Below are 72,089 nucleotides of genomic sequence, written 5' to 3'. Positions count from 1 at the left end.
GAGGATTTACTTAATCAGTTTATGCAAGTGTCTATGGTCTGCCAAAAAAATACTTAAGCCTCCATAAAAACCCTTAAGATGCAAGTTGTCCAATTATAGAATTAGTTAGTTATATCCTGAGTCCTTCATTTAGTGTTAATACCTAAATAAATCCAAAAGAGCATTGTAGTGTAGTTAGGAATAATCTGAATATTATTGTTCAAGTCATGAAAGAGGAAGAAAAATAATGATTGGATAAAGAAGAATTACAGAATGAGAACTCCAAAATCATCCAACAAAGTTTATTCGAAGAGGGTAGACCTTGAAGTAGTCATATACCTATCAATATAGGTAATAGGAAGTTGCAAATTCACCTGTTGACACAGATGCAAGTGTAAACAAAATATTGTTATTGGTGATGAAAAGAATTAGGGACCTCAAGATAGATCCAAGTCCATCAACATTGCAGACGACACGCAAGACTTTCAAGAAGCCAATGGAAAAAATTAAAGATGTACTGATCAATATTGACAAGTTTCCATTTACTGTAGATTTCATGGTGCTAGACATCGAGGCCATCCCAAAAGTACCTCTCATTCTGGGTGACCATTCATGAAGACTGCGAGGATGTTGGTGGACATGGACAAAGGTTAAGTAAAGGTCAAGATCAAAGACTGTGACGTATGTTTTAAGGTAATAGGTATTATGTGACACTGACATTTGTCAAGTTATTGACGTTAAACAAGCTCTTGTGGAAGGCAACCCAATCATATTTTACATTTTTTTCTTAGGTGGTCTTTATTTCTATTTATTTCTTTTAAAATCACAATGATGAAAGCAAAATGCCAATGCAAACTAAAGGCGGGATCACTGAGCGCAAAATTGTCATGCCAATTCTCTCCTAGCGCGCCCAAAAGAAAATCTAAAAGTCAAAACATGGGCTCTCGTTACAAAAATTTGGGAAACAAAATAAAACTTAAAAGCACCCACTCCGACCATTGTTCTCACTCTATCCAACTCTCCTACACATGAAAAACCCTAACACACACTAGACAAGAACATCCAGGGGAAAAGTAACATGTTTTCTCATTTTAATCTGGTTTAAAGATTACTTATATGGCTTCAGGAAGACCAACAATTGGAAGGAAAATACAAAGCTCAGGCATATGATCATCTGCCTTACCCTATGATGAGCACAGGTTCCGGAGCTACATTCATGAAAATTTCTTTGCTGAGTTGGAATTGCGCAACTTAGTATATGAAAAGATGGTTGAGTTGAAAGATCTGGGGGAATACTCTAATTTGGTGCAAAAAATAAACGCATGAGGTTTCGGTGTTATATAATTACCTCTTAAACTTGTCAACCTTGACATTGTTCGAGAATTCTTGTGAATGAAAAATCCACTAAGGAAGCACCTTTGGAAGATGTTTCTTGGGTTCGGGGCCGATGAGTCCTATTTGAAAGATATCGTCCATGCCTACATAAAATATAATCATGTGGCTAACCCAAGGAGGTTGGACCTATTTGCAATTCGGGTAGTTAAATGAAAATAAAAATATGATGAAATAGTTGCTGATATTTGTAAAGCATGAAAAATCTATGAGTTGGGTTGAGATGCGCGTCCGATCTATTTCAAGAGACCTAACATGACCATCCAAGCACATATTTGGATAACCTTCCTTCTTCACAATGTTACTTTGGTCAGCCACACTTCATTTGCAACCTTAATAACTGAAGGAGAATAGCGATCTAAAACGCAGTGGAAATTAAAAAATGTCTCCTTTAGTGATCTTTACGAATGGGCATGATCAGTGATAGAAATCGTTACCTCTTGTGGCGATTGAAACCTTTGATGCAGATCTAAGGACTGATCACGAACGTTGAATGGTGACAACGCCTCTACTCAGTCCACACGAACAGATTCCTTTAGCCTAAGTGCTAGATGATATGTATGAAGGCTTCGAGTGTGTGTGTATGTGTGTGTGTGTGTGTGTGTGAGAGAGAGAGAGAGAGAGAGAGAGATAAACGAAATTTCATCTAATCAAATGCTTCTGCACAAGGGTTCTATTTATAGAACCACTTGTGTGGGCTGGAAGCTAAAAAACCCACTTAAGTGTATGTGGCCCATATCTTATGATATACCAAAATCACTTAAGTGTGTGGTACCTTATCATATTTTGTATCCTACTTAAGTGAACCGTACCTTACGATGTTCTACAATTCACTTAAGTGCACCGTATCTTATAGTGTTCCTTATTTACTCTATCTCTCATAAATCTGTCATTTTGTGTGTGACCCTGTAGGTTTTCGCGACATTGGCAATTATATTAAATCACGTATTTAACATAATAAACAGTGAATGGTATCTAGCAACACATCACTGCTACCCAAGACACGAAAATGTCATGTGATCTGACAAATCCTATTGTGATAATACTTATGTGTATAATTACCCGTTTACCCTTATGTCTATATTGAACACAAGGCATAAACCGTGTCATCCTTGTCCAGTTCAATATTGGGCCCTTAGACATTCATCATGTTACGCAGGATGGGCAAATTCCATCTAGGTCACTCATGTCCCTCAGCATGCTTCATGGATTACCCATCAATTGTCTTTATGGTCATCTAGTTACGGACAACGTTTGATCAACAATAAAGCACTCGACTCTACATCTAGGATCCATAGTGGTTTCAGGTCGAAGGGTGGTATACACCATTATCACCATGAGAATAACTTATGACACTTTGCATAACATTCTATATAGTATTCTCATAGCGGGTCAATCCAGTGTAAATATTACTCCTAATATTCATACCTATGTTTAAGACTTGATAACTCCTTCTCCATGATCCATGAGATGTGATCATCAGTATATATACATAACAATATTAACGTTTTAATTTTATCCCACTTCATAACAAAGCTCGACTACGGATACTTTAAGAATAGTGTCATGTTTAATGGGATCTCATGATTAAGTCACACTTGATACATTAAACGGACTAACTATTCTATAGACTTTATTAAATAAACATAATAAATAAAAAAGTCTTTTATTATTAATAAATAATTCGATACAAGTACCAAAAGTGTTGGCCTCTAGGGCTTACACCAACAATCTCCCACTAGCACTAGAGCCAATCAGGCATACCTCTAATGCCCATAGATCTAGTAAGGCCATCATGCTTCTGTTGCGCAAGAGGCTTTGTCAATGAGTTAACAATATTGTCAAGTGTAGGTACTCTGCATATTTTCACATCTCCTCTATCTATTATCTTTCGAATGAGGTGATAACTCCTAAGTATGTGTTTGGATCGTTTGTGAGATCTAGGCTCCTTAGCTTGTGCGATAGCATCATTGTTATCACAATAGAGATCAATGGGATCCACAATGCTAGAAACTATGCTAAGTTCACTAATGAACTTTTTGATCCAAACAGCTTCCTTTGCTGCACTTAAGGCATCAATATACTCGGCCTTGGTTGTAGAATCAACAACTCTATCTTGCTTTGAAGTTTTCCAGCTCACAATGCCGCCGTTTAAGAAGAACAGATAACCAGATTCTGATCTAAAGTCATCCTTATTTGTCTGGAAGCTAGCATCGGTGTATCCAATTACAACAAGCTCTTCCTGACCTCCATATATCAAGAATGAGTCCTTAGTCCTTCTCAAATACTTAAGGATATTCTTGACAGCTACCCAATGAGCATCATCGGGATCAGATTGGTACCTACTCGTTACACTTAAAGCGTACGAGACATCTGGTCGAGTACATAACATGGCATATATGATAGATCCTATTGCAGATGCATATGGAATCTTATTCATGTGATCCCTTTATTCCTTAGTTGAAGGGGAATGTGTTTTTGATAGACACATGCCATGTTGCATACGTATGAATCCTTTCTTGGAATCATGCATATTAAAGTGTCTCAACACTTTGTCTATGTATGTACTCTGACTTAGGCCAAGCAGTTTTTGTGATCTATCTCTATAGATCCTAATTCCTAATATATAGGATGCTTCACCTAGGTCCTTCATAGAAAAGCATTTCCCCAACCAAGAGTTTACTTGTTGCAGGGTAGGGACATCGTTTCCAATGAGTAATATGCCATCTACATATAATACCAGGAAGACGATCATGCTCCCACTAACCTTCTTGTAGACACAAGGCTCGTCTTCATTCTTGATGAATCCATATTTTTTACCGTTTCATCAAAACGAAGATTCCAACTTCTGGAAGCTTGCTTCAATCATAGATTTATCTTTGTAACTTACATATCTTTTGGGCTTCTTCTGGTATGTCAAATCCTTCGGGTTGTGTCATGTACACATCCTCAAGAAGATTCCCATTAAGGAAAGCAGTTTTGACATCCATCTGCCATATTTCATAATCATGATATGCAGCGATAGCAAGTAAAATTGGAACAGATTTAAGCATTGCAACTGGTGAAAAGGTTTCATCATAGTCAACCCCATGAATTTGTTTATATCCTTTTGCAACCAGTCTTGCCTTATAGGTATGTACCTTACCATCCATGCCAGTCTTCTTTTTGAAGACCCACTTGCATCCTATAGGGTTAACTCCTACAGGAGGCTCTACCAAGGTCCAAACCTGGTTTGTGTACATGGAATCCATTTCAGATTTCATGGCTTCTAGCCACCTCTCAGACTCGGGACCAATTATGGCCTCTTGGTAGGTCACAGGCTCATCTTGATCCATGAGTAATACATCACCTTGATCAGTTATGAGATATCCATATCTCTCAGGTAGGTGACGTATCTTGCTTGACCTACGTTGGTCTTGTTCTACTTGAGCAGGTTGCTCTTCCACAACTACTTGTGTTTCCTGCTCTAATTCCTCTATAGGTGTATCATTGCTTTGTGATTCTTGAATTTCTTTAAGCTCTACTTTCCTCCCACTGATTCCTTTGGAAATAAAATCCTTTTCTAGAAAAACTCCAGTTCGAGCGACAAACACTTTGCCCTCAGAAGGATTATAGAAGTAATACCCTCTTGTTTCTTTAGGATATCCCACAAATATGCATTTGTCAGATTTGGGCTCAAGCTTAGGTAAAAATTTTCATTTCACATAAACTTCGTAACCCCAAATCTTCATGTAAGACATATGTGATTTCTTACCACTCCATATCTCATATGGTGTCTTCTTAACCTTTTTGGATGGAACACGGTTAAGTGTGTAAGTTACTGTCAATAATGCATGTCCCCAAAAGGAGTTTGGAAGATCGGCGTGACTCATCATGGATCGGACCATGTGTAACAAGGTTCGGTTTCTTCTCTCAGATACACCATTTCATTGGGGTTTTCCAGGAGGAGTAAGTTGGAATAGAATCCCACACTCTTTCAGATGGTCATCAAACTCTAGGCTTAAATAATCACCACCTTGATCTGATCGAAGAGTTTTAATATTCTTACCTAGTTGGTTTTGTACTTCATTCTTGAATTCCTTAAACTTTTCAAAGGGCTCTGATTTGTGTTTCATTAAATACACATAACCATATCTACTGAAATCATCAGTAAATATGATGAAGTACTGAAAACCTCCTCTGGTTGTTATGTTCAATGGTCCACATACATCAGTATCTATGAGGTCCAAAAGATCATTAGCTCTTTCACCTTTTCCTGTGAATGGAGACTTTATCATCTTTCCAATTAAACAAGATATGCATGTCTCATATGATTCATAATCAAAAGAGTCCAAGAGTCCATCTTTATGGAGTTTGGAAATGTGTTTCTCATTTATGTGGCCTAACCGACAATACCAAAGGTAAGTTGGATTTAACTCATTAGGTTTCATCCTTTTAGTATTAATGTTATAAATAGGCATTTCAAGATCAAGGACATATAGTCCATTGTTCATTTGTGCAGTAGCATAGAATATATCATTCAAATAAATGGAGCAACAATTGTTCTTTATTATAAATGAAAAACCAAACTTATCCAAACAAGAAACGAAAATAATATTCCTGCTAACTGCAGGTACATAATAACAGTTCTCTAACTGAATTATTAAACCACTAGGTAAAGTCAATACATAAGTTTCTACGGCTAAAGCAACAACCTTTGATCCATTGCCAACTAGTAGGTCAACTTCACCTTTTGCCAAATCTCCACTCCTTTTTAGCCCCTGCACATTGGTACAAATGTGAGAATCGCATCCAGTATCTAATACCCATGATGCAGAAATAGATAAATTAATTTCAATAACAAAAATACCCGAAGTTGAAGTCTCTACTCCATTCTTCTTATCTTCTAGGTACTTTGGGCAGTTTCTCTTCCAGTGTCCGGTCTTACCATAATGGAAGCAGGTGCCTTCCTTTTCTATGCCTCCATTAGGCTTCAAAGCAGGAGCAGTGGGTTTGGGTTTGGCAACTTCCTTGCCTTTCCCTTTACCATCCAGCTTGGTGGGTCTTTTGTTCTGTCTCTTTCCATTTTCGATCATCAGAATGGACTTCCCTTTTGACTCCAGATTCTGCTCAGCGGTTCTTAACATGCCTAGCAGTTCAGGAAGAGTTTTGTCCATATCATTCATGTTGAAATTAAGGATAAATTGACTGAAGCTATCTGGCAATGATTGCAAGATCAAATCAGTCGCAAGTTCCTTTCCGAGGGGAAAACCCAACCTCTCGAGGTTCTTCACATACCCATTCATCTTGAGCACATGGGGACCTACAGGGGCTACCTCATCTAACTTGCCTTGAAAAAAGGCTTTTGAAGCTTCAAACCTTTCATGCGTTTCCAGCTCTTTATAGAGCATCTTCAGGTGTTCGATCATATCGAACACTGCCATGTTCTCATGTTGCTTTTGCAACTCTGAGTTCATGGTAGCTAGCATGAGGCAAGCAGTTTCATTGGCATCATTGACATCCTTCTTATAACCATCTCTTTCTGCCTTAGGTGCAAAACTAGGAGGTTCCTCTTCAGGAACAGGTTTCTCCAAGACATACAACTTTCTATCATGCTTGAGGATAATTCTCAGATTTCGGTGTCAATCCAGAAAATTTATCCCAGACAATTTTTCCTTATCAAAGATTGATCACAAAATGTTGTTAGAGGTGTTTGTTGTCATGGTAATCTACATGGAAAATATGAAAATATAAGTATCACTAAAATAACATATTTTATTAGGCCTTTAATTAAATATGTTCCCACTATTTTACTCAAAACAAATGACCATCATCATTTGATTCGGAAAATCCCGTTGGAAGATTTTCTAGTGGGTCGAGATCCACATTTCACTTTGTTTTAAGTCTGCGTAGGCGGATTACACAAAACTAGGTTGTTTATGTAGAAACTCCGTCCAATTGTATCTAATACAACTCTCGTATATTTTAGTTGGGTGAATAACTCCTTATTCCAATTCATCACATGGATCATTTCCAACTCTTGCTTCTAAACATATATGATCTTATTATAATTTGTTTAGTTAAGATTGACTCATTGCTTTAGCAATTGGATATTACAATTATCCTATCGCACCTTACTAATATAGAACATGCACTTTGCGTAGGCGAAACCTACATTACTCGATACTAGTCTTGATGAGTGGTAAAATTTGGAAAGCATAAACTTAATATTTAATTTGAGGGAATTTACAATTATTCTGATCTCACCAATGAGAGAACCTAAGCTAACCTAATAACGATCTAAGCTTCTCCAAGCAAGATCTTCAAGGTTGTCCTTCTTTGATATTGTATTCTTTTCTTTCTTCATAACATTACATTACATAAAAGATACTCGTTTTACATACGAGGGAGTGAGATGAGAAAAGAAGTTACATTAAGAGATTAAAAGAGAGGCACGACACGCATGTTATATTTTAAAATCCCAAAAACAAAATAAAGGAAAACTAAGGTCAATACCGATCACCACAAAGCAACAATATTAAACACATTATTATTATTAATTTAAATTCTGTTAATTAAATAAACCAAATTAAATTTCGGTGACTGGTCACACTACGCAAAATTTTAATGAACAATTCATTTGAAATCGACGTCGGTTTTCGTATCAATACGTGATACTTTAAAGCACAACTCTTGCTCAGTCACAACCCTAATCGTATATGTCTTTATCAGCATAACCCTTGTACCGCCATGAACCCTAATGCAACAATTTTATACCGTCAAACACACATCGATTGTTAATTCAGTATGATTGATCAACACGTCATTGTTCCACCATACTAATGTCGGATTCCGAAGAAAATGACCATTGATCGCTCAAAGGAAAACAATCATTAAGTGTTTGAATGAACAAAACAGAAACAATATATCATATATACCATATTTTTGCACCAGAATTACTTATATCATATATATAAATTGATCGATCTCATTTGTGTAACATATGGACGATCGATGTATCGCTGCTTCACCACACTACCGTCGGACTCCAAAGCATAGTCAACATCAATCATCCAAATCGTACACACATGATGCCAAATTTAATTGTCTGTTTATTATTTAATTCATTCTTGCTTTTAATCATATTAATACAGAAAATAAACAACTATTAGATGCATGGTTTCTTAAGTGGCTCTGATACCACTGAAGGAGAATAACAATTCAAAATGCAACGGAAATTAAAAAATTTCTCCTTTAGTGATCCTTATGAATGGGCATGATCAATGATAAAAATCTTTACCTCTTGAGGCGATTGAAACCTTTGATGCAGATCTAAGGAGTGATCACGAACGTTGAATGGTGACAACGCCTCTACTCAATCCACACGAACGGATTCATCCAGTCTCAGTGCTAGCTGCTACGAATGAAGTATTTGAGTGAGTGAGAGAGAGAGAGAGAGAGAGAGAAATGAAATTTCATCTAATCAAATGCTTCTGCACAAGGGTTCTATTTATAGAACCACTTGTGTGGGTTGCAAGCTAAAAAGCACACTTAAGTGCATGTGGCCCATATCGTATGATATACCAAAATCAGTTAAGTGTGTGGTACCTTACCATATTTTGTATTCTACTTAAGTGCAATATACCTTACGATGTTCTACAATTCACTTAAGTGCACCGTACCTTACGGTGTTCCTTATTTACTTTATCTCTCATCAATCCGTCCTTTTGTGTGTGACCCTGTAGGTTTTCGTGACATTGGCAATTATATTAAATCAAGTATTTAACATAATAAATAGTGAGCGGTATCTAGCAACACATCACTGCTACCCAAGACACGAAAATGTCATGTGATCTGACAAATCCTTTTGTGATAATACTTATGTGTACAATTACCCGTTTGCCCTTATGTCTATATTGAACACAAGGCATAGACCGTGTCATCCTTGTCCAATTCAATATTGGGCCCTTAGACATTCATCCTGTTACTCAGGATGGGAAAATTCCATATAGGTCACTCATGTCCCTCAGCAGGCTTCGTGGAGTACCCATCAACTGTCTTTATGGTCATCCAGTTACGGAGGGTGGTATACACCACTATCACCATGAGAATAACTTATGACACTTTGCATAACATTCTATATAGTATTCTCATAATGGGTCAATCCAGTGTAAATATTACTCCTAATATTCATACATATATTTAAGACTTGATAACTCCTTATCCATGACCCATGAGATGTGATCATCAGTCTATATACATAATAGTCTTAATGATTTAATGTTATCCCACTTCACAATAAAGCTCGACTACGGATACTTTAAGAATAATGTCCTTATGTTTAATGGGATCTCATGATTAAGTCACACTTAATACATTAAACGGACTAGCTATTCTAAGGACTTTATTAAACGAACATAATAAAGAAAAAAGCTTTTTATTATTAATAAATTATTCGATACAAGTACCAAAAGTATTGGCCTCTAGGACTTACACCAACAATAACCACATAACTTATATGGTATATTGTGAATGAAAATCATGTTGACATAGCAAGGTGATCTCTAAAAAAATATGGGAGATTGTATATTCATCTAAGAGGCCTACCCTTGGCTTTCTCAAATTGATCATGGAATTGTGAAGACACTTCAATGTAGACATCCCTAACAACCATCATGTCCGACAGATGTCAAAGCTTGATAATATCTTTGTCGCACGGTATTGTAAAGGTTATAGAGAGAGGGTGTCTCCACCAACACCAGAACCCCCTATATCACCAGATGAGCACCAACATGGAGAAATAGACTTTGATAGCATGTATCCTTCTATGAGAGCATGTTTTTCATATGGTTGGGATGCCATTGAGGCATACCACAGATGTATGTTATCTGTTAATGAATCATTAAATAGGTTGCAATTGAGGATGGAAGAACCACAAGCTCCATATGAGCTAGTATCTACTCAAGAATTTTGAGAGATTTTTTTTAAATCAATGTCACAGGAGTCATAAGGATGGTTTTTTTTCTTTTGCTTCATCACTTCAGCAATGAGTTCATTCTCACTAGTTTGAGAGAGAGTGAAATCACTTTTTTCTTCTACATTTGATGAATTTTCTGGTTTTGTTTCAACAATACTTTTTGATACTTTTCTCTATGTTTCTTCTGTGAATTATTATTTTTTTATAGTGGATGGAATGGAATACCTTTTTATGCCTTTGGCCTAACACAACTCCTATAGAAAAATCATTATCATCATATATGAATTCAAATGGTTTGGACGAGTCTGGTGCCATGATAATGGGATAAAAAATTAGGGCATTTTCGAGAGCCATGAAAGCCTTCAGACATTCCTTACTACATTGGTATGTCACTTCATGTTGCAGTAGTTGACATAAAGGTTTTGTGATTATTGAGAAATCTTTAATGAGCCTTCTATAAAATCCAACATGGCCAAGAAAACTTCTAATTCCCTTTACATTTGTTGGGGGTGGAAGCTTTTCAATGACTTCAATCTTGGTTTGATCAACTTCTAGCCTCTTTTTTAAAAATACGATGTCTAATAAAAATCCTTTCCTTTAACATGAACTGGCACTTCCCCCAATTGAGGACCAAATTTCGTTTTTCACATCTTTTAAGCACTAATTCCAAATTATTCAAATATCTTTGAAAAGACTCCCCAAAAATAGAAAATCATCCATGAAGACTCATATTTAAGACTTTATGAGATCTAGAAGAGTGCCACAATTTAGCAGGATCATTACATAGTCCTAATTGCATCCTTCTAAAGTAAATTTTCCATAAGGACAATGGAAAGTGATCTTCTCTTGATCATCACGTGCAATGAAAATCGAGTTATAACATGAGTAACTATCAAAGAAACAATAATATTCTTTCTCAGTCAACATATCCAACATTTGATCAATGAAGGATATGAGAAGTGATATTTCCTTATGACCTTGTTTAATTTCTTATAACCCATACAAATTCTCCATCCAATAACAAATCTCGTAGGTATAAGCTTGTTCTTGTCATTCTCGACAACATCCATGTCATCCTTCTTCATAACACACTAAATTGAGCTCACATAGACTCTTACATAGATGTGGTAAATTATCCCAGCATCCAACCATTTGATGACCTCATTCTTCACCACTTACTTTGTAATTGGGTTTAGTCTTCTCTAGCTTTCTATGTCATTCTTTTCATTCTCCTCCGATAGAATTCTATGGGTTTAGTCTTCTCTAGCTTTCTATGTCATTCTTTTCATTCTCCTCCGATAGAATTCTATGCATACAAAGAGTGGGATTGATTCCCTTAATATGATTCATTTTCCAAGCAATTTCCTTCGTATACTTTCCTAAAAGTGGCATAAGTGTGATCTTATCTTCAAGTGTAGGGTCATATGAAATGACAAATGATAACTTATGACATGCCTCTAGGTATGCATATTGCAAACGAGGGGCGGTTGCTTTAGTTCTAAGACATGAGGTTTTACCACATATGGTACATTATCCTTTATTATCTCAACACATATTTTCAATGTTTCAAAATATATAGGCAACACATATTGGGTAGCCTTGGTGGTAGTTCACACATGATACCTTATTTCTTCATTTCTTCGTCCTCCAACACTCAAAATTCTTTCATTAACTCGTCATTGTCCTGGATGAATTTTGGTGGACTAAGGAGTCCCAACTAGAAATCAAAGAACAATCACCAAGATCTTCTTTAAAGTACTTCATGACATTAGGAACATTAAACACCTCATGTTGATCATTGACTCTCATAGTTAATTCTCCCTTTTCCACATCAATAAAAGTTCTTCCCATAGAAAGGAAAGGTTTTCCTAATAGAATTGGAGTGTCTTCATCAAAATTAAAATTCATAATGATAAAATAAACAGGGAGTAAAAACTTATCAACTTTTACCAATAAATCCTCAATCTTCCCTTGAGGATAACTTATGCTTCAGTCAACTAGTTTAAGTGTTATAGTAGTAGGCCTTGCAACTCCAACTCCAAGATTGTTAAGTATGGACAAGGGCATGATATTAATGTTTCCTCCTAAGTCACACAAGTATCTTCCACAAAATGTATCTCCAATGTTACAAGGTATGGTGAAAATTCCTAATTCCTTGAGTTTTGGTGGAAGCTTTCCTTGCACTAGCTGAGTACATTTTTGATTCAATGTTACAGCAGAAAATTCTCTCACACGCTTACTTTTGATTAGAACATCCTTCACTAAATTGAATAGTTTTCCGTTTGTTAAATGACGTCAATAAAACTTATGTTGATGTGCAACTACTTTGGGATCTCCATAAACTCTCCAAATTGTTGTTGCTCTTATTTAGCTTTTATGATCCTTTGAGAGATGGTGGTGGTGGCCTTCCTTGCATAAACTTTCTTGTTGAACTAGTTTATGGCATGTCAATTAGCACTTCTAGAGTTACAGGTGATGTGACATGTGGTTTCCCTTTCTTCAATTTTGGATGTGATCTTTCCATAGTTTCTATTTTTGTGGTGGATGGTTGTGACTCGTCTTCTGGAATGACCCCTTCTAATGCTTCAGAAAAATTCTTGCTTACAGCTTGGTGATCTTGGCCTTTCATACTTGACCCTTCATACTCCTTACTAATTCTCAATGAAATACTTTTTAGGTATTTTGATTCTTTGTTCTTGAATTTGAGGCATGAGTGTTAGTGGTGGTGGGTGGAACTCTATTGGTTCTTGAGCTAAGTGCAATAGCAATTTGATCCATTTTAGTCTCTAAATTGTTTATACTACCCCTTGAGCTTGTATTTTATTTTTTTCTTCATTGGAAAAGGTTTTTGTCTCTTGCATAAATGATTTTTAGAATAGATTGCAATTGATTGTTATCATTAGTAGCCACATTTACATTAGGTGCGGGAAAACTTGGAGGAACTTGAGGAACTTTAGGTTTTAATGGATTTTGAGTTTTAGACCGTGATAATTTTGGATGGTTCCTCCATTTGGGATTTTATGTATTGATATGTGGGTTGTTGTATTTCTTGTTGTTTCCCATATATTTAACATACATGGGATTTAAAGAACAATCCTCAAAAAATATTTACCTCCACAGTAAACAAAAAGTTACTTCAGTTGCATCTGTCATGACATTGATTGGCTCTGCAACTGGCACTCAGGTGATGTTATGAGTACCTTCATCATGTTGTAAATTTGTGTCATGTGACAAAAAAGTGACGTAGTTTCACTAACTTCATGCACTCTAGTTGGTTTCTTGTTGATATTGGCAGATGAAACTCTAGTTTTTTACCATTGATATATCTTAATCGTAATACTTCCAATAAACTCATATCCCTCAGTGTATGAGTTGCATAATAAGGCTTCACCAGATGATGCACCAACTTATTTATTGAAAATGGTACGAGACCATTGTAAAAAGTTTCCAATTGTATGCAAATTGGAATTCCATGATGTAGACATTGTCTCAACACCTCCTTAAATCTTTTCTCAAGCATCAAAGAGTGATTAGTCCTCTCCTTGTCTGAATGAGGTGATTTTATTCATTAATTTTGAATTTTTCACAAGAGGAAAGTAATTGGCTAGAAATTTCTCAGTCAAGCCATTCCATGTGACTAGAGAATTTGTTTCTAACGAATTTAGCCAACTCTTGGCATTATCCCTTAGAGAATATTGGAACAATATAAGCCTAAAATAATAATTAATTATCCAAGGAATTTTATATTTACTTGTTACTTCAAGGAATTGTTTTAAGTGCAGATGGGCATCATCTGTCACAACACCTGAGTACTTCCCGATAACCTTGAACTTATATTATGAAACACCGATCTTTGGCCTTAGTATTCATGTCGTTTGGGTAAAAGACATCATAGTCTCTGATATTTCTAGCTCAGTCATTGGCAATGCCAAAGATATCATGTTGTGTCATGTCTTCATCTTCCTTTTGTTTATATGATCAAGAATGGGGGTTCCAAGCAAGTGGTGAGCAACTTGAAATCTCCTTAAGAATCTGAAAGTTCTTTCTAGATCAGGGTCTTCTCTGTATACTAGAGAGATCAACATGCACATGCAATATTCTTACACACTTGTTGTGTCACCAAAAGACAGAAAAAGATTAAATGCTTAAATGTAAATTTTACAAACTCGATGAATATTCAAATGTAAATGACATAATCCCTAACAATGTCGCTAAAAACTTGATGGTTACTTCGTATGTGCAAGTATACATAGTAAAAGTAGTACCAAGTGATAAGAAAAATTATCTATACAACGAGGATTGTATTAAGAATAATGATTTTCATACAAGAGTTTAGAAAGTAAACATAAGCAATGGTAATTAAATAATAGTGTGTGTCACATGATCAAAAATAATAAAATCACATGAATAAGAATATGGGTTTAACATTGTGGATTGACATGTTGGACAATGATCCATTTAATTACTACATCTAATGTGTGAATATGACGTAAGGTGTTGTGACATATGAGGCTAGAGCTCAACATTATGGTGCATGTCTATAAAGTAAAATTATACATTGACTCACTATAGAACTTATGTATAAACCTCAAAATATCATTAATAAATTTCATATAAAACTTCTTATGTTTAACCCAATGGCCCCATCTCTTTATGCCTAAAGGGACTAAGTGAGTATTGTATCTCTACTCTATTTTTAACCATATTAGTTCATGAAATCCATTTATTAGATGATACCTCGACCTAATGAAGTGTTATCTACTCGTAATGTGATCAAGCAAGAGGATAAATATATGGCATACTATCACATGAACAAAATATATCAAAACAACTTGTTTATAACATTCAATAGATTATTTTGTCCTTTAAACTTTATATCATCCAACAAAAGGAGTTTAGCTCATATTGAGCAAAGTAAATACAATAGAGAAAGAATGTAAACTGCACATTCATAAGCAAGAAGATAGAAATGATAAACATAAGAATGACACTCAACAACTTATAGATTGTCAACAACAAGTAACCTCAGTGACACGCCTCCCAACGTTGTATTACTTCATAACTGACAAGGACAAAAGATGGGCTTTGATTCTAGCTCTTCTTTTTTCCATGTTACATATTTTTCTTTTTATGTTATGAACCTCCTCTTTATTGAAATTTTGTATCCATTTATAAAAGGTTTCTCCAATTGCACAATGTCTCTCTGTCTTTAGGTCTCGTGCCTAGCAATTATCCATTAACTTCAACTCATGAAGGCATACTTCCTCTTTACTAGTGTGTGTTAAGAGGATAAGCAAGGAGAAAAGAATAAATTATGTTATTGTATTTCTCAAGAATGCATAGTACAAAGGATTCATATATATATATATATAAGGAATTGATAAGGCTAGGCACTCACAAATTCTATGTCAGTTGTACAACACTAACAAATTCTATGCCAGTTGTACTTAGTGATAACACACAATATAAGCCCTATAACAAACTCTATACAAAAGCATCTCTAATAGTCCCCCTTAGAACTTGATGGGGCTTCCAGCAACTATCTTTTATTGACAACTCTAAGCTTGTTCCTCAAAGGAAGAAACTTCACAGCAGTAAGAGGTTTTGTCAGTGCATCTGCCCACTGATCCTGGGCAGACACATGAGCAACAATTAAGCTTTTATTTAGGACCTTTTCTCTCACAAAAAATATGTCTAATTCCATGTGCTTAGTTATGTTGTGAAGCACATGGTTGTGAGCCAAAGTGACAGTGCTGAGATTGTCACAGAGAATTCTAGGAACCTGAAATTTACACTTAAGCTCTTGAAGGAGAGATTGAATCCACAATAATTCTGCAGCCAGTTGAGCCATGCTTCTATACTCTGCCTCAACACTTGACCTTGCTACCAACTGCTACTTCTTAGACCACCAGGAAATTAGGTTAGGACCTAAGAAAACACAAGCATCGGATGTGGATCTTCTATCATCTGGGTCTGCTGCCCAGTCAGCATCACAAAAACCCAGCAGAGATAGAGGCTGATGTTTAGGAGCAGGCTGAAGTAACAAGCCATGAGTGAGTGTACCACTGAGATACCTGAGTATTCTCTTAACTGCTTTCTAATGCTCCTCCAAAGGATTTGACAAGAATTGGCACACTTTGTTGACAGAATAGGATAACTCAGGCCTAGTTAAAGTATCATACTGCAAGGCACCAACAATAGATTTGTACTGTGTAGGATTAGAGACAGTAGCCGACCCAAACTTAGATAATTTGCTACTAGACACCATAGGTGTGGGCATACCATTAGCAGTAACCATGTTAACCTTTGCAAGTAAATCACTGATATACTTGGTTTATGAGAGTATAAGAGATCCATTTGGCATATGAGTTACCTCAATTCCAAGGAAGTAGTCTAGTTGACCTAGATCCTTGAGAGAAAACTGATTGTTGAGGCTCTTGACTAGGCTGGCAATAAAGGATGGAGAGTTTCCAGTGATGATTATATCATCAACATAAACCAAAATCATAATGGTTAAACTGTCAGTATGGAAGAAGAACAAACTGGGATCACATTTACTTGCCTTGAAACCATGATGCACCAGAGAACCTTTAAGTCTATCAAACCAGGCCATGGGGGTCTGTTTTAGCCCATACAATGCTTTATTCAACCTGCAAACCAAAGACCTATCAACATCTTCAAACCCAGAGGGTTGAATCATGTATACTTCTTCTTCAAGCACACCATTGAGGAATGCATTGTTAACATCAATCTGCTTAATTGACCATTGATTAGTAACAGCAAGTGTGAGGACTGTTCTAACTGTTACAGGTTTAACAACCGGAGAGAAAGTCTCAGTAAAATCGTTGCCAGCCTATTGATGGAATCCTTTGGCAACCAGTCTTGCCTTGTATTTATTAATAGATCCATCAGGGTTCTCCTTAACCCTAAAGACCCATTTGCAGCCAATGGGCCTTTTTGAATCAGATGGAGACACCAATGTCCAGGTCTGATTCTTCAAAAGAGCATGATACTCATCCTGCATAGCTTGAAGTCAGTGTGGGATAGTCAAGGCTTGTTTAATAGATGTAGGCTCCATATGAGTGAGAAGAAGAGTAGGATTAAGCCTAGGTTTAACAATACCACTCTTAGCTCTAGTTTGCATAGAGTGAACATTTTGAGGATGGAGAATAGGAGAGATGGAAGCAGGGCTAGCAAAAAAGATAGCATTAGGGGAGGGTGAACTAGGCTGGGATGAGGCTACAAGAGTGGAAACATTAGAATTAGCAGCAGTAGTGGCTGGAGTATTTACAGAAGCATTCATAGACTGTCCATTAGAGGAAGAGTTTGCAGAATTAAGGGGTGAGGAAGGACTGGTTGAAGGAGGAGAAGTAGGATTGTCATGATTTAAGGGAGGGATATGATGGACAGTAGGGGAGGGAAACCAGGACATGGCTGAGGGAGCACTAGAGGGAGTGCTAGGGGAGGAACTATAAGGAATATGGGAGGTGGAAAACAGGGTAGGATATGGAAATTTTGACTCATGAAACATCACATCTTTAGAGACATAGATGTGACCATCTGCAGCCAAACACTTATAGCCTTTATGCACAGTTGAATAACCTAAAAATACACACTCCTGAGATCTAAAGTCTAGCTTGTGAGAGTTGTATGGACGAAGAAAAGGGAAACAAGCACACCCAAACACACGGAGGCTAGAGTAATCTGGTGACTGATGCATCAATTTGAAATAGGGAGACTTGTTTTGGAGAGAAGGACTAGGCAGCTTATTGATAAGATAAGCTGCAGTGACAAATGCATGATCCCAATACTTGAGAGGCATATTGGAATGAGCAAGCAATGCTAGACCTGTTTCAACTATATGACGATGTTTTCTTTCAACTATACCATTTTGATGGTGAGTGTAGGGACAAGTAAACCTGTGAATGATGCCCAATTTAGTGAGGTGCTTAGTGAGGGGTTTGAATTCACCACCACCATCACTTTGAACAATTTTGATCTTGCAATTAAACTGGAGTTCTACCATAAATTTGAAGTGAAGGAATTGGGTGAGAGTATCAGATTTCAGCCTAAGAGGAAACACCCATACAAATCTAGAGTGTGCATCAACACATGTGAGAAAGTAGGAGTAACTACCTGAGGAAAGATGGGTGCAGGACCCCATAGATCACACACAACAAGTTCAAATGGGTTATGATAAACTGTAGTGGACAGAGATGAAGGGAGTCTGTGTGATTTGCCAAGACAGCAGGCAGAACATAAATCAAGGGAAGGTTGTGAGGGATAGGAATATTGCAGGCCTTAAGAATTTCTATAAGAACATAATGATGAGGGTGCCCAAGTCTTGTATGCCATAGAGCATACTTGCTAGTGGCAATAGGAGAATGGCAGGTCATTGAATGATCTATGTTAGAAGGATTAGAGTGAGAGACATTAACAATAGGATTCAATGTACTGAGAGAATTAGGAATACTTTTATTTATATAAGAGGCAGAATTACAAGAGGGAAACCAGTTGCAAATGGCAGCTGTATTACAAGAGAAATTAGAGTTTAAGCTAAGTTTATTACAAGAGTTAGGGCTAGAGCTAAAAGACTTGAACTGAGACTTGGACTGAGATGGAGTAGAGGAGGAAGGTGAGGAAGGATTGACAAATCTGTAGAGTCCATCAGCTCCAACAGTGCCACTAAGAAGAACTTCAGAAGAATCCTGCAATTTTACAAGACAAAATTGAGGATGAAACTCAAAGAAAATGTGATTGTCTTGTGCAAATTTACTGACACTCATAAGATTTTTGGTGATATGTGGCACAAGCAAGAGATTGTTTAGTATTATGGATGAATTGGAATAATTAGACAAAGGAAAATTCATAGAGCCTACATAATTGATAGACAAACCTTGACCATTTCCCATAAACACCTGTTCTGCACCAAACAAGGAGGAAGCATCAGACACATTTGAAGCATCAGGAGTAACATGATGAGACGCACCTGAATCAGGGTACCACCACTGATTGTTAAAGCTAGGGTCAGATCCTGCTAGAAAAGCTTGTGGTTGCTGCTGCCTGGGTGGTGTTGGCCGTGGAGTGGGAGGATATCCAAAGGATGGATGAAATGAGGGACGTGGAGCCAGTGTGTAAGGATTGAAGGGAGCTCGTGGAGCTGAGTAAGCAGGTGCTCCAGAGTAAGTGTAACGGTGATAGCACACGGAGGCATCGTGTCCAGGTTTATGGAAAATCTGACAAGGAACCTTTCCAAAACGACCACCACCGCGACCATAACGACCACCACCGCGACCATGTTTACCTCCACGAGAACCAGTGCCATGAGTGTCGGTATCAGTAGTTACATGGCCGGTACCAATGGGAAATTCAGAGGTGGAATTATAACCAGAATGTTCAGTCGAGTGCGACACTGAAGATGGTGGAGCTTGAGCCATATTAACAGATATCGATTCAGTGATCACAACCTTGCGATTCTTCTTAAGTCGCGATTCATGCGCAAGGAGACTGGACTCAAGTTCATCAAGAGAACACAAGTCATCTTTACTGTTGATCGCAGCAACAATAGGATCGTAGTCCTCAGGAAGAGCATCAAGAACTACCTCAATAATATTACGGAGAGGAACTGGATCTCCGATGGACACCAACGCTTCGCTGATGTCACGAACATGAACAACGAAGTTAGTGATGGAGCGCGAACCTTTTCTCAGATTGCGAAGATCAGATCGCAGTTGTCGCGCTTTGGTGGTAAGCAGAGTATTGAAGTAGCGGTGAATCTCCGACCAAACTTGCCATAAGTAGGTGCAGTCGACGAGTTTGGGAAGAAGAGATTCGGAAATAGTGGAGAGCAACCAGGTGCAAATAAGCGCATCCTACTGTTCCCAATCAAGATAGTCAGGATTAGGACCGCCGGTGACTGGATCGGCACCGGGAAGAAGACGCGGTGGAACGCACGGTACCGTAACGAACCGTTGAAGACGATGACAACGAATCACGCCTTCGATCTACTGTTTCCACTGTTTAAAGTTTTTCTCATCTAATTTGACGGAGATGAGATGTGAAAGTTTCACATGAGATGAAGGGAAAGCACCGTTAGTGCTGAACAGTGACGCCATGGAAGCGTTGAGATCGAGAAAAAAAAAAGCTCAAGATACCATGTTAAGAGGATAAGCAAGGAGAAAAGAAGAAATTTTGTTATTGTATTTCTCAAGAATGCATAGTACAGAGGATCCATATATATAAGGAATTGATAAGGCTAGGCACTAACAAATTCTATGCCAGCTGTACAGCACTAACAAATTCTATGCCAAATGTACTTAGTGATAACACACAATATAAGCCCTATAACAAACTCTATACAAAAGCATCTCTAATAGTGTGCATTCCAATACAAAGCACATGAGAGACAATGTGGCCTTATAGTGGCTCTATGGCAAGTATGAGACGATTTTGTGGGAGTTTATGGCACATTTTGTATACTTTTGTTATCTTATGATCATCCTTATCTCTTAAGGATACACCTCAACACTAACTCGTCCTTCTAGAATTTCCCCAAATCAGTGTTAACTCATAAGTCACAACCATATACAACTTCTAGTTCAAACCATGTTAGGATTTTGTCTCGTGTAACTGTCAAGACAGTGTTATCATACTTGTTACTCCTAAACACTAAAAACAAAGTAAAAACTAAAAGATGGTGCACTTGTTAATAAACATGACAAATTACTTTAAAATACTATAAAATAATCCTAAGCACCTGAAATATAAGTGATGTATCCAAGTATTTTGACACTAAATAACTCAAGGGAGTTACCAACCAGGCTTACGATAGCACTCTATACAAGAAAATGGTGAGATGATTAAAGCATGTTTGCAATTCTATACCTGATATTTGTCACAATGTAGGTGTTGTGAGCAAATTTATGCAAAAACTTAAACCGTCACATATGAAAGCAATCAAGAGGAACCAAAGATATCTTAAAGGCACAATAAATTATGGTATCTTATTTTCAAAACCTGATGGCTAAGAGACAAGTTTATTGGTTTTTATTTTTACTTAGATTGGTGTGGAGACAAAGTGGAAGTGTAATGGAATATGTGATTAGTAAAAATAATAGAATTGAATAAACTAATCTGAAGTACAATATGAAGAAAAAAATTAATCATACTTTCTCTACTATATGTGTTAATATAGATCTAACATATACTAAATAGTCTCTGGCACATTATTGCATCGTAGACAAATGATCTACAATATGGTGCAAAGCAACACTTTGGATGCTAAGTTTGTAGTGGACTTGTGGTTGTTTTGAAAATGTAAAAGGAACGGCTATATTTTGGAGGCAGTATCATTAGGATGTGGATTCTCCAATCCAAAGTACTGTTATAGAATAGCCTTCCATTTTTTTTTATTTGACAAAAAGTTTCACACGTGGAGAATAAAAAGAGTGACATTAAGAACTGTCACTACAGGGTTTATTTCATATCAATTAGATTAACTATATGTGGAATATTCATATTGTCTGGTGAAAACTTAGTGACTAGGATTGCAATTCCTTTTTCTTTTTTTTGTTTGATAGTATAAATTATGATTCCTTCCTTATCATCAATGAAACTACGAATTCGAGTTCGACCCATGTAAGCCATGGCCAGAAGAATCTTGTCAACAGTTGGTTTTATTTTTATAATTATACTTATAAAAAAAATTGTTTTCTATAAAGCAAAATATATACTATAAAAAAAAACAATAAGGTGAATAAGGACATGGATTATTGAGGCATGCTGCATACAATAAGATACAATACAAAGTAAACAAAGCAAGTAAAAAGCATGAACATGGGAAGTAATAAGGCTCTTGAGAATAAAACCAAAACCAAAAACAAAACCAATATCAATTGCCTGAACAACTCATAAACATCGATATTGGTAGGTTAGACACCTTAGGTAAGTTTCGAATCAGGAAACTAGTTGTTTGTGTGTGTTTCACAGTTATAATCACTTCTACGTATTAAAAAATCAAAATCAATTAGACAAGAGGGAAAGTCAAAAGTAGTAAGTAATAAGGCAAGCAACAAACCATGAGCAGGAAAAACACAAGGCATTATATGCAACGAGGCTTTGCATAAGACAAAGTTAATTGACCATTGTCTTTTATGATTTCTTTTCCTATAATATAAGATCACGAATAGAGCAAACCCCAAGAGTATTATGTAATACAGAGATTTACTATATTACATTACATTGAGTTAGAGGATAGATAAAATTACAGAGTTGAATTGCAGAAGAGAAAATAAAGGGGTCTCTCAAAAGTCTAGAAACTTGGTGTGTCACTTCACTGGTAAGCTTTACTATATTACATTGCATATCGAATATTTGATTGTGATGATAATTCATAATTTCCATATATTGAATATTTGATTGTGACGATAATTGATAGTAAATTATCATGTTGCCAACATTATAAGACTTAGTGTGCATGTATATGTGACGGATGATCAAATCAATAGGCTATTCGTACCATATAAGAATTAAAATTTAATCTAACCCGTTCCTATAAAATTGGGTTGTAAAATGAAAAGTAGGTTTTGTATGTTTTATAACCAAATACTACTCATATATGGGTATGTGGTAAAGTACTAATTAAGTGATTCAATGAGTTGTTTATCAGTATTTTTGAAGCCGTTAGATGAGATATTTATGAAGAATAAAAGATGGAAAACAGAGCACAAACATGGAGTCGGTTGTTAAGGTCTAATGTTAATGTTTGTGTCGCTAGATCCGTTTCTGCCACTTGCATATAAAGTTTTGATTCCACTGTATCACTTTTTTGAAACCTACGTTACTCCCTTCAACTTTCCATTCCACCCACCATCGCTCCGCCGCATACCTTTTATCGTCGCAAAAACTATTCCTTTCTTTTCACAACTGTCATAAAAAATTCTTATCACTTGTATTTTGCAATAAAAATTCACAATGATTAAAATAATCAAACTAAACTCTCTGATCCTTATTAAAAAATATAAAAAATATTAAACTTATTAAATAATTGATATATTTAAATTTTATAAGTCAAATACAATATATATATATATATATATATATATATATATATATATATATATATATATATATATATATATATATATATATATATATATATTGATTATTTAGTAAATTTAAAAATAATTTTTTTTAGAATAGAGATTGAAGAAAGCGAGAAAAACTATGCTAGTTTTTGCACATGAAGTGTTAATTAATTTGAACTTATAACTTGAAGTGACGTCTAGAAAAACAGATATAAAAGTTATTGATGTTATTTAATAATAAAAAAAGCTTAAATATACTTTTCTTTTTCAGTTTCACTTTTATTCTTATAACTTCCACCTCATTTTGGTGACATGTTTTACCAAGTCACATATGCAGAAATGACATGGCAGCCATGAAAACTTAAATAACTAATGAATAAATAAAGTATTATTGGTAAAGATATTCAGTATGAAAAGATAAGTTATCTCACATCAGAAAAAAAAAATGGGTGATTAAATAATTCAATTCAAATGTTACAGTCATTCATTTAGTATACTAGTCGGTAAGAAGAAAAAGAAAGTAATATTTTAGATATATGAATCATCGAATGTCATTTGAATTATTGCTATAAAGCAATTGAAACAAAGTTAAAAAAAGAACTTAGAAATGGATGTAGAATCAATTCTACATAATTATTTTACCCTCGGTACTTCCTAAGTTAATACAAAGACACCATCAACTACTGTATTGTATAAGCCTAATACAAAAGAGCTTGTGTTGTTGTTAAACCATAGGTGAGGTGGGGTTGAAGGGTGGATTCTATTGGGCATTTGCAGTCTACCACATAACAACTACCCCTCATATAGCCTTACTTCCCCATGGATATGTTCCTCTCAATAATGCATAGGAATCACTTAAAGATGGACAAAAGAGACTAGATAGAACAAATGGTATAAACATGCACTATTTACCCAACTTTCCCACCATTTCTAATAACAACAACACAAACAGTAGTCACAAATTTTTATCCACATCTTTCAAGCGATTTCTAATTGTAGAATCTGAAGTTAAAGCCATTGGAAGATTACCGGAGAAAGAAAAGAGACATTGATGTCCCCCCCACAATAGATCTTTCCTCCACTATATAAAACCTCACAACACAACCATTAAATTCACCATCTTAGTTTACAAGCCATTCTTAAGCTACTATAGCAGTATCATACTGTTAGTGTGTGACTCTTCTCTTATTCGTAATCTTTCTTGAAAGGTAAGCTTTGTGTTTCTATGTTTGTCATTCACATCTTAAATATTTTCTTCTGCATGGATGTTATATGTAACTTTCTTTGTAAATGCGAGTATCTCATGGTTCATTCATCTTTGAAACTAGGATACTGATGAAACCTAATTTTCTTAAGACTTATCACTTCCTATGTATCTATATCGGACAGGAAAATGAGCTGGTCTGGAGGAGATTGGATGTGTGGTGCTTGCGAGCACATAAATTTCAAGAAGAGGGAAGCATGCCAAAGTTGTGGGTACCCCAAGTATGGAGGCCCTGACCCATCAACCTATAGATATAACAGGACTGAAACGTTGGCAGGGGACTGGTTTTGCACCGCTATGAACTGCGGAGCTCACAACTATGCAAGCAGATCCAACTGCTATAGATGTGGTTCATTTAAAGATGATTATTCTTCTGGATATGGGGGTAACATGGCCGGTTCTGGAGGATATGGATCTGATTGCAGTTCTCCACCAGGATGGAAAAGTGGAGACTGGATTTGCCCAAGGTTAGTTCATATTATTTTCATATAGTTTTCAGGGCTGAAATAACATCTATTCTTAAAAAGCACTTTTCTGAATTGAAAAAAAAAGGAGTTGTAACTGTTGAATGAAAAAACAATAACTGAAATTTGAACTTCAGGGTTTGTTATGCATGTGCATTATGCATGTGCATGTACTTTATCAGTATTCACTATCTCTACGCTTCAAAATTGTTTTTTCCGCAACAGCAGTTGTTCAATAAAGACTTTGCATTCAGTTACAACTTGAAAGACCACCAATCATATATTACCTAGATGTCCATTATCATAAAAGGTGAACAGTGTAATTCAGTAAACAAGTAATTGATATACTCACAAAAGCAGCATTTTCATGCATTGAAGGTGCAATCTCCTTTTACTTCCTCCCAGAGAAGGAAAGAGTTATAATCGGCCCTTGTACAGTACTAACATATAGTGATGATTAGAACAAAGGGTGCAGTATTTTTGCAGAACAAAGCAACAAAATGGTTTAAATTGAAAATAAAGACCATATTGATAATTACAATACAGATGATGGTAGTTTTTTTCCAAAACAAAATAAATAATAATAATAAAGACAGTGGTCAGTGTAAACAAGTTGAGTTGATTATATTACACACTATAAGAAATATGATACAAGAATCTGTATCCAAATCATTCCTAATTTAAGTATCTTTGTTTTATTTACTTTTTTATAATGTAACAGAATTGGCTGTGGAATGCATAATTATGCTAGCAGGACAGAATGCTACAAATGCAAAATGCCAAGGGATTATGGTAAGAAAAGTTTAGTGTTCTAACATTTCATCATTTTTTTTAAATATTGTCCAGGTGTTCTTTAGAAAATGATGTCTATCCTCGGTTCCGTCGTATTTATTACTACTGTTTGTTTCAGGTGGTGCTGACTGAAAGTAAAAGAATTTCAAAAGACTTGCAGTATCACTTACAAGTTAAATCCCTCAACATCTTCCTCTTCCAAACGACATCCTATTTAGCTTTCCACATGTCAAGCTCTAGATAAATCATGGATGAATGCCCTCTGTTAGAATCATAGCAATGTTTTGTCATTAGGAAGGTTATCCAGCAGTTATTGTATCTTGCGAAATGTACTAACAAGGTTATGAAATCCACATATATTTTCCATATTCATTTCTGAGATAATTAAGCTTTTGAATTGCGTTAATGATTACCAAACTTTCCCTTGTTAGCTTCTTGCAATTCAAATGTAAATGCACATGAATACTTGCCTTTTTGTTAGCCACACACGCGCAAACACAAATGCACACGCACAAAGGTGGTGGGAAGAGAGCGATCATGTGCTGGTGGGGAATATCTATTTTAGGCAGAGAATTCCGTCCAGAGCCAAGTCCCAGGCCACCATGACCAATAGATTCAACAGCACTACTGAATTACTAGGGAAATCAAAATAATTTTGCAATCAGAGAATCAGAGGAACTAAGTAGGCAATTTATCTCAAAAAGCAAACTAATTATGAAGCATATATATTAGAACCTTATGCCCTATATAACAGCGGAGATGCTCCATGTACATTGAAAATAAACTCAATATAATTGTTTTCACTAATTAACTTGTCGTGGTGCATCGGTGTTGTCTTAATGCTAAATTCCAAATCACGCAAGATAGCTTCATTGACTTAACACCGACTTTGTAATGTCGTTAAGTCAAAAAGCATATATATGTTCCTGAAGGTGCCCTATTAGTATCAGGCTATTCTTACTTAGCTTTCAAATTATTCTGGACATTGTTTAAGCTACCTTTTTATTTATATGCTTTGAGAGTGTTAAGTGAAAACCCACTTTTAGTGAAATAGTTCCCTCCGCATATTGAAGGGATCCAAAGAGGTGGACCGGACCAGCTATCACATGCATAGTTTCTCCTTTCAGGTTATCCTCTTCTAGGAACAAGACGAACTGGATGAAGGAAATAAATGAAACCATTTACCTTATCTCAAGATTAATAAACATCACATTAGGTCGTTCTCTATCATGTTCAGAAGGTAGGATCATTAGGAAGGTTATCCAGCAGTTATTGTATGCTTGCATTATAATTTTCATGTGTACGTGTGTGTGTGTGTATATATATGTATGAAATTACCATTTTTTCCTTCGGTAGGAGCTTACATGTCGTGCTAACGATTCGAGTTTTACGATCTTTCACAAGCCAACCGATCCTACTTAAGATCTCGTGTTTGACTACATAGGATAGGATCCTCTCACCAAGGTTTTAGAACACGTTAGTGCATAAACGTTCGCGACAAAACGGTATCAAAAGGTGCAGATATGTTATTCACCGTTATTATGATGGAAAAAAGTTGTGGTTAATTCATACTACTACGACCGTAATGAATATCGCAACACCTGTATCGCTCAAAATCGCAAAAGCATTTACGCGGCCGTGACCGATATTTAAAACCTTGCCTCTCAATTTCTGAAAAGAAATTAAGGTCAATGTTTTGAGAGTATAAAAGTTAAATCTATAGAATATATAACATTTCTAGATGTACATGCCTTTATAAGCTCAAAATAGCTGATTAGGTTATGCAAAATGGTGAATTGAAAAATAAGAAATAGAGACATTCTAAAATTTGCAAATTTATGTAACTGACTAATTTTCATAGTTAAATATATAAAATGTAAATGGTGAAAGAGATTGTGGATAAATTATAGGTGGTTTTACCTTGCAAGAGAGTGATTCAACAAGAGGAATATCCATGATCCATTGGTCACACAGTAGTGATTCCGACTGTAATAATATATCAATGTTCTAATTCTTGCGCCCGATACAGGTGAGGAATGGGGAAGGAAAACCTGTGAAGAGTTTGGTTACCGTTTCTGGCTGCTCATGACCGAGGCCGGTTGAGTTTACCGGGAAGATGAGTTGAGTGCGATTCCGACGATTTCTGGCGAAAGTAACAGCGCTGAGTTGACGGGCCTCTTGAAAATGAAGTGGATTGTGCATGTGACTTTAGTCATATCTCTGGTTTTTTATTAGGGAATTGGTTATTGCCCATTAACCGTCTGTTTGGTTCGGATTGATGGAGGTGACGGAGGGGAAGAGAAGGAGGAAATATTTTTAATTAATTATATTCGATATAAGATTTAAGAGGAGAGAGGGGAACCAGTCAAAACTGCATACCCAATTCTAAATGATTCGGCTTGGACCGATTTCAGGTTTTTTTAAATTGTATAAAAAAAAATCACGTGTAATATGAGTTACTAACTGAGTCAGCACCTGTGCAGATTATCCAGCCGAACTTTAAAAAAAAAATATTTTTTATATAAAAATCTCATAATATTTATTATAAATATAATAAAAATTATATTATTTTAAATATTAATATTTTAAATATTATATTAATTTTTTATAAATATCATAATATATATTTTTAAATATATATTATATATTTAAATTATATATATTTAAAATAAAAGAAATTAATAAAATACGAGAAAATTATGAATTAATATAATTTTTTAAAATTTATATTTATATCATTATAAAAGACTACTACTGCTCATATGGACTAACCCTGATAGACAATATATTACGATTTGACGGATCGACTCATAAACTAGTCTATTTTAACGGTTTTAAAAAAAGTCTTCAAAATACATTATAATTAATTTTATTTTAAAATTTTAAAATTATTCATCTTCTTTCATATTATTAATTTTTTGATGTGATTTTTCTTTATTCCTTCCATCACTTATAATACTTATTTTTTATTTTTTTTACTTATCATAGGTTATAATCTTTTTGTACTTATCATAAATTATAACCATTACCTTTTTATAATTTTTTATTATTTTTATTTTTATGTTTTTATTATTTATTCTATTAGTTTCTTTTGTATTAAATTTAAAACCATCCATTTTATATTTTTTCTATTTAAAAGTTGCTATCAATGCATAGTTTAATTTGTATCAAAAGAATTATAATTTGAATCAAGTATATTTAATTTTTTTTAACATAAGTTATGTTAAGAATTATAAGTGTGAGTAGTATGGGAAGTTCCATATTTGTTAAAAATATGGAGACTTGAGCATTTATAAATGAAAGAATCTACACATCTGTGACCTTAAGATTTTGGATGAGTATGTAGTGTATCTCTCATAAAAGTGTGTTGCTCTTAAAGAAAAAGTCCAAAAGTGTAAAAATGATCGCTCGTGTTGACCCCCTGAATAGCCTCAATAGTGATATCATCATCCTTTGGATTGAGTGATGGGACTGAATCACTTGTATCGAAAATATTCTCACATGATCGTGGATAAAGTGTCTCGTTGAAGAGTGTGAACAACGGTACAAGTGTATGTGATAAAAAAAGAGTTTCCGTTTGAGGGAGAGTATTGTGGATAGACTCACATGAGGGGCGTTAAGAATTACAAGTGCTAGTAGTGTGAGGAAGTCTCACATTGGTTAGAAATATGAAAACTTGAACATTTATAAGTGGGATAACCCACACACGTATCACCTTAAGATTTTAGATGAGTATGTTGTGTATCTCTCACAAATGTGTGTTGCTCTTAAAAAAACTATGAATATAAAAATGATTTCTCATGTTGACCCCTGAATAGTCCCAACAAGTTATAGCTTTTCTAGTCACACAACTTTATAAATTTTGTGTTTAAGTATTTATTCATATCTTATTATCAAAAAAATATTTATGAATTTTTCACTTTTTAATATCATATGATTTATATAAGAGTATAAAGATAAAAATGTAAATAATTAATAAAGTACTTCACCTCCTCTACTGAATCAAACATGTTTTTAGTTATAATCTCTTTATTTTTCTCTCCTCTTTTTTGAACCACAGATATATATAATTAAAAAAAAAGTCCCAAAATGTCCATCAAATACGAAAATGCATTCCAGACACACAAAAATCTCAGAACAAATCTAAAACTTTATTTTTGAAAATTATTGTATTTGAGAAACCAAAAATATGCAGACACATGTAGAAAATGTAACATAAATGAACATTAACATTGTTATGATATACATAGAAAAATGTGTTATTACATAAATTTAACATTATATTTCATCATCAAGTGATGGTTGAAGATGTTTCAACATCTTTAGAATATCTTTGATCGATCTAATAACCTTCATATCTATCTCGATTAGATCTTTTGTTTCGTAATGAAGAAATGTATTTCACATAACAGTTAAATCTACATCTGTCTTCAGCTCAAAATTGTCAAATTGTATCATCCTTTCGTTGTGAATCGAGTGTGAACAATCATAGAATTTCACAACTCTTCGGTTGTCTAGGTAGTTGTTCGCAGGTGTTTTTAGTTAACAATCACGAGTTTAAAAGTCTGTGAGATTAATTCTAAAATTCTTAGGAGCAATTTTGTGCAAACAAGTTTAAAAAAAATATGTATCTGAAATGACTATGAATGTTTGTGTACAGACAAAATAAAAATAAACTTTAACATATGAATTTTTAATGTATTTTATATGAATTTTGTAGTGATGTAAATTATTAATGAGTAAATATTATATTTGTTAGAAATACAAATGAATTCTAAATTCTAACTCTTTCTTTCACATATTTATATCTATTATCTATTAAATAATTAGTTTTATTTTAAAATTATAATATAACATATTTTAACGTTTAATTATTTTTTCATTAAATATTTTGACATTTCGTTATTTTGAAACAACTCCTTTTAAAGAATACTCCGTCGAATCATAGTAAAACGAATTATATTTTAAAATAGAAAACTTCAAAGTTGTTGCCACAATCACATATATAATTTCCTGATAACATATATTACTCTGAATAAATAAATTACACTCAATTAACGACATATAAAGGAATGACTACATGAAATAAAACTGTAACACACACCTGTTTTAGTTTTCAAAATTCAGTTAAGAACATACATTTTGTATTATAAACAAACTTCTCTATATGGGTATATTATGAACCTCCTGACCATTTAGACAACGACCATGATGATTGCATTGACTTCTCAATCTACTCTGATTTAGATAACCTATAAATTATAACAATATATTAAATGTAAGAAAAAACATTAGATATACATTGTATTTGTGTCGAGAACTTTCATACTCAATCAAAAACATATATATTTTAGGGATATCTTTATTAATCAGCAACTTTGAACCACTACAACCATTAAAAACTACACAAATTATTAAATTTTAGATTAACTTAACCAAATAAATGTATATCAAACTGTTTAAACAAACTTCTACTATAAATATGGTAACCTTAACAATTTTTATCAAGAATAATGATAATAACTCTAGAATTTGTGACATCATTGTGATGTGTTAGATACTTCATACACAACGCCAATTATATATGCAATATAAGAAGAACTATATAAATAGAAAAACATTATTTATAATATATTTTAAAGGATTATATTAGTATTTGACCTTCGAGTCTTTATACTCTAGAATTTCCTTGAAGAATCTCAGTAAAATCTTTGAATAAGTATTATTTCTGAGAGATGTTGTCAATATCAGTTAATGTGACGGTTGTACCACTCAAGAAAATAATTTTTGATTGGATGATATGTTAGCTTTCACTCATTGTTGAATATTATTCTATTATTAATTATGCATGTCAGGTGTGTGATCGTGGCGAACCTTTAATCCTATCACACTAAAAATATATATATATATTTACAAAATATAATAAGTAATACAAATTAAATATAAAAATTCAATATATATGTTTTGAAACATAACATTATAATATATTTTGAAAACTTAATATTACGGAAACACTTGCTGCGTTAGAATCCATTATAACCATTTCTAAAAGTTAAATGTCATTGTTGTTTACAACACTCCAAACATTAATAATCCGAACAACATCATGTCACATTTCCTTTAAGTCAATAATATCTTTGACAAAGTCATACTTTCGAACCATTTCAATGCAATAACAAATATTTACACAATAAACTTATTAATTTCATTACTTAAAATACTATAAGCATATACTTCTAATAATCTGTACCATTATCTACTCATTAAAAAATTATCAGGATTTAGCTAAACTAAAATAAATTTAAGAAGCAGAAGTATTTCAGATTTGTAGTAACATAAACACATCAAAATATAGAAATATTTAAGAAACCGTAAAGGTGGATGCAAATAAAAAAAATATGGATTCGAATAAGAGTAAATAGAAGAGATTAACTGCGATGTCCAGAGAGATGGATGACCAAAAGAAAATTTGAAATTTGATAGGAAAAATTTATAAGGTTTTTAACTTAAAATTAGGAATGTAATAAGATCTAGTGCGGATTAAAACGTAATATTAGTGGTAATCAAAATTATTATTATTATAGTAGATTTTTCTGAGATTAAAATATCTTTATTTTTCTTAAAGATTAAATTGGGTCTCTCATATTTTTTGGAGTGCCACTATGAACCTTGACTCATTTCTTTATATTACCTTTTGTTGTTGTCTTTTCTTTTTATAAGAATGATAATTGTTATTCTTAGTACTATTATCATTTTCATTTTATATATATACAATATTTTTTCTTCATTTTTCTATGATTAAAAGAATAATGAAATCAACTTTTTTCTTCATTTTTTCTTTGTGATAGGATAACTATCTTAGATTTTTTATATAATAGGTATTACTATAAAGTATCTGAAAACTTAATATTTAAAGTGTTAATGATGTTTGCAATCTCACTAATTATTAATATTTATAATTAAGTGTCTTGCGGATAATATTGTTGCAATATTTAATAATTATGAATCATAAATAATCACACTTGATACAACAATTTAAATACTTCTTCTTTTGTATGACATTTCTTTTCAGCATTTGACGATCTTAATTTGATGATTAATATAAGTTTTTGTCCTTTTACATTGTTTTCTCTTTTATTTGATTTTTATAATTTCAAATAAAAGGTTCTTGATGAGTCTCATTACTATGTCTAATTTTAGCATCAAAGTGACTTGAAGAATGAATATACGGAAAGTGTCTTGAATATCAACTCGATAAATGTGGATATCACATCATTAACTTCAGTGATCAACCCGTGTGTTTATACAAAAAATACTTAACCTCATATTTATTTGTATTTAAAATTTATGATGGCACATGGATAATGTAGGTTTTTTTACCGAGATAACCCATTTTTTCGAAAAAATTCCCAAAATACTCCTGTTTTCAGCAAAATTCCCAATCTACCCCACTTTTAGGAGGAGGCGCCAATTGGATTGGCGACCCCTCTTAAAAATTGCAAGGAGGCGTCAATCCAATTGGTGACTCCCTTAAAAAAGCCTCAAATGAAAAAACCTCTAACATGAAAGTTGTAGACCTTTTCAAGACAATGAATTTGGATATAAATTTTGCATCATTTGGATTTTTTATGAGAAAGTTATGGGCAGTTGAAGTTGGACTTCTGATTTTTTGAACTGTTATCTGACCTATAATGTTTTGTATTATTGCATGTGTTTGTGTTAGAGTTATGAAATTTGGTCCAACATAACATTTTAAGTAGACATCTTAAATTTTCCAATGCACTTGGTCCCACCTCAAAATAATTAAAAATGAGTGAGTTAGGTCCTTGCGAACTTGACCCAAAATTAGGGTTTCTGTCAAAACATGTGTATGTCAATTTTGCCAAAAGGGACCAACTTCAAGCCCTTCTGTTTGAATGATAAAAGTCTAAAATGGCAAAACCTTCAACATAAAAGTTGTAGATCTTTTCAAGATAATGAATTTGGACTAAAGTTTTGCATCATTTGCAATTTTTTTGAGAAAGGTATGGGCACCTGAACTTGGACTCTTTGACATTTTAACTGTTATCTGACCTATAATGTTTTGTATTATTGCATGTGTTTGTGTTAGAGTTATGAATTTTTGTCCAACATAACAACTGAAGTAGACATCTTAAATTTTCCAATGCACTTGGTCCCACCTCAAAATAATTAAAAATGAGTGAGTTAGGTCCTTGCGAACTTGACCCAAAATTAGGGTTTCTGTCAAAACATGTGTATCTGAATTTTGCCAAAATGGAGTTTAGACAAAGAAACCTAATGTTTGGAGTTTACACAAAGATAAATTTGATATAATACGAATTGATATTAATAAAATTTGGATTTTACACAAAGAATCCTAATGGTGATGACCGGGATCACCTAACCGACCTCCGGTCCCACATCCCCTAGCTACCCTAACCCTTGGCCCTAACCCACGTTGACGATTCTGCATCGGTGTTTGTTCATCTGATGGTCCAGGAGCGTCATTACCTCCTACAGGAGAAGATCCGTTGAGGTATTCAGCCAGCTCAACATAGTCTTCAGTATTCAATGATGGTGTACCAGCGTAGCTGAGCTCATGCACCACACAGTTGCGTTGTAACTAACGTTGAACAAGATCATCGTAAACTGAGCACAACTTTGATATGTCAAGACATTCTGCCATTGGTAAATAAAGACCCATCAGTGAAGGTGAGTATAATTATATCCCATATTCGAACAACATATAATTATACTCCATCTTACAAGAAAGCATGGATTGCGAGGACAAAGGCTGTTGAACAGGTTTTCGGCAACTGGGAGGATTCATTCAAGGAATTACCACAGTTTTTATGGGCACTAAAAGCTTATGTCCCAGGAATTGTGGCAATTCTGGAGACAGTGCCAGCAATGATGCCAGACGGAACCTGTGCTACAGGTAATAGAATATTTCACCGTCTCTTTTGGGCATTTGACCCGTGCATCAAAGGTTTCGCTTTCTGCAAGCCTCTCCTGCAAATTGATGGCACTTGGTTATACGGAAAATACAAGGGTACTTTGCTCATGGCAGTTGCACAAGACGGTAACAACAATGTATTTCCCATTGCCTTTGCTCTTGTTGAAGGTGAAACGGATGGTGGATGGGGTTTCTTTCTTCGACATCTCAGAACGCATGTCGCTCCACAAGCCAATCTATGTTTGATTTCTGATAGACATGCTGCCATCGAAAGTGCCTACAACAACCATGACAACGGATGGCATGATCCTCCTTCTACACATGTCTACTGTATCAGACACATTGCACAAAACTTCATGCGTGCTATAAAAGATAAGAATCTTCGCAAGAAGGTGGTGAATGCTGGGTATGCTTTAACTCAACCGTCATTTCAATATTATCGTGATGAAATTCGACTGTCTAATGAAGACGCTGGGAGATGGATAAATAACATCCCAGTAGAGCAGTGGACAAGAGCATTTGACGGTGGTTGTCGATGGGGCCACATGACAACAAACATTGTGGAATACATGAACGGGGTTTTCAAAGGAATTCGAAATCTGCCGATAACCGCCTTGGTAAGATCAACCTATTATAGGTTGGCTTCTATGTTCGCAACCAGAGGTGAAAGATGGAGTGCAGTGTTAATGTCTGGACAAGTATTCAGTGAGTGTTGCATGAAGGTCATGAAAGAGGAGAGCATCAAAGCTACGACACACGCTGTAACAGTGTTTGACCGTCATAGATAAAATTTCAGCGTCCAGGAAACAATGGGCAACAACGAGGGGAAACCAAATTTAGCCTACGCGGTTAAACTACACAGAAGTTGGTGCGATTGTGGAAAATTTCAGGCCTTCCGCATACCTTGCTCCCATGTCATTGCAGCATGCGCTTATACTCGTCAAGACGCTTACACCCATTTATCTGATGTGTACAAGGCCAACACCATCATGAATGTATATAGTCAAAGCTTTTCAGTACTACCAATGGAGGATTACTGGCCTCCATATGAAGGAGATATTGTTTGGCACAATGAAGAGATGCGTAGAAAGAAGAAAGGAAGGCCAAACAGCACACGTATCAAAACAGAGATGGATTCCACAGATAAAATGATAAGATTATGTAGTATCTGTCGTCAACCAGGACATAACAAAAACAACTGTCCCAATCAAGGAGCATCATTTAGGTCTTAAGCTTTTTGTAACATGGTATCTAGATCTTAAGCTATTTGTAACATTGTATTTCTGTAACAATCAATCATTATATATCATTAAGTTCTTGTTACAACGAGTTTCATAACCAATATCAATACAAAACATTTGAAAACATAAATAATTCTAACTGATTACAACAATCAAATTAATGTCGTCTCGACCGAACATCATTTCCCTAGCATCCTTATCAGTCTTCATTCGCACCCAACCAAAGATACTGTCAAGTCTCTCAATACTTATGATTTTTTCCCCTTCTGGTATTTTCCCGTCTAACCATCGAACCAGCTCCCTCTTCAGTTGATCTAACGTGGTGATGTTCCAAAACAGCATCAGCAATTGAGGTTTGTCTCTCGCATAAATCACCTTACCGTATCGGCGACGAACACCAAACATGATAGCCAAATGATTATATGAGTTGTGGAACAATAGGTCACACAACGCATCTATTTATAAGACAAAAAGGCATTTTATGAGGGAGTCGCCAATTGAGTTGCCGCCTCCTCTTAAAACCTACACATAGGCGCCAATTAGATTGGCTAGGGCACCTGCCCTAGCCAATCCAATTGGCGCCTCCATTCAAGTTTTAACAACAGTCGCCATATGAACAACTTTCATGTTCATCAAAAATCCATTTGAAACTTGGAAGCTCATCATTCATTTCAAAACATTATAGGTCATTTTGACAGAAACCCTAATTTTGGGTCAAGTTCGCAGGGACCTAACTCACTCATTTTTAATTATTTTGAGGTGGGACCAAGTGCATTGAAAAATTTGAGATCTCTAATTCAAATGTTATGTTGGACAAAATTTCATAACTCTAAAAGAAACACATGAAATAATGCAAGACATTATAGGTCAGATTATAGTTGAAAAATTCAAAAGTCCAACTTCAACTGCCCATAACTTTCTCATAAAATATCCAAATGATGCAAAATTTATATCCAAATTCATCGTCTTGAAACGATCTACAACTTTCATGTTGGAGGTTTTGCCATTTGAGGCTTTTTCAAGGGAGTCGCCAATTGAATTGGCGACCCCTCTTAAAAATTACACATAGGCGCCAATTGGATTGGCTAGGGCAGGTGCCCTAGCCAATCCAATTGGCGCCTCCTTGCAATTTTTAAGAGGGGTCGCCAATCCAATTGGCGCCTCCTCCTAAAAGTGGGATAGATTAGGAATTTTGCTGAAAACTGGGGTATTTTGGGAATTTTTTCGAAAAAGTGGATTATCTCGGTAAAAAAACCGATAATGTAGGCTTGAGGTGATGTTTAGAGAGGAAACTCTTAAATATTTAATTGTTTTGAATATATATATATATATATATATATATATATATATATATATATATATATATATATATATATATATGATAACATTTTATTTTAGATGTTATTTCCCGTCTTAGATAAGTGACATAAAGTGTTGACTATTTTATTATCCATATATTATCAACAAAGATATTATTTTCATGAAACCTCCTCTTTAAAAATCAATTCAAATCTTTTTAACTATGATTTAATAAACTTATAATTTCTTAACTATAATTATTTATCAACCTCCTTCATAAAATAACTTATTATTCAAGTAATTATGAAACCATTTAATTTTCTACCAACGAAACAATTATGTTAGTAATGTGAGAGCTCAAACTATGCTAGACAATTGCCTAAAGCTTAACCCATTTGAGAAGTGATCATCACTCATAATCATATTATAAATTTCTCTTACGTTTATTTTAACCACACCCCCTAGTAGTTTAATTAGTGACAGTGATTAACTAGTGATTAGTCCAACAGGATTGTGACAGCAACTAGGTTTTTTTTGTTAACCCAACAAAAAACCTTAAACTGCGTACTATATATATGTTTTTCACTCTTTTCAAACAAACGGCACTCCAAACAGACTCAAAAAAATCCAAAGCTTGAACATCGCATTTTGTTTTCTCCCAAAATTCTCGTATAGGTTATCCAAGATTCTTGTTTTTCATTCCTCCGATATTCTTGTCTTCATTTTTCAACTGATAGTACAGTTTTCTTTCTCTTTTCATTTTACTGTTTTGCATTCATCATTTCATTATTTTGATCAATATTGTAACCATTTGCATGTCACTATTTCACTATTGATACTCACCTCCAAATTTTATCTGTATGTTGATTTCATTGATCAACGTTAATAAAATCAAAAGGACTCAAAATTTCACTCAACTTGTTTGTTTTTTTGGTTTTATTAGCAGCCATGAATCATCCAGAAAACATTCCAACATTCAAGATGTCACCACCGCAATTCTCATCATCAAGCAGCACCGATATCATTGATGTGACGCCGCCTCAATTCCCGATCAGCAACAATCCACGTTCAGCATCCGATGATGGTTCCCATTCCTTCCGAAGGTCAAGAGTTCCGGACAACAAGCAATCCAATGCACCAAACAACATTTTCTTCAAGACCCGTATTTGTACCAAGTTCGGGCTTGGTACCTGCAGAAACGGTGAGAATTGCACCTATGCTCATGGGGCTGATGAGATAAGGCAGCCCCCACCGAACTGGCAGGAGCTTGTGGGTCCTCGTACCGAAGAACGTGACGAAAAAATCATTCAGAAGATGAAGCTGTGCAAGAAGTATTGCAATGGGGAGATATGTCCATATGGTGATAACTGTAACTTTCTTCACGAGAATCCTGCCAAGTTTAGGGACGACTCATGGAAAACAAGAGAGTCGTCAGCAATCAGCATTGAGACTTGTAATAATTTGGAAGGAAGTAGGGCTGGAAGTAAGCAGGAAAGGGGCACTTATTGGAAGACTAAGATCTGTATCAGGTGGAAAAATACCGGGAGCTGTCCCTTTGGTGATGGCTGTCACTTTGCTCATGGAGATGCAGGTAAATAGGACTGGTTTTGTTTTTCTATCATATGATTCTACTGTTTTGTTTTGTTCAAAATCTGTTTCTTATTTTTTTGATAATGAGTAGAAAGTCATTTTTTGTAATATGATGTACAAATTACAGTGTTTGAATGTGTGTTGCTTTCCTTGTTGTGTATGATGTTTACATGTTTAGTTTGCTAGCTGATTTCACCTGTGCTTCTAGGGAAAACTGGTTCTATATGATCATTTGGTATTTTGATTGTACAACAGACGCTGCTTCAGTTTAAAAGTAATGGACACTTATCTGTATGATTAATGATTACTTTTTTTGCCGTGTCGTCATATTTCTGTCATTGCGGCGCGCCATGGCGCGGGGGATTCTGTACATGCCGCCATAGGGCGCGAAACCATGTTTATACAGCTAATGTTTATATGACTAATTTTTGGCTGTTCGCGCAATCCGCTATTGACAAAGTTCACATATCAGTGTTGTTATATGGCGTGGCCATGGATGAATGGTGTGGCCAGTATTTTCAATAGTGGATTGATAAAGTTTTGCTATGCAATGGTGCTATTGTGCTATTATAGTGGCTATTTGACAATATTTTATAATAAATAGCGCATTGCATAGCAGAACAATAGCGGTTTGTCCAACTTCCGTTACATGGCTATCTAGCAATAAACGGTTTGACAACCGCCATAGACAGTTTCTAAAGGGATGTCCGCCACGACATAGCCATAGGCTGCAATGGTGTGCTTGTATGGTGGATTTTTGGAGTTTGTAAATATGTTTTTATATTTCGCCATCCAACATGGACAACACTATTAATCCTTGTAACTTTAAGGTGTTTATATGTTCCTACTAGTCTTGCTTTCTTAGATTTGTTTTATGATTCAAATTTTGATATGTTAACAAGTGATATAGTAAATTAGGAGAGACGTCTCCTTGTATATTTGGGTTATATGTTTTACTTATTTGGAGGCAGTATATTGCTCATTTGCAAGTTTTAAATTGCATCTATGTTGCAATCCTAAATATTGCCATTAAATATGGTTAATGTAGCTGCAATTGCAATGACAGAGACATCAAAAACCTCAATGTCCTAGCCACAATCGTGATCGTTGTGAAGGATACGTGTTTACAGAATAATAGGGAGAATATCTCTTATTGAATTGAACAAAAGAAATGGCTCTTAAATAGCCTTACAGAAACTGAATCAGAGAAAAAATAGCCCACTCTAACAAACACTAAAAATGTGGGATAGTGGCAAGAGAATAGGTAAAAGCAACAACTCACTAACAGCACTAACATTGCTTATTCTAACTGACAGTAAATTAACGTTAAATAAAAAACAATTTTAACAATCGTTGATGTTTTTTCTATATCTTGTTCCTTTTGGTGTCATAACTTGCATATGCATAATGTGAACAAAAATTAGAAGATGATTAGAACAATTGAAAATGTTTGGTTTCCATGTATCTTCTTCTACCTGATGAAGTGTTGGTTGTTCTGCTATTCAGAGTTACAAGTTCCTGGTGGAGGCATTGAAGCTGAAGCTGCAGTTGCCATAGCAAATTCAACAAAAGCTGTCATTCCAACCTTACCAACTATAGGTTCTTCAGCCAATAATGCACCTACATTACCGTTACCAGCAAGTGTATCTGCGATGACGGAAGAGGAGAAGAAGGCAAAGAAGGAATTACTTTGGAAAAAATTAAACAAGATCAACCGTATTTATGGCGATTGGATTGATGATTTATCTCCCGACTTGCCAAGTACGGCGGAGCCCTGAGTTGATTTATGTGCTCTTGGAAACAACCCACCTTTTATTGCTTCATTTTACTGGCAATTAGTACACTTTTATGGTCACAAGACGCGTGCATTTGTCAGTTTGAGGGGTTTCGGTGAATTCAGCAACTTTTTGTGGGAGTCTAGATTGGGTGAACATGGGTCAAATTTCTGAACCAATATTCATATTTTAAACAGGTTATATCACATACATATACTATTTATTTACATTCATATATGAAAGTGTAATTAGCATATATGTGTTGGTTTATAGATATCATATCTTACATTGGTATGTAAATTTTCCCCCTATATTATAAAAACAGGCAATGCAACCATGTGACACAATGTGGTTAAGTGAATAAGTATGTTTTATTAATGACAACTCTACCACCAATTCGGAGAGCAACTGTGTTCTAATATAGTGAAAGGAGTTTGGTTAATGTTAGCTAAACAAATTATGCCTTTATGTCACTAGTAGTAGGTATTCTAAGATATGAAACTTTGGTATCCTAAGGTTGCAGATTCTTATTTGGTGAAAGCAGAGTATATTATAATTACTCACTTAGTGGATACAGAGTGATATGCATGTGGCTGGTTATTGGAGACTTATGTGAAATTTGAAGGTTTCATTACATGTTAAAATGTTTCTCTTGTATTTCTTCTTTGTGGATACTTTACATATTTTTCTCACTTGTCTCCTATTTAGTGAATCTTTTGGTGGTCTCAGCCCTATTTTTGTGTGGGGTGTTTCAAAACTCAGTTTTTTTGGGGAAATCTATTTAAAAAATTATTTAGAACACCATCTTTTTCCTAAAAATTAAAAATGATTAAAATCATTTGTTTTAATAGATCATATAAATTTGATTGTCGCAATATTTCTTATTCAGAATAAAAGATTGATTGATTTTTCTAGACTTTTAATTTAAGGATCTTTTGTCTTGAAATTTATTTAATTGAAGTACTACAACAAAAAATAAAAAACGCATTTTATCTTGATTGAAAAAAAAAAGATGTTATCTCGGTTTTAAAGACGAGATAAAAATTCACATTTTATCTCACAGTTTTATAAAATTCGACAGACATGTCTAAAAAGGTTATGGGTTCGATTCTCAGGATTTTTTTTTTGGAATTTTAAAATGGCGAAAGAACATGTCCTTTCAGTTTTGACATTTCATCGACGAGTATATCATATTTTCACCTCGATCATCTCATAAATCTGATGGATAAAATAATTTTGAGTTTATTATATCTGATTTGGATTTCTTATTTTACTAAAACCTATAATGAACATATAACTTCTCAAAAATGGTTAGTAAATAATTATATGGAAGAAACTTGAAAGAAAACTAAAAGTATTACAGAGATTTTAATGATAAAATAATATGAGATAAATGATGAGTTGTAGAAGGCTAGACAATCATTAATAAGTGTAACATAAGTTTCAGATACAATATAATTTTCCATATAATTATTTCCAAAATTAATTTAATAGGTTATATGTTCAAAGAACAGTTAATGAAACAAACAATCGACATTAGATATAATAAACTCAACTAAAGGGAACAAGATGCGAGCTGCACAAAAAATAAAAAAAACATAATATAAATATCAATATTAATCTCAAACTCAAACGCAATAACAACAACTAAAATACAACATATAGATTTAGTAAACTCAACTAAAAAAGCAACAACTTACATTAAATAACAACACAGAAAAACAATCAACAATATCAACAACAACAACATCAAGAACAACAACGCAAATAAAGAACCTCTAGGATTTAGGGTCTCAACAAAAAGAACAACAACATCGACAAAAATGATATCAATAACAACAACAAAAACAACAAGAAAATCTATAGGATTTTGGATCTCAACACAACAACAACAATATGACAACAATATGAGTAATGAATTTTGACGTAGCAGATCTCTGAAGAATAAGTAAAAGAAAATTATTTGGATCTCTGAAGAAGGAATGATAGCACTAAACACATAACATCTTCGTATTGAAGATGATATGTATTTATGATTTTTATTGTTTAGGGCTCTTTTGTTAAAGGTGTTTCGTTAGGGTTCTGTGTGTGTTGTTTAGACAAATGAAACTGAATGCTACAAGATAAAACTATATATATCAGAGCAACATATTCACCTCGGTTGAAAAAAAGTTGAGGTGAAAAGTGATGTATTTTTAGATTAAAAATAAAATATTCAAGAAGGCGTCACTTTTAATGAGATATAAACATAAATTGAAGTTGTTGGGATTTGAAGCATGTACACTGAATAAGTTTACCTCTCGGTTTTCAAAAGAACCAATGAAATGCAATGTATATTTTTTATAAAAAGAAAAACAGGATGCGTCTAAGCATTATACCTCGGTTTTTCGATACGTGAGGTGAAATTCTTGTCATAAAATATATTATTTGTAGTAGTGAAGGGTCAATAGTGTCAAAAACTTTTTACTACAAAGTATGTCACTCAAAGAGAATGGGTGTTGGATTCAAACCAAAAGTGAATCTTTTGTTTGGCGGCTTTTAGCGGGAGTTACAAATATACCCTAGAAATTGATTTTTTTGGCAGTCGTAGAGATTTTGGTTGGTGTTTTAGAAATTGTCGGAGTCCATTTTATTTTTTAAGAATCGATTGTTTTCATCAACAGTTTTTTGAACAACAAAGTAGAATTCCATGAAGAGAATATGGAGGATATTTAAGCCATGTAAAAGTGTTTATTGTGAAATTTAGTAAACAAAAGTTAGTCTCTTATTAAAGGTTACTTGCACAATCAATCAGATTAATCTTAGGACATATTGCTAAATACTTTCTGATTTTTTGTGTAAAAAAATAAAGGATTTCAACATAGTCAAAATCTTTGAGTAAAGTAGTGTAAAAAAGTAGATTATTTGGAAATGTAAAGAATTTCAACAATGCTAAAAAGGGTAAAAAGTTTGTAACATGATAATATAAAGTGATAAGAAATTAACAAAATGATGAAAGTAAGACTGCAAAGGAAATAAATTGAAGTAAAACATTTTGCATTTAATTTAAATGGGGTTTGAAATCATTTCTCACTAAGCCAGGTACTTTGAGTTTGAGAGTTTTGTAGTAAATTCAACACAACACCCTAAATCCTAACACTAGAACTCTTATTTATACTAAATGTAAATAATCGTTTGTAACGTTCTCCTCTTCAGCACTTGACACCCGATTCTTGCATGCTTTTTGCCTCTGAAGTGTCTTTTACGTGTCTCTTTGGATAAGACTGAAAAATAGTGACTTGTTTTGAAAACATTTCTTCGCGCTAACCATTGTTGGTTGACATGTTTTGATGATTGATAACCATTGTTGGTTGACATGTCTTCGCGCTAAATTTATTTTACACTGTCAACCAATGACGACCATGCATCCCGCCAAGTCAGACTGAAAAATTTAAAATACTAGTATGACATGACGAAATTATATATTCTTATTGGATGACAGTGTAAAACTATTTTACACTGTCAGTGCATCACACACACACATATCTATCTATCTATCTATCTATCTATCTATCTATCTATCTATCTATCTATCTATCTATCTATCTATCTATATATATATATATATATATATATATATCAACCATTACATTACATTTCAGTTAAGCTATCTCACACACTCAATTAAGATATATATTTATGTTTTTACTAAAAAATGGAAATTTTATGTAGGTTACCTCTATTTATTTATTTTTGAATTTGATGCTACATATTTTGTCTGGGAATCATAAACGAGAAGGTGAAGGACGTAGATGTAGATGGTGTATTATGGCTTGTGACGCAGTGGGGTAGGAGAAATTGAAAGGTTAGCACTCCAACACTCAAATCAGTATATGAAGAAGAAGAGTGAAATGAGAATTGTATTTAAAACGTGTTACTTGATTTTGGCGTCTTTTCTATATATAGTAGAGAGAGAATAACTAACTTCGTATTAGTTATGAGTGAATTGTAGAGAGTCATTGGATGTTTTACAATTGAGATAATTGGTGATCATTGTAATGATAATCTTTGCATATTAGGAAGATTCTGGAAGGAATAATACCTTTTATTTTATTGTTGGTCGGGATCGGAATGGTCAAAAACTTAATGTCTTGAAATCCAATTTTTTAAAACATTATACAAAAAACTCCATCTTTTGATTTTAGGTTGATTTTTTGGTCAAACAATTGACCAAAGTCAAGCTACTCCTAATCCTACTTTTTTTCTCATCCTGAAGATATTTGATTTTGTGCATGAACCATGATGCCATGCTAATCTTGAAGATGCTATTTTCAAGGTAAATCTTGTTCACTCCACCATATGCACTTCAACACACATTCACCAATTAGAATTCTCAACACACATTCACATACTCAATTATGCTTCATACCTAGTATAACAATGACATCCACACAAGCATACACATATATACATACAATGCGCATATTCAACAATGTAAACACATTACACAACTGTTCAAAACTAATATAACATATAACATCACCATTTATCAAAATTTATGATTTTACATACTAACAGTTAAAGCCTCTGATTGTTACCATTTATTACTATTTCTTTTTCCAATTCATTAAATTGATCTCTCATCTATAATAGATGAATGACAATATTATAAAATCATGCATAATTTATTTTTCCCACATAATAATAATTATATTTTTTAATTTGCATAAGAGGTTCAAAAGATCTTATAATTTAGAACGGAGGGAGAATTATTCTACAAGTCTGATGATAGAAATATGTTTAACTACTCTCAACCGTTCATGTTTAAATGTCATTTTTTTACTTTTTATCTATACTAAAAAATATAATCATTATTGTTACTTTTCAAATAGAATTTTTCTTCTAACCTATAATATCATTAGTCATTTATTACATTCATTTTACTTTTTTTTTATATAATAATTAACTATTGGTAATTTTGACAAAAATGCCGTTAATACTACATTGAATTTTACAAATAACAATTACTCTCTCTGTTCATTTTTAAGTGTTATTTTTTTAACTTTTAACGCATATCAATAAAATTAATTATTATGATTATTTTTCAAATAATAATTCTTCTTTTATTTATAATATCCTTTATTATTTATTACATTCATTTTATTTTTTTTCTCTATATAATAGTCATCTAAGGGTATAATTTAAAAGAACAAATTCTTTTTAAGAAAAATGACATTTAAAAAATAACATTTAAAAAATAAGAGTATAATTTAAGTTGTGAATGATAAATTTTCTTGTCTGACTCCATTTATTTTGCCCCGCAACCCCTAGTAGTTTAATTAGTGACAGTGACCAGTGATTAGTCCAACAGGATAGTGACAGCAACTAGGTTTTTTTTGTTAACCCAACAAAAAACCTTAAACTGCGTACTATATATATGTTTTTCACTCTTTTCTAACAAACGGCACTCCAAACTCACTCAAAATATCAAAGCTTGAACATCGCATTTTGTTTTCTCCCCAAAATTCTCGTCTTCATTTTCATTCCTCCCATATTCTTGTCTTCATTTTTCAACTGACAGTACAGTTTTCTTTCTCTTTTCATTTTACTGTTTTGCATTCATTATTTGATCATCATTGTAACAATTTGCATGTCACTATTTCACTATTGATACTCACCTCCAAATTTTATCTGTATGTTGATTTCATTGATCAACCATAATAAAATCAAAAAGACTCAAAATTTCACTCAACTTGTTTGTTTTTTTTGGATTTATCAGCAGCCATGAATCATCCAGAAAACATTCCAACGTTCAAGATGTCACCACCTCAATTCTCATCATCAAGCAGCACCGATATCATTGACGTGACGCCTCAATTCCCGATCAGCAACAATCCACGTTCAGCATCCGATGATGGTTCCCATTCCTTCCGAAGGTCAAGAGTTCCGGACAACAAGCAATCCAATGCACCAAACAGACGAACCGGCAACATTTTCTTCAAGACCCGCATTTGTACCAAGTTTGGCTTTGGTAGTTGCAGAAATGGTGAGAACTGTACTTTTGCTCATGGGGCTGACGAGATAAGGCAGCCCCCACCAAACTGGCAGGAGCTTGTCGGTCCTCGTACCGAAGAACGGCTGCAGTTGGGCACGAATTGGAATGATGATGTGAAAATCATTCACAAGATGAAGCTGTGCAAGAAGTATTGCAATGGGGAGATATGTCCATATGGTGATAACTGTAACTTTCTTCACGAGAATCCTGCCAAGTTTAGGGACGACTCATGGAAAACAAGAGAGTCGTCAGCAATCAGCATTGAGACTTGTAATAATTTGGAAGGCAGTAGGGCTGGAAGTAAGCCGGAAAGGGGCACTTATTGGAAGACTAAGATCTGTCTCAGGTGGAAAAATACCGGGAGCTGTCCCTTTGGCGATGGCTGTCACTTTGCTCATGGTGATGCAGGTAAATAGGACTGCTTTTTCGTTTCTAATATGATTGTGTGTTGGTTTCCTTGTTGTGTAAGATGTTTTCATGTTTAGTTTGCTAGCTGGTATTTTGATTATACAACAGATGCGCTTCAGTTTAAAAGTAATGGACACTTATCTGTATCATTAGTGATTACTTCTTTTGTCGTGTCGTCACATTTCCATCATTGCGGCGCCTTGGCGCTTTTGTGCCTGCCGCCATAGGGCGCGAAACCATGTTTATACGGCTAATGTTTATATAATTGATCGCCGCAATCCGCTATTGATAGCACTGCTTTAACTAAGGTTCACATTATCAGTGTTGTTAAATGGCGTGGCCAGTATTTTCTATAGCAGATTGCTACAATTTTGTGATGCAATGGTGCTATAGTGCCCATTATAGTGGGTATTTTGACAACATCATGTAATAATAGTGTATCGCATAGCAGAAAAATATCTGTATCACATAGCAATAAAGGATGTGGCATATTTTTTGGCAACCGCTATAGGCAGTTTGTAAAGGAATGTCCGCCAGAGCGTTGCCATAAGCTGCAATGGCGTGTTCTTATGGTGAATTCTTGGAGTTCTGTTATATTTTTGCCATCCAACATGGACAACATTGTTACTCCTTGTGTACCTTTATGGCGCTGTACTCATACAAGATGATCGTCACGTACTCGTCGTTACACAAGTAGTTAACATAATAATTACTTTTCAAATAATTTTTTGGATACTCCACTTTGGTAAACGCGGCTACTTGTGGTATGTAACCATAATTCAATAAATAAAAACACATTTGTCATTTTGTATAGTAAAAGAATTTAAGTTAGTTTTTCTCCTTCCTTTTTTCAGATGTTGATTTTTTCCTTATTTAATTTTAAGTAGATATTTTATTCTTATCCTACTAGTCTCACTTTCTTAGATTTGTTTTATTTTATGATTCAATTTTGATATGTTAACAATCTGGTGTAGTAAATTAGGAATGGCTTCTCCTTGTAAATTTTTGTTATATGTTATTCTTATTTGATGATTTTATCTTTTCTACCATCTATTCATGATTATTTAAAATTTATATTAATATATATTTTTAATTTTATACTAATACACCAATACTTTATTTTCTAATTTTTATTTTATTTCAATCAAAACCTCATATCACGTGCTCATGTTTGTTAGAGTATCTGCATCCATGCAACATATATGCCTATAAGTTTAATGTCTGACTCATTAATAATTTGGAGGTAGTACATTGCCCATTTGCAAGTTTTAAAACGCAGCAATGTTGCAATCCTATATATTGCAGATAAATATGGTTAATGTAGCTGCAGTAATTGCGCTGGCGGCGACATCAAAAACCTTAACGTCTTAGCCACAATCGTGGCCGTTGATGTTTTTTCTATATATTGTTCTTTTTTGTGTCAGAACTTGTACGTGCATTCTGTGAACAAAATTTAAAAGATGATTATAACAATTGAAACTGTTTTGTTTTTGTGTATCTTCTTTCGACTTACGAAGTATTGGTTGTTTTGCTTTTCAGAGTTACAAGTTCCTGGTGGAGGCATTGAAGCGGAAGCTGCAGTTTCCTTGGCAAATTCAGCAAAAGCTGTCATTCCAACTTTACCAACTACAGGTTCTTCGGCCAATAATGCACCTACATTACCAGCAAGTGTATCTGCGATGACGGATACACCTACATTACCAGCAAGTGTATCTGCGATGACGGAAGAGGAGAAGAAGGCAAAGAAGGAATTACTTTGGAAGAAATTAAACAAGATCAACCGTATTTATGGCGATTGGATTGATGATTTACCTCTCGATCGTCCTGAATTGCCAAGGGAGCCCTGAGTTGAATTTCTCCGCTGACAAACAATTTTGGAACATGGTCATTGGCGATGGTGATCAATTTATATAATTACCTTTTATTGATTCTTTTTACCGGTAATTAGTACATTTTTATGATCACAGACGCATGCATTTGTCAGTTTGAGTGGTATTTCGATGAATTCAACAACTTTTTGTGGGAGTCTAGGTTGGTGAATATAGGTCAAATTTCTGAAAATTGTCCGAACCGAAGTTTATATTTTAAATAAGTTATATCGTATATGTACACTATATATTTACATAGATATATGGAAATGTGATTAACATATATGTGCTGTTTATATCAACTCTGGCTTGAATATGGTGATTGGAGTTCAGTCAATGTTAGGTAAACAACAAATTATGCCGGTAAGTCATTAATAACAGGTATCCTACAAGATATGAAACTTTGGTATCCTAAGGTTATGGATTCTTATTTGATGAAAGCAAAGTATAGTGCAGTCTTTAATCACTTAGTTGACACAAGTGATCTGCATGTGGATACTTATTGAAACCTTTTCGCAATGTCTTTATTTTTTTAGAATTAGAAGTGATTTTTTCCCATCAGTTTTTTTTTTTTTGAAAAATTAAAGTAAAGTTCCATATAATAGAGAGCAAAGGGTACTCAAGAGTCAAGATAACATGAATGCTTAGTATATCTATAAAGTATTTTTATACTAAAAGTTAAAATTAAGTAAAACTGTTTTTATATTGATAAAAGTTATTATAGAGTTTATTGAAATAAGTTATTTCCAGAATCTATTCTTAACTATAGAGCTATAGGGTTGATTTTTTGTCATAAGATTCTACTGTTAGCTGGTCATACTAAATGGAACCCGATTTCACATTTACTTCTAGAAGAACTGGTTCTAGATGATCATTTGGTATTTTGATTATACAACTGATGCTGCTTCAGTTTAAAAGTAACAGACACTTATCTGTATCATTAGTGATTACTTCTTTTTTCGGGTCGTCAAATTCCGTCATTGCGGCGCCATGGCGCGAAAGATTCTGTGCCTGCTGCCATAGGGCGCGAAACCATGTTTATACGGCTAATGTTTATATAACTGATCACCGCTATCTGCTATTGATAGCACTGCTTTAACTAAGGTTCACATTATCAGTGTTGTTAAATGGCGTGGCCAGTATTTTCAATAGCAGATTGCTACAATTTTGTGATGCAATGGTGCTATAGTGCCCATTATAGTGGGTATTTGACAACATCATGTAGTAAATAGTGTTTCACATAGCAGAAAAATAGCTGTACGCGGCTATCTAGCAATAATGGGTATGGCATATTTTTTGGCAACCGCTATAGGCAGTTTGTAAAGGAATGTCCGCCAGAGCGTTGCCATAAGCTGCAATGGTGTGTTTCTATGGTGAATTTTTGGAGTTCTGTTATATTTTCTGCCCCCAACATGGACAACATTGTTACTCCTTGTGTACCTTTATGGCGCCGTACTCGTACTCGTGGTTACACAAGTAGTTACATAATAATTACTTTTCAAATAATTTTTTGGATACTCCACTTTGGTAAACTCGGCTACTTGTGGTATGTAACCGTGGTTCAATAAATAAAAACACATTTGTCATTTCGTATAGTAAAAAAATTTAAGTTAGTTTTTCTCATTCCTTTTTACAGATGTTGATTTTTTCCTAATTTACTTGGAGGTAGTACATTGCTCATTTGGAAGTTTTAAAACGCAGCAATGTTGCAATCCTAAATATTGCAGATAAATATGGTTAATGTAGCTGCAGTAATTGCGCTGGCGGTGACATCAAAAACCTTAATGTCTTAGCCACAATCGTGGGCGTTGATGTTTTTTCTATATCTTGTTCTTTTTTGTGTCAGAACTTGTATGTGCATTCTGTGAACAAAATTTAACTTGTACTATCGTTGTTGTCTTTTTTATGTAACTCTCGCTTTGGAATCTATTTATAAAAAAATGGTTCTAATAAGTCTGGTAATCCTCCCAGATTCTGTTACCAAACAAAGCACCTCTGACGGTGTTACCATTTCAACAAGCTAGGATCCACTTTTGAGCTTTTCATGGTTGGAAAGATTTTGTAGGTGACATTGTAAATATGTTTTTTATTCAGTGCTTGTTAGCCGTAGCAAATTCATTTCTTCAACCAATTTTAACTTGTCATATTGAGATTTTCATTCAAAGTTGCATGCTTTTTAAACAAAACTTTTCACCTTAAAACTCACTTCTGCCTTGGATGGATATAATTTTTATGCAAAGTGTTAGGTTGTAGCTCTACTGATGGTGCACATCCAATCAATGATGCTTTAAGTGTATGTTGTTTACAAGCAGTTTGATTTACTGATGATATCTGCACTTTCAATTCCGATAAACGAATACAAAATCATCTTTATTGAGTTGTCTCCTTCCCACAAAATCTGTTACTTTTTATTTAGTGAAGCCATTGTCTTTGTGCTGATTGTTGTCATCTGAACAATATATGTTTTGGGGCAAGATGAAACTAATCCGTGCCTGTTATTTTCATGTCAATATATTGTAAGATACTGGATCATATAAAGGTGTTAGTTTAGCTTCGGGTGAGGATTTAAATAGTTGTCTGCTTATCCTAGACATGTCCTTCACGATTCTATCAGCGCCGTCTTTGTTCCAAAGACTTTCAAGTGATAGGCTTTAGATGTTTATTCATTGTAGAGGATAGAAAAGGTAGAGGTCTGACTAAAGTTCCACATTGTTTATGCCTAAAAGAAATTAAGCAGCTCAAATATAAATGAAAGGACCTCTAGTTATGTCAGTTACGGAGCCGTGTGATGATGACATAGCGAACTATTCTTTCGCCTTTTACTAAAGAATACCGTGTCAGCGTCATAATTAGCGGCATATGCTAGTTTTTGGAAGAGTCCTCTTCATTGAGGGTCTGCAACATTAGTTCAAGTTTATGTTAGGATGTTTTGTTTTTTTGGTATTTCTTACTGTTATTTAGTACTTTTAGGTTTAATTCTGTTTTATTCTATAAAATTATAAGCTTTGTAGTATTATTAAAAAGCATTAACCTCTGCAAATGGTGTTATATTTAGTCACATATTGAATCACTGTGATGAACCCATTTGTAAAAGAGATGACTGATGTTGCATTAAATTTCAAATCCATAGCTCCTCCTCTACCTAGTAATAGGCCAACGAGAATGAACCAAATGGATCTGGTCAATGTACTCTTAAGAACTAACGTATTTAAAAGTATTTAGCTCTCGTTCAGATTTGTTCAAATGTACCCCATTAAAAATTCTTTCCGTATAAGACATCACCTATGGATGATGATGAAAATGGGATGATTATGGAGAACTACAAAAATTGCAAGAGAAATTCCTTATAACATGTTGTTTCAAGGATTCTGCTATCTCAAACAAGTAGAGTCCAGAGTCTATTTTACCAAAACCAATAGTCTCGTATGACACATCTTGCATTAAAGATAAGAGGCAAAATAGAGTCAATGAGATGCACTTCATTAGAAAATTCTGCCATGGCCTTATTACCATTGGGTAATTTAACCAGTACTGAATTTATCTTATTATATGTAGAAAACGTGTCTAAAGTAGAGCATATGTGGTAAGTAGCACCATTATATGAAATTCATAAATCTAATTTTCCGATTGCAGAACAGTATGAACCAGATTTGATATCTTGTGTGGAGGTCACTGTACAAGCCTGATTACACAGTGCGAGGAAACATCTGCTACTCCTTCCAATGTGTTTGGACTTGAGCATTGCTATTAACCCTCAGTATTCCTCTACAGTAAGATTTTCAATTTGTTTCTACTTCAACACAATTACTTCTTGTAGAATTACTTCCAAGTTTTCCATATCATGAACACATCTTAGAATTTTGCCTCTCATCTTTAATGCATGTTTTTATTTCATTAACTATAAGTGAAATATGATGTTTGGCAGTAGCTCAGTTTGATATGCTTGAACAATTTGGTGGGGGTTTGATAACGTTAAATTGACCACCTTGCTGTGCAATGAAGATTACTATAGTTTTTCATTGGTGTTTTTGAATGAAATATGTTAAGCCTAACTGTTTACTTACGGTGCATGCATATCTCTTCTACAGGGTTGTTTTGTGTGCTATAGCCATGGTAGTTTTTGATCATCAAAATGGTGAGGTTTGTAAAGACTTACTTAAAACAAAAGATGTAACAGATAATTTGCTCATATATAGCTCCTCTATTCAAAGGTGAGTTATTATTCATGTGTTGTTTTTGCATTGAAATTAAATTATGCTAAATTGGGATACTTTATTACTAGTATTTAAAGATAGGGGACCAAGTGAGTGGGTATCAGACTCAAGTCCCACATCATTTATTTCATAAACGAAACTATACTGCTTATATATAAAATGAAAGGAACTCTACTAATATTAGATACGGAGCCGTGTGATGATGACATAGCGAACTATTCTTTCGCCTTTTACTAAAGAATACCGTGTCAGTGTCATAATTAGCGGCATACGCTAGTTTTTGGAAGGGTCCTCTTCATTGAGGGCTCTGCAACTTTAGTTCAAGTTTGAGCCTGAGGCTAACTCATTGAAAACTCTTCAAATTTAGGTAAGGTTTGGTCTGTGTTTGGTTGTTGTTGTGTTTTGATATGCCTCTAATTTGATATAGATTAGGGATGAACTAGTTGTGTACTGATATACAAATATGTGGTTGAGTGGTTTGTCTTTAGAAGCCATAAATTAATGCCTTCAACTCCCATAAGTTGTTCATATGATTCATGTGTCGACGCCTGATTCACACTGTGGGAGGCCACCTTTCAATGTGTTAGACTTGAGCATTGGTATTAATCCTTAACATTCCTCTACAATTAGATTTATAATTTGTTTCTGAGTTATCCACTTCAACACAATTACTTCCAGTACTAATAGGTTATTCTTACAAACCACAATATTATGTATGACTGAAGTTTAAATTTAATAGGGGAGTGTACATCACAAGGAGTTCAATAAAGTATCAAATTGCTGTAGTATCCTCTCAAATTTAAGACAGGTTTAGATGTCTACATTTTGTTGAGCAAGGAGATATGCTCCTATTTTGTAGTCTTTTCCCTCCTCTAAATACTGTATTGAATGACAATTTGCAACATAACCAAACTCACACCATCTAATACCCCATATAAGAAGATCGACCTTTATTGATCCTTTAATTTGTTCAATTTGCCTTTTTGTATTGGTATTATGTTGCAACATGACATCACAATAGTAAAATTGTGATGTCACAAAAGCAGTACCAAAGTTCTCATCCAGCCACAATGACAATCTTCAACTCCCACAAACCTCAACAAAGTCGATATGAAAGTTAAGATTTGGTCTCAGTCCTGGAAACAAAAATATTGATATGAAAGGTTTGATCTTTGGAATATGAAAGGTAAGATTTGACCTCTGTTAAATAACTGTTCTAAAAAACATGATAGAGCATGAAACGTAAGATCATGGAACAAAAGATTGCATACATTCACTTAAGAGATTCCATAACTGCAATATGGTTATACATAGTTCATCTATTTGGATCGAAATGCGAGTTGGTGTATCCAAGTGAATATAGACTGTAAATACAACTCTGACACTAAGTATGGGGAACAAATAGGTCTTAGTTTAGCTTTATATGATTGTTATCTTTCACAAAAAGAATGCCCACATTTCTTTTTAGAGAGAATTATTGATATGTTATCTTAGTCCCACATCAGAATTGTATTAGTGAATAGTATGAAGCATCAATTATAAAAGAGAAATGTGTGATGTTTTGCAACATACTTACCTGGATGGGGTCAATGGATGACCAAGAAGGTCCATGGCCTAGGCAAGTGACCTCCATTGCACTTAGGAGGGGTGCTAGCCTAAGGTCTACCCAAGTGGTGGAGCCTACATCATAATTTGTTGCTGTGGGGGCTTGCGTTCGCGCAGCCCCTCCTAATTAAGTTCCAATTACAATTTGTTTTGAAAGGTGAAAACATGACTTCCTTAGGTAAAAACACATCCTTGTGTTTTGTATCTGCATAACTTCAGACAGATTTAAAAGGCAACGGTAATCTTGATATTCTATGCTGAAAAGTCTAAGTTATATACTTTGCCTTCATCAAACTTGTTATGTCTTGTAATTCTTGGATATTCTATGATGAAAATTCTAAGTTATATACTTTGCTTTCACCAAACTTGTTATATCTTGTAATTCTTGGATATTCTATGATGAAAATTCTAAGTTATATACTTTGCTTTCACCAAACTTGTTATATCTTGTAGGATACCTTTATTAATGACTTACCAGAATAATTTGTTGTTTACCTAACATTGACTGAACTCTAATCACCATATTCAGTCAGAGTTGATATGATATAATGTAAACAACACATATATGCTAATCACATTTTCATATATCTATGTAAATAAATAAATATATATATATATATATATATATATATATATATATATATATATATATATATATATATATATATATATATATATATATATATATATATATATATATATATATATATATATATATATATATTTACATAGATATATGAAAATGTGATTAGCATATATGTGCTGTTTACATTATATCATATCAACTCTGGCTGAATATTTACACTATATATAGTGTACATATATGATATAGCTTATTTAAAATATGGACTTTGGTTCAGAAATTCTGGGCCTTGTGAAGGAATGAGAAGGATCCAACGATGAACATGGTTCGAAGTGTTGATTGTTCATTAGGAATTGAGGCCTCACTCCATTGATATCGCTGTTGGATGATGAGGCGACTTGCGGTGGTGACACGTTGAAGATTGGAATGTTGTCTGGGTCAGTCATGGCTATTGATAAAACTAACGGAAAAAAAAGATCAGGTTTGGTGAAAAATTGAGTCTTTTGATTTGATTATAGTTGATGAATCATATCAACATTAAAAGAAAATTAGGAACTGAATCAAGAACTTGTATCAAGAATGAAATAGTGACATGCAGATATAACTTATTTTAAGATATAACTTATTTAAAATATGGACTTTGGTTCAGAAATTTGACCTATGTTCACCCAACCGAAACTCGCACAAAAAGTTGTTGAATTCATCGAAACACCCCTCAAACTGACAAATGCATGGGTCTGTGATAATAAAAATGTACTAATTACAAGTAAAAAGAATCAATAAAAGGTAATTATATAAATTGGTCACCATCGCCAATGACCATGTTCCAAAATTGTTTGTCAGCGGAGAAGAATCCTTATCCAATTGTCGGCTGTTTCCAAGAGCAAAAAATTCAACTCAGGGCTCCCTTGGCAATTCAGGACTATCGAGAGGTAAATCATCAATCCAATCGCCATAAATACGGTTGATCTTGTTTAATTTCTTCCAAAGTAATTCCTTCTTTGCCTTCTTTTCCTCTTCCGTCATGGCATATACACTTGCTGGTAATGTAGGTGCATTATTGGCCGAAGAACCTGTAGTTGGTAAGGTTGGAATGACATCTTTTTGTTGAATTTGCTATGGCAACTGCAGCTTCAGCTTCAATGCCTCCACCAGGAACTTGTAACTCTGAATAGCAGAACAACCAACACTTCATCAGTTAGAAGAAGATACATGGAAACCAAAAGTTTTCAATTGTTATAATCATCTTTTAAATTTTTGTTCACCATGAAATAAAATAGGCAAAATTTAAAATGTGTCTTGAAAAGATCGAAACACGCTTCATTGCGACCTGTAAAGCAAAAGTTGTAACTTCAATGTTCAAAAACTTCTATGCTTAGGTTGATTTGCTTTACATCTTTCACCAAACATAAAAGTTTTTGAACATTGAATTTACAACTTTTGCTTTACAGGTCGCAATGAAGCGTGTTTCAATCTTTTCATGACATATTTTAAATTTTGCCTATTTTATTTCATGGTGAACAAAATTTAAAAGATGATTATAACAATTGAAACTGTTTTGTTTCTGTGTATCTTCTTCCGACTTACGAAGTATTGGTTGTTTTGCTTTTCAGAATTACAAGTTCCTGGTGGTGGCATTGAAGCGGAAGCTGCAGTTTCCTTGGCAAATTCAACAAAAGTTGTCATTCCAACTTTACCAACAGGTTCTTCAGCCAATAATGCACCTACATTACCAGCAAGTGTATCTGCGATGACGGAAGAGGAGAAGAAGGCAAAAAAGGAATTACTTTGGAAGAAATTAAACAAGATCAACCGTATTTATGACGATTGGATTGATGATATATCTCCCGACTTGCCAAGTACGGCGGAGCCCTGAGTTGAATTTTGTGCTCTTCGAAACAACCCACGTCTGGATGAGGATTCTTCTTTGCTGACAAATAGTTTTGGAACATGGCCATTGGCGATGGTGATCAAATTATATAATTACCTTTTATTGATTCTTTTTACTGGTAATTAGTACATTTTTATTATCACAGACGCATGCATTTGTCAGTTTGAGGGATGTTTCGATGAATTCAGCAACTTTTTGTGGGAGTTTCGGTTGGGTGAACATAGGTCAAATTTATGAACCAAAGTCCATATTTTAAATAAGTTATATCTTAAAATAAGTTATAACCATTTGAATGTCACTATTTCATTCTTGATACAAGTTCTTGATTCAGTTCCTAATTTTCTTTCAATGTTGATCTGATTCATCAACTATAATCAAATCAAAAGACTCAAACTTTCATCAAACCTGATCTTTTTTTTTGTTAGTTTTATCAATAGCCATGACTGACCCAGACAACATTCCAATCTTTAACATGTCACCACCGCAAGTCGCCTCATCATCCAACAGCGATATCAATGGAGTGAGGCCTCAATTCCCAATCAACACTTCGAACCATGTTCATCGTTGGATCCTTCTCATTCCTTCACAAGGCCAAGAATTTCTGACAACGAGCATTCCATTGATTTGATGGACCCTCCCTCAAGGATGAATCATCCTCCATCAAACAATCAAGCTGACATCATTTTCTTCAAGACCCGTCTTTGTACCAACTTCATGTTTCGTAGCTGCAGAAACGGTGAAAATTGTAGCTATGCTCATGGAAAGAAGAGTTAAGGCAGCCACCACCAAACTGGAAGGAGCTCCAACGGCTGCATTTGGGCGGGAATAGGGATACTTCTAAGTTTATGAACGACATTTTCTTCAAGACCCATCTTTGTGCTAACTTCGTGTTTCGTAGCTGCAGAAACGGTGAAAATTGTAGCTATGCTCATGGGGAAGAAGAGTTAAGGCAGTCACCACCAAACTGGCAGGAGCTCAAACGGCAGCAGTTGGGCGGGAATAGGGATACTGCTAAGTTTATGAACGATTCTTGGAAAACAAGAGAGTCCTCTGCAATCACCCTTAGAACTATTGGTAATAATTTGGAAGGCAATAAGACTGGGACCAAGCATGCCCGAAGCCGCCCCTTAGGTGATGACTGTAACTATGCTCATGGAGATGCAGGTAATAAGATTGATTTTTTTTCCTCATAGAATACTACTGTTTTATTTTGTTCAATTATATCAAATCTGTTTTTTATTTTTTATTTTCGAGATGATGTGTAGAAGGTCATTTTCTGTGAAATGATGTACAATTCCAGTGTTTGAGTGCGTGTTAATTTTGTTGTTGTGTACGATGTTTTCATGTTTGATTTGGCATAAACTTGCTCCTCCTACTTGTTGTCCCTTTACCTTGTCTCCACAAAGAGTGTCTTCCTTAGAAAGTTGATCATATTCAATGGAACTCGATTTCACCTTTGCTTCTAGGCAAAGCTGGTTCTAGATGAGCATTTCGTATTTTGTCCATTAGACAGATGTTGCTTCAGTTTTAAAGTAATGGGCCATCTGTATGATCAGTGATTACATTTTCGGTGTTGTCAAATTTCTGTCATAGCCGTGCCATGGCACGAGGGATATTGTTCCTGCCACCATCGGGCGCAAACCCATGTTTATATGGTTAGTTTTTGGCTGGTTGCCGCAATCTTCCATCTGCTATTGATAGTACTTCTTTTCCCAAAGTTTAGATATCACTGTTGTTAAATGGCGGTGCCATAGCAAAATGGTGTGGCCAGTGTGCTCAATAGCGGATTGTCAAAATTCTGCTATGCAATAGTGTTGTAGTGGCAATCTGACCACATTTTATGATAAATAGCATAGCACAGAACAATAGCGGTTTGTCCAACTTCTGTTACTCTATAACGGTATTGTGCAGCATAGTGTCTATCTTGCAACATTAGGCGTGGCGGATTTTTTGACAGCCACAAAAGGCAATTTGTAATGGGATGGCCGCCATGGCGTCCCCATAGGCTGCAATGGCGTGTTTATAAGGTGTATTTTTTAAGTTCTGTCAAGTTTTGCCATCCGCCATGGAGAGCACCGTTACTCCTTGTATCCTTACTGCGTCGTACCAGATAATCTTCAGGTAATCGTGGTATACACGTAGGCACCGAAATTACTTCTCAGATAATACGGTTTTTATCTCATTCCTTTTTAATGATATGATATGCTCGTGCCGGGACAATGAACTACTCGACTGTTTTTATCTTTCAACAAGTGTCGGACTTGCCAAAAAACTAACTCTGCTTTATTCTAACGGATAGGTAATATCATAAACAATTGTGACATTGCTTTTGCATGCGATTCTGAATAATCGACTGTTAAATTATGTTCATCTTTTCCAAACCTGTTTCTCCTTTTGGTTCCTGCTGATAATTGCCTTTAAATATGTTGTAAAATATTTTACTGATATATTAAAAGGTGATTCTTACATGTTACATCTACATGCTTTAAATAAGAGAGAATAGAAAACCTAATGGGCTTTGACTAATGGGCCTCATTACTAATAGAAATAATTACTATTTACAATCTAATATTTACAACACTCCCCCTCAAACTGGTGAATGGATATCTATCATTCCCAGCTTTCAAGTAAGTTGCTTGAATCTTTCTGTTGGTAAGCCTTTTGTTAACACATCTGCCAGCTGATGCCCGGAAGGAACGTAAGATGTAGTTATCAGTCCACTATCCAACTTCTCTTTGATAAAATGTCGGTCAATCTCAATGTGTTTAGTCCTGTCATGCTGAACAGGATTATGAGCAATACTAATAGCCGATTTATTGTCACAAAACAATTTCATAGGACCTTCACATTGTATCTTCAAGTCTTCTAGAATTTGTTTCATCCACAATAGCTCACAAATTCCTAGTGCCATAGCTCTAAATTCTGCCTCGGCGCTTGATCGAACAACTACACTTTGCTTCTTACTCTTCCAAGCTACAAGGTTACCACACAGAAAAGTACAATAGCCTGACGTAGATCTTCTGTCACTCACTGATCCGGCATAATCCGCATCAGTGTAAGTCTCCATAGTTAGATTTCCACCTCTTTTAAACAAAAGTCCTCTCCCTGGAGTTGCTTTAAGATATTGTAGAACGCGGTCTACAGCCTGCAAATGTCTCACCCTCGAATCATGCATGAATTGGCTCACCACACTGACCGCATATGCCAAATCTGGTCTAGTGTGTGCCAAGTAAATCAATTTTCCCACTAATCTCTGATATTGACCCTTGTCAACTTTGTCACTTTCCTCCTCAAAGCTTATCCTGTGATTTTGTTCAATGGGAACACTTGCAGGTTTGCATCCAAGTTTTTCAATTTCCTGCAAAAGATCAAGCACATACTTCCTTTGAAAAATAAAGATGCCTTGCTTTGAGTAGGCTACCTCAATTCCCAAGAAATACTTGAGTTGCCCAAGGTCTTTCATCTCAAACTCTGCTGATAATTTCTCTTTGAGGAAATGTCTCTCAATCAAATCATCTCCTGTAACAATAATATCATCAACATAAACAAGAAGTACAGTCAGTTTTCCTCCTTGTGAATGTTTAAAAAATAAAGTGTGGTCTCCTTGACTTTGCTTATAGCCCAAACACATCATTGCCTTTGTGAATCTTCCAAACCATGCCCGAGGGGACTGCTTTAGTCCATATAAGGCTTTCTTCAATTTACACACCTTGTTAGCTCCATTTGTTATGCCAACACCTGGTGGAATCTCCATATACACTTCTTCCTCTAAGTCTCCATGCAAGAACGCATTTTTAACATCAAACTGTTGCAACTCCCATCCACATGAAGCAGCAAGAGATAGTAAAATTCGAACAGTATTCATATTTGCCTCTGGGGAAAATGTCTCCTCATAATCAATACCATACGTCTGAGTATAACCTTTTGCCACTAGTCTTGCTTTGTACCGATCAAGTGTACCATCAGATTTGTACTTTACAGTATAGATCCATCTGCATCCAACTGGACTTTTGTCTCTTTTCCTTTCAATAATCTCCCAAGTACCATTTTTTTCAAGTGCTCTCATTTCCTCATCCATAGCTTGGACTCAATTTCTATTTTGCAATGCTTCTTCAACAGATGATGGGATTTTCACAGAATCAACAGCTGCAATAAAACTTTGATATTGTGTGGAAAGATGTTTAGTGGAGACATATTGAGAGATAGGGTGTCGATATAGGGAGGGACAAGATCTTTTATCCTTCCTCAAAGCAATGGGTAAATCAACTGGATTAGTGTCGCAAGTATCAGAAATGGCACAATCATCACTAGAGGAATCATTTTCAGTACTTACCTCCGGTTCAGGCGATTGAATTTGTTTCTGGAGAAGGCCAGGTTTACTTCTTCTCTGATACACTAGAGTTGGTGCTGGAGGTGCTGATTCCTGTAAAACAGAAGGCCTTGAAGGACAAGGAACACTTACTGGCTCAGATTCAGGTGTTGAACTAGGACTCAAACTCAAACTAGGCGACAACTCGGGTTCAAGAGAGGGAACACTGATAGGTGTTCTAGGGAGGCTAGGACCAAGGATCAGAAACTCGGACTCAGACTCTGACTCTGACTCTAAGTCACTTATGTTCTCCCCCTGAGACTGAGAACGAGTGAAATATGACACATTTTCATGAAAGGTGACATCTTTGGAGACAAAAAATTTTCGACTCGGAGGATGATAACATTTGTACCCTCTTTTGTTGGGTGCATAACCCAGAAAGATACATCTGACAGCACGGGAATCCAATTTGTTGCGATATTGTTTGTGAACATGAACAAAAGCAACACAACCAAGAATGCGAGACTCAAGAGTGTGTAAGATAGGAACAAATGGAAAACGTGAAAGCATAAATTGGGCAGGACTTTTATTACCTAACACTCGAGATGAGACCCGGTTAATCAGATAAGCAGCAGTAAGAATTGCCTCACCCCAATAAGAGGTAGGAACAGACATTTGAAAAAGAAGAGATCTAGCAACTTCAAGTAAATGACAGTTTTTTCTTTCTGCGTCACCGTTTTGTTGTGGGGTGTCAACACATGTGAATTCATGGAGAATGCCATGTTTACTAGTGAAGTTGGAAAATGTATGATTGACATATTCTTTACCATTGTCATAACGAATTCTTTTTATGCATTTCCCAAATTGCGTTTGTATCATATTATAAAATTGGATAAATATTTGTGGTACTTCGGATTTAGTATTCATCAAGAAAATCCAAGTTACCCGAGTACAATCATCAATAAATGAGACAAACCATTTTGCACCAAAAATATTAGAGGTAGGGGCAGGTCCCCAAACATCAGAATGAATCAAATCAAAAGGTTCATCACTTTTATTAAAACTGGAAGGAAAAGATACACGATTGTGTTTTGCCAACTGACAAACATCACACTTAAAAGACTCAACAGAATTGTGTAAGAACAACGACGGAAACATAGACTTAATTATATAAAATGGAGGATGACCGAGACGCTTGTGCTGAAGCCAAATTTGTGAGGCCTGAAGAGGAAGACTGAGACTGAAAACAGGAGGACAACACTTTTGGATGGTCATCAGAGAAGTAGTATAACCCTTCCTTTTCCTTAGCAATTCCAATCGTCTGCCCCGTGGTAAGGTCCTGAAAAACACAATGGGACATAGAAAAAATTACTTTACAATTCAGATCACGGGTAAGCTTATGGATGGAAATTAAATTGTGGGAAAGTGTGGGAACATGAAGCACAGATTGCAACTGGAATGGAGGTTGCAAGTCAATATTTCCAGTGCTAACAACACAAGCATGAGAGCCATCAGCAACAGTGATATAAGGAATACTCGAAGGTGTGGTATAAGAGCATAATAATGTGGAATCAAATGTCATATGATTAGTAGCACCAGAGTCAAGAATCCACGCATTCTTAGGAATATTACCACAAACAGTAAGAGATTGGGAACACAAACTCTTACCAATAACTGCTAGAGACCCAGAACCAGAAGGCTTACTCATGGAGTCAAGCATAGACTTCAACCGTTCCACATCATTCTGACTGAAGGAGGAAAGATCAGTTCCCCTCTTTTCAAAGCTTTCAGTATCCTGGACATGTGTAGCAACATGTGCCTGATACTGATGCATGTTGCGAGAACCGCCACCTCGGCTAAGAACCTGCTCCCTCCCATGAAGTTTGAAACACTTATCCTTTGTATGCCCTGATCGGTTGCAATGCTCACAATAGAATTTGTCACGAACATTCTTGGATGATGATGGTGGTGGTTCTTGTCTTGTTGTTTTGCTAGCTACTAATGCTGCCACATCCGGGGGCTGTTCATGAAGCATAGCTTGACGACGGGTTTCCTCACTACGGACAGTGTAAAAAACTTCATTAAGATCAGGAAAATTTTCCTTACCCAAAATCTACACCCGAATAGGGGCTGGTGGATTTGTGGGAGGTGGAGGTGGAGGTGGTTGATCGTTAATAATCTCAGCCATTGAAAGGACAATCGAGAGAAAACAAACCAAGAAACAGGATGGGTTAGGGTTTCAAAGATGAGTGAACAAAAACAATAAGCACGATATGCTACAACACAAAACAACAATGACCCAAACACCCAAAAACAACAACAAACTGCAAACTGCAGTAAAAAAAAGACTCCGCTACAAGGCGGCTAGGGTTTAGGCGGAAGCGAATCCCCCAAAATCGGGAGCTCTTGATACCATGTTGTAAAATATTTTACTGATATATTAAAAGGTGATTCTTACATGTTACATCTACATGCTTTAAATAAGAGAGAATAGAAAACCTAATGGGCTTTGACTAATGAGTCTCATTACTAATAGAAATAATTACTATTTACAATCTAATATTTACAACAAAATTTAATGTCCGACTCATTAATAATTTGGAGGCAGTAAAACACATTTGTTTGTTGAAAATCATGATCAAAATGTTTATTTTGAGGTTTGCAGTTCTGCATTATCTCCATTGATGATATTTATAAATCTTCATCTAAATAAACATAAACAAAATATAACATGCAATGTTCCGGTATGTTACAAAAAATGTATTTCCGTAAAGTAATCTGTGATGCACCTTAAAATATTTGTATCTCCGTTTTAAGGTGCGTTCGGAGATATATCTCCTAAATCTAAAGGACATTGAACACATGACCTCTCATTCAAAAAGGAAGCTCTTTGTCACTTGGCCACATAGTCTAATTCGTTTAAATCTCTAATTTAAATGTATCTACTATATAATTATTAAAAATCATCTAAGCTTAAATAGTGTTTATTATTTTCGTCTCTATATTTTTTGGGGATAAAATTCTTAAATGTTAAATTCTATTTGGTTTTAGTCTTTAAAGCTAAAATTCATAAGAAAATCTGAATGTTAAAATTCGTTTGGTTTTAATCTCTACCGTACCTCGAAAAATGAGAACACGACGCTCGCGCGCAATCTCACACTCGCGCGATTGAATGAATAGAATCGTCAATGAACTTTATTTGTTCCTAAAAATGAAAGGGGACATATTGATAAAACCCAAGAAAGAATGACAATGATATTGGTCGTCGCAATCAAATCAGAGTTTGGGAGTCAATTAAGTAAGGAAAAGATATTAGCACCCTTCACGTCGTCCGTTGTCAATATATAAAATAAATTAATATTGTATGTTTTAAAATCTCAAAGTTGTATATATTTCAACTAATATATTCTTAATAGTATTATGTAATAAATATTTATATAATAAATTAATATTATTAAATATGAAATAATATTAAAAATAATTTATTTAATATTTAATAAATTATTTAATAATTATTTCATATTTAAAATATTCAATCGCATTTTAAAAATATATTTGATATGATTTAAAATATTTAAACACATTTTTTATAATATTCAATTTTATATAAATTTTATAAATATTTATTAAAAATATTAAGTTTTTATAACATCTGTTCTTTGCCGGCCAAAAGCTCATTGACACACTGCTCTGCACCAACCAAAGTCCAATAACACGAGACCCATTTATTCCACTCTACCATTAAGACCAAGGTATAAATACCTTCATAAAAGATTTTCATGTACACAATCTCTAATCTTCACTTTCAACACAATTATCTTGAACCCTAATTGACTTGGGCGTTGGAGTACTAACCATGCAGGTACCCCTCTTTGAACCACTGTATCGAAGATTAGCAACACTAATTCAAGATCAACATTGATTGACAACATTGTTTCAAGATCAACATTTTTGGTTTAAGAAGTGCCGTGATTGCGACCTTCGATCCACGGTGCCAAATCGTAGAATCACTCACAAAAGTTTTGCTCCGCTGTGATTTCTGCAATCTCATATATTTCTGGTTCCGCAACAGAACATTGACATCATTTGTGGGAAACGACTTTTGATTCCAGCGATTTTCACAATTTGAAATTTGTTCGTCGATTCTTTGGTCTAAAACCTTCTCCAACAAACAGATACTACTGAAAAATATACATTCGGTAACACAATATTAAAACAACTATTTTTCCACCATGGTCATATCATATTTTTTATGCGCATGTTCTTTTTAAAAAAATTTATTAAGAAACTTTTCAACACGGTTCCTAAAAATAAATATGGTCATAGAATTTGGATGACAAACTTCAAATTCCAGCATTAATATTTTTCCATTTTTCAATAAAAATAAGTGCACGCCCCTTCGCATTTATTGTTATTTAAAAATTGAAAGTATATCAACTATTGTTGTTTTATTCAACCGTGGTTATATATTCCATATTTGACCACAATTGAAGCTTGCAACCGGTAAGTGCATGCCGAATATTATTCATGTTTTATTCAAATTTTGTGAATATGGTTTAGGTGTTGCCATGTTCATGTTGCAATTTTGTGAACATGTTTTGGGTGTTGCCATTGTCATGTGTATTGTTCATTTTATATATAATCATATTAGGATGTTGTGTGTGCAGCATTAATGTGTCATTCACATTAGTCTTTTGATATAAATTTCATAATTTGTTATGAATCATAGTTGGATGAAAGGTGATAGATTAGGTCTTGTGTATGAGAATGAAGTTCTTGAATTCCTTGAATTCGTCGAAAAAATGTTCCCGAGAATAATGGTATCTTTTATTGCCCTTGTTTTGTTTGCGGGAATATCAAAAAATGATCAAAGAAAGAAATATTACATCACCAATATTGTAATGGAATATGTCAAAATTATATAACCTGAACGTGGCATGGAAGATGATGAAGATATGGATGCTTGACTATAAGATATGATCCTTGATGTTGGAGAATCATCTTATATGAAAGCCCATGTTTATGATACTTTATGTATTGACAAAGATTCACTTTTATACAAGGTGCGCACCAGTTTTACACGATTGTCTACGTTGTTAAAATTGTTTAATCTGAAGGAAAAATGTGGGTGGTCGGATAAAAGTTTCACATAATTGCTTGATTTGTTGAAACTAATGTTACTAGAAGATAACAATTTATCGGATCGTTATTATGAGGCCAATAAGATATTGTGTCCAATGGATTTCGAGTATGTCAAAATACATGTATGCCCTAATGATTGCATATTATACAAGAAAGAGTGAAAATTTGGATCAATGTCCAGAATATGGTAAGTCGCACTACAAGTTGAAGAACAACAATGGTGATTACAATGAAATTGTTAGTAAGAAGCATCCTTCTGCTAAAGTGTTATGATACTTGCCAATAATTTCAAGGTTAAAGATGATTTTTGCTAATGTGAATGACGCAAAGAATATTAGATGGCATGCAGATGAAAGAAAATATGATGGAAACATTCGCCATGTAGCTGATTATTTGCGATGGAAGAAAATTGATTAATTGTTTCCGGATTTCAGACTTGAGCCAAGAAACCTTAGGCTTGAGCTTACCATAGATGGAATGAACCCCTTTGGTAACCTAAGTACTAACCATTCTTCGTGGCCTATTCTTCTTACAATTTACAACCTATCTCCTTGGTTGTGCCTGAAACGCAAGTATATGATGTTAAGTATGATGAATTCTGGACTAAGACAGTCTGGAAATGACATAGATTTTTATCTAAGTCCATTAAATAAGGATTTAAAACTTTTGTGGGATAAATGTGTTAACTTTGATGATGCATATTTTGGTGAAAAGTTTAAGACGCATGCAATGTTATTTTGCACAATCAACGACTTTCTTGCATATGGTAATTTGGATGGATATAATGTCAAAGGACATAAAGTGTGTCCTATATGTGAATCTCATACATGTTTTCACCAGCTTGAGTTTGAAAAAAGACCGTTTTCCTTGGGCATCAAAAATTTCTAAAAATCAATCATACTTATCGTAGATTGCAGAAGACTTTTAACAGATATCAGAAGTTTGAAAACACTCTTAAACCTTTAACTAGAGATGAAGTTTATCAATGACAATTCAAGGTTGTTTTTGGAAAGAAAAAGATGGTCCTGTTGAGAGAAATATTTGGAAAAAGAGATCAGTGTTCTTTGATCTTCCATATTGGTCTAGACTCGACGTAAGACATTGTCTTGACGTGATGTATGTGGAGAAAATATGTGTGATAGTTTGATAGGAACACTTCTAAACATTTTAGAAAAGACTAAAAATAATAAGAGTTCCTATTTAGATATGGTGAAAATGAGTATACGAAAACAATTGGCTCTAGAAGATAGAAGAAAAATATCTTATTTGCCTCCGGCATGTCACACTTTATCTAAAAAGGAAATGATTTTTTTTTGCGAGTATTTGCATGGTATCATAGTTCCCGAGGTTACTCTTCAAACATAAAGAAACTTGTATCAATGAAAGATCTCAAGTTAAATGGCTTAAAATCTCATGATTTTCATGTCTTGATGCAACAACTTCTACCAGTGGCTATCCGTGGCATCCTTCCAAAAAATGTAAGAGTAAATATAACTTGATTGTGCTTATTCTTCAAAGTTATATGTAATAAAGTTCTTGATTTCAAAAAATTAGATGAATTAGAAGAAGAGGCTGCAGTAATATTGTGTCAATTGGAGATGTATTTTCCTCTATTATTTTCTGACATTATGGTTAACTTACTTGTTCATCTAGTCAGAGAACTAAAATTTTGTGGTCCAATTTATTTAAGGTGGACGTATCCTATAGAGTGATACATGAAGATATTTAAAGTATATACGAAGAATCATCACCGACTGGAAGCTTCGATCATTGAAAGACACATCATAGAAGAAGTTCATGAGTTTTGTTCAAACTATTTATCGAAAATAGAGTCTATTGGAATTCCAAAGTCTTGTCATCCTGACTTTTATTATTATTTGAAATTATAGGTGTTTAAAGTAAAGACACCAAGAGACAAGACACCAAGACAACAAAATAATATTATTTGATGTAATGATGTCTACATTGTAGGTTGTTTTGTGCCATTTTGGTTTTGATATAATATACAAATTTTGGTGCCTAATGGAATTGTGTCATTGATGTAATACAAATTTTGGTTCCTAATGGAATTGTGTCATCGATGTAATAAAATTTTCGGTCTAATTTAATTCACGAATGGGTGTATTGTTGTTTCTGGTATGATAGGATTCAGAAATATTCAGGTTAAAAATTTAGGAATACTCTAAAATTGAAAAATATAATTAAAAAAACACATAATATCACAACGGTTTTTAATTCAACCGTTGTTATAAGTAGAGAGATATCCATAATAATAAAATGTAAGAATGACATTACTGGGATTCGAACCCAGGATCTATAAATTATTTCACAATGATTGTTTTCTTTACCCGTTGTCATAAGTAGCGCGCTACCTAACTATAATAACCACAACCACTTGCCCGTTATGGAAATAAGCTTACATACAATCACAGACTACCTAATAATGGAATTGAAACCGTCATTACATGTGTTTCACAACCGTTATTATATGTGTTTTTCGTAGTAGTGCATCCTAATTGGTAAAAAAGAAAATTTATCAGTTTTGGAGAATTACTAAAATAGAAAATTATGAATCAAGTAAGACGGTGCTAAAATACCTACCTTTGACATTCTAGCACAACTTCCATTGTTAATACTCCAATATCTTATCTCGGTGTCGAAGTTACAAGAGCAGATAAAGTCTTCTTTATTAGGGTGAAATTCTAGTGATATAACAAATGTAGAATGACTAGTAAAGGTACAAAGCGAATACCCAGACTGCATTGGTAATTACATAAGAGTTAATGTCAAATAACAAACAAGAAAAAGAAAATCCATAAAAATGAACTTACATTGTCAACATCCCAAACACGGACAATTTTTTCGTATGAAGATGTTGCAAGACGAGGCAGGGTTGGACTGAAACGGACATCCGTAATTAAAGATGACTGCTCTTCAAGAGTAGATTTCTGCTTTAGAGAATATGTGTATCATAAAACAACATGCATTGAGAAACAGGTAGAGGAAATGTCACAATCTATGTATAAACGGAATAAATGATACAAATGTTCGGGATTTTGTTCTTCAATTTTCAAGCAGATCGTGTTAACTCGTAATATTTAGAAATCAATTGAACAGATAAAGTGTTACTCCATCCGTCTCATAAGAAGTATCTCATTTTCACCTTTTCTCTGTCTCAAAATAATTGTATATTTACAATATCAATGCATCATTTATTATTATTTTTCCACTATCATACCCCTATTTACTCACTTTCACTTTATTTAATTACTCTTTTAACTATAATTAATAGGGGTGTTCTAGTAGATGATATTATTTTTATCATCAAAACCAATACATCTAATCATTTTCTTAAGAACCGTGAATTGTTCAAATTTAACACTTTTTATGAGACGAGGGAGTAACTAAGACATGTTTTCCCAGTGTGCGTAATGACCTGACTAACCTTTTTGTCATAGGCTCCAGTTGCAAGAAATTTACCTTCAGATGAAAAATTAGTACAACTCTATAGCTATAGATGCGTTGCATTTGTTAGTTTGAGGGATTCAATAACCTTTTTGTCATTAAGCGTCATTTTCATCCAACTATCAATGAATTCAATAAGTTTTTGTGGGATTCAAAGTTGGGTGAACATGTGTCAAATTTATGAACCAAAGTCCATAATTTAACTAGGTTATATCATACTTGTACTATATATTTACAACTAGGGAATTTTTTAATGTATCCTATATATTACTTAGGTGCCATGTGAAAATACTTAAATGCCCCAAGATTTCAGAGATGCATCTTCGAATGCACCCAATTATCAGTTAACGTTAAAATATTCCGGTGATGCATCTTCGAAGATATGTGGGAGACGCATCTCCGAAATGTTTTAAAGCTTAAATCGCGCCATAACCCTTCTCTTTCCTCGTTTCTTATATTTCTCAAAACTTCTTCAAACTCTCTCATTTTTTTCACCACCAAGTCAAATATCAACCAACCAAGGGCAAAGGAACTTTAATCAACATTAAAAACATCATCCAACACTGAAGCAAAGTGAAAAATTGTAAGTTTTTTGATGTTTTGAATAGTTTTTGAGTTTTTGTGTAAATGAGTATAAATTGATGATTAAGGAAGGTAATGAGTAGAAATCAGAAGTTTGATAGTTTAGACATAGTGTAAAACATGATAGTTGGATGAAAATGATGCTTAATGCAATATTTTTTTGGTTTCCATGTTTGCATTATCGCCATTGACGCAACTGCTGAGTTGAAGAAAATTTTGTAGAAGCATCTCCGAAATTTTTTAACGTTTTAGTTCCCCAGCAACTAGAGATGCATCTTCAGAATTTTCTCTATTATTATTTTTTACTTTCTTGCTTGTGGTGTTGTTTTCTTGCACTAATTGCCTGCTTTACTTTAACTTATATGCATAATGGAAAATAGACACGATAGACTGAGGCACAAAAGGGTTGAACAACATGCATCAGTGTGGGGAAGATGATTCAGCAGGTTTCAGAGGCTCCTAGTCCCTGTTGGTGTAAGCCCTAGAGGATAATACTTTTGGTACTTGTATCGAATTATTTATTTATAATAAAAAGCTTTTTCTTTATTCTGTTTGTTTAACAAAGTCCCTAGAATAGCTAGTCCGTTTAATATATCAAGTTTGACTTAATCATGAAATCCCATTAAACATAAGGACATTATTCTTAAAGTATCCGTAGTCGAGTTTTGTTGTGAAGTGGGATAATATTAAAGCATTAAGACTATTATGTATATAGACTGATGATCATATCTCATGGATCATGGATAAGGAGTTATCAAGTTTTAAACATAGGTATGAATATTAAGAGTAATATTTATACTGGATTGACCCACTATGAGAATACTATATAGAATGTTATGCAAAGTTGTAAGAACAAAAATTGTTCTACAACAGATTCCTTGATTTTGATGATAACAAAGGATGAAACCAAAAATGGTACCCTAACGAAAAGTTTCTAAGTGTGCAGGGTTCTAAAGATAGAAGAAATAAATCTGATGATGTCATCAGATGCACAACAAGATCAGATACAAATTATCAAGTATCAGAAGCATCTAAAGTGGAATCTCGTTTCAAGAAGCTCTGACTCTGGACAAAAACTGCAAAGTATCAGAAGCATCTGAACATGAAGTAAAGTCTAGAAGCTCTGACTCTGAACAAATGCCTTCTGTAAACTCTGAAATTTATCAGCGCTATCTGAACTCTCAAGAAATAACAT

General features: G+C 34.4%; 2 protein-coding genes, 1 long non-coding RNA gene, 3 other non-coding genes and 1 pseudogene across 9 annotated transcripts; 6 read left to right on the top strand and 1 right to left on the bottom strand.

Annotated features, from left to right (window-relative positions):
• Nucleotides 1-24,796: 24,796 nt before the first annotated feature.
• Nucleotides 24,797-28,340, bottom strand: LOC127073584 (uncharacterized). Of its 2 annotated transcripts, XR_007785799.1 has the most exons (3): nucleotides 27,853-28,339; nucleotides 26,103-26,194; nucleotides 24,797-25,580 (listed from the first exon to the last, which is right to left on the bottom strand). It is a non-coding gene; the product is annotated as an uncharacterized LOC127073584 (long non-coding RNA). The 2 variants fall into 2 exon arrangements; XR_007785800.1 differs by lacking the exon at nucleotides 24,797-25,580 and having other exon boundaries at nucleotides 25,740-26,194; nucleotides 27,853-28,340.
• On the top strand, nucleotides 24,806-26,298 carry LOC127073582 (RNA-binding protein involved in heterochromatin assembly dri1). Its single transcript, XM_051014758.1, has 3 exons — nucleotides 24,806-25,143; nucleotides 25,862-25,932; nucleotides 26,051-26,298. The coding sequence occupies exons 1-3, from the start codon at nucleotides 24,806-24,808 to the stop codon at nucleotides 26,062-26,064; spliced, it is 423 nt and encodes a 140-aa protein (XP_050870715.1). The 3' UTR covers nucleotides 26,065-26,298.
• A 10,036-nt stretch (nucleotides 28,341-38,376) lies between the features above and the next one.
• On the top strand, nucleotides 38,377-49,296 carry LOC127073580 (zinc finger CCCH domain-containing protein 39). Of its 3 annotated transcripts, none has more exons than XM_051014756.1 (3): nucleotides 38,391-38,531; nucleotides 46,709-47,235; nucleotides 48,775-49,296. In XM_051014756.1, the coding sequence occupies exons 1-3, from the start codon at nucleotides 38,410-38,412 to the stop codon at nucleotides 49,080-49,082; spliced, it is 957 nt and encodes a 318-aa protein (XP_050870713.1). In that variant the 5' UTR covers nucleotides 38,391-38,409; the 3' UTR covers nucleotides 49,083-49,296. The 3 variants fall into 3 exon arrangements, with proteins under 3 accessions (XP_050870714.1, XP_050870713.1, XP_050870712.1); XM_051014755.1 differs by lacking the exon at nucleotides 38,391-38,531 and adding an exon at nucleotides 46,241-46,352 and having other exon boundaries at nucleotides 46,552-47,235; XM_051014757.1 differs by lacking the exons at nucleotides 46,709-47,235; nucleotides 48,775-49,296 and adding an exon at nucleotides 40,525-40,974 and having other exon boundaries at nucleotides 38,377-39,019.
• Nucleotides 49,297-51,882: 2,586 nt separating this feature from the next.
• LOC127077120 (U5 spliceosomal RNA) lies at nucleotides 51,883-52,000 on the top strand. Its single transcript, XR_007787101.1, has one exon. It is a non-coding gene; the product is annotated as a U5 spliceosomal RNA (small nuclear RNA).
• Nucleotides 52,001-53,507: 1,507 nt separating this feature from the next.
• LOC127077108 (U5 spliceosomal RNA) lies at nucleotides 53,508-53,624 on the top strand. The gene has a single exon (XR_007787091.1). It is a non-coding gene; the product is annotated as a U5 spliceosomal RNA (small nuclear RNA).
• A 1,261-nt stretch (nucleotides 53,625-54,885) lies between these two features.
• Nucleotides 54,886-55,046, top strand: LOC127076965 (U1 spliceosomal RNA). The gene has a single exon (XR_007786970.1). It is a non-coding gene; the product is annotated as a U1 spliceosomal RNA (small nuclear RNA).
• A 2,033-nt stretch (nucleotides 55,047-57,079) lies between these two features.
• LOC127073581 (zinc finger CCCH domain-containing protein 39-like) lies at nucleotides 57,080-58,690 on the top strand (annotated as a pseudogene).
• Nucleotides 58,691-72,089: the final 13,399 nt, after the last annotated feature.

The sequence above is a fragment of the Lathyrus oleraceus genome, chromosome 4, assembly GCF_024323335.1.
Source record: "Lathyrus oleraceus cultivar Zhongwan6 chromosome 4, CAAS_Psat_ZW6_1.0, whole genome shotgun sequence".
NCBI lineage: Eukaryota > Viridiplantae > Streptophyta > Magnoliopsida > Fabales > Fabaceae > Lathyrus > Lathyrus oleraceus.
Note: the sequence above shows the minus strand (reverse complement) of the source record. Positions and strands in the feature narration are given on the sequence as shown.

What these genes read in the sequence shown, in the direction of transcription:
- LOC127073582 (XM_051014758.1), top strand. Translation starts at nt 24,806, where the DNA reads ATGAGCTGGTCTGGAGGAGATTGGATGTGTGGTGCTTGCGAGCACATA. An exon ending in GGAGACTGGATTTGCCCAAG is followed by an intron (nt 25,144 to 25,861) that starts GTTAGTTCATAT and finishes ATAATGTAACAG; the next exon opens with AATTGGCTGTGGAATGCATA.
- LOC127073580 (XM_051014755.1), top strand. Translation starts at nt 46,557, where the DNA reads ATGAATCATCCAGAAAACATTCCAACGTTCAAGATGTCACCACCTCAA. An exon ending in CTTTGCTCATGGTGATGCAG is followed by an intron (nt 47,236 to 48,774) that starts GTAAATAGGACT and finishes TTTGCTTTTCAG; the next exon opens with AGTTACAAGTTCCTGGTGGA.